Below are 71929 nucleotides of genomic sequence, written 5' to 3' on the forward strand. Positions count from 1 at the left end.
TAGCTTAGAACTTGTGGTCGTGGCTGCTATATTTGCTGTGCGTACATGCGTTATTGGGGTCTGACATGTGATGACTGTCTGTTTTTCTTTCTTTTTTTATTGTGGTTTTGTCGCAGAGCGTTTATAGGCCAATCGCTTGGAGGAATCTGCAGTCCGTGACTTGTTCGCAGATCTAACTGTTTTTACTCATGAAAATTTGAAATCCCCGAAGGGGAACCTTATCGAGGGTTGTCATGTAGGGCTCCTGATATTCGGTCCCCCAAAAATAACTAGTTAAAGCATATTTAAAAAAAAAATAAAAAATAAAAAATAATAATAATAATAATAAAAAGTGGGGTTCCAAAAGGCACGGAAATCTGTCTTTTCAACTGCAGCCGTAACTGATGTTCATCCTTGTGAAAACTTTCGAACGAAGATGCTCGCTCAAGTTCTTTCATCGTTCCAACAAGCTTACCTTTTGTATCATCTTAGTGTCACAATTTATTTGCTTGTTAGTAGGGATTTACACGTTGAGATTTTGCTTGCTGTGCCGGATACAACACATGGAGATTGATGAAATACATGAAAAAGGCAACGACAATTTAGTAGAAGCTTTAATTGATTCAAATCATTTTCTCACAACTTTGTTTTTTAGAAAGAAAAAAAAATTATAATGCATACTGCTTTGATAGAGATCAGCATTGTAATGGTCTTTTGAGTAACTATTTTTGGGCTGCGCCCGTCTCATTGCAAAAACTGGATCGTATATGGGTCCACGGGAAATTCACATGTTTGATGACTATGATGAACTAACTGCGAGTGCGTTGGGTTCACCGAAGGCTAGCTTCTCGAGCAAAATATGCAAGAGGACCGAGAGAGGGAGACAGGAGACGGAGACAGAGTCGGAGACAGAGACGGAGACGGGATAGGTGAAAAAAGTTCAATGGATTGGTTAATCAAGTTTCTCTAGAGAGGGAGACGAAGAGGTGGGAAAAGATCGATAGATTGTTTGATTAATGAACTCTCCATTGACTCAATGGATTTTCTTCTACGTAAACTCAAATAGATTAGAAAAGAATTCGAGAAAATGTGTGGTCATGTTATGGTGATCGCCAGGGACGGAGCGTCATTATATGGGCGGTGTCAATTGAACCCATTGAAAATTTGTAATTTAACTACTATTTAACAATAAATTGTCATGTGCAGTGAACATTTGCTGACCCATTATATTGTAGATTTTGACACCACCAAATAATTGAGACGACAAACTTCAACTCATTAGACTCGCAAACTCTAAATTGCAATCGAAAAAAACCTAATCTCAAATTTAAAATAAAATATCATTAAACTAATTAAATCAGTTTACTATAAGGTCTCATGTGGCCTTAAATTCTTTCCCTTTTTTTTGGGACTTTTACATGAATCGGGTACGAACACTACCCTTCTAAATAATTTTCGATCCGAAATAATGAGTGCGGCCGATATCACATTTTAGATGAAGAAAAGCTCTCAGGGCCTCTAGTTATCACATCATCCATGCACTCAACCGGTCATGTAATCCGTAATGTTGGATCGATAGCATCTTCGAGCGAAAAAGGCAGTGCAATGCATAGCATTTTGCTTATTAATCGATTGATGTGATTCTCTTGAAGCATCTATAGATCTCTCCACAGAAACGGGGTGTGCGCTATTTTTTATATTACATAATTCCTATGCATAGAAAGCGCACAAAAGATTGTCTGATCTATATGAGAGTTAATTAGCCTTGACCAGTCTTATTACCATTAATGTTTTAATGTATATTTTTTCCGAGTATGACAACGAGAAAAACATGAATATGGATGCATGTTTGCTTTATTTCGATGACCCCACTAACAAAAAAGCCGAAGGTCCGTCCCCGGTGATCACGTCCACGGAAAAGAATCGAGTCAAAATATCACTACGAAGAATCGCGAAGCACATAAAACGCCAACCATAACTGACCTTAAAATATCAAAACTGGAACCAAACATCGATAAGGAAGCGTAATAATATAATGAATAAGTTATCGAGCAATGCTAAGAGAACGGCACCGTTATTCTCAAAGAATAATGGTGCTTTATGGACCATATATTTTTATTCAATGGGAATGGCAATCGACAAAACAAATTTGGAAAATAAATCATGATATAAAATTCTCACCTATTGAATAAAAATTATTTTTCCATAAAGAAAATGAAAATTCCTATTTGGCCTATTTAATACTTTGCATGACTACTTAAATATAAAACTTAATTCTTTTGCGGAGTACTTGCGAAAACATTTTCACTAATTCTAAATAAAATAAAATTCAAATGTGCAACCCATGCACTCATTCTAACCTAATTTAATGAGATTTCTAAGAATTACAGAAGAAGTAAAAAAAAAAAATTGAAAGTTGGCTAGCATGGTAATAAAGGGGGTTGTATAAAAGAAAAAGCATTGAGGTAAAATAAAAAAAAATAATCAAACAAATCCAACATACTTAAATTTTTAATATAAAATTCATTTAGAGTTAGTCACAACATGATCACTTCGATTATTGAGTTAATTTGGACCGCAATTGCTTGAGTAGGATTTATTAATGCTTTAAGTTATGTAGATTGGGTATCCAAACTCTTTATTTTGACAATTATATTCATTTTGTTCATTGCTGAAAATTTTCATTCAAAATTGCAAGTGTGAAAATGTTCAATCATAGAGGTGTTGTTAATAGAAATCCAACATTTATTTGGTCTTATAATAAAGATGTTTAAACCCTTCTTTCCAAATTCTAAGTAAAGATATTTTATGTTGATGATATTTCCAATATGGAAAGGAGGAGGTGGGGTTCGAACGCCCACATTTTCGTAGGGATTGGGATGGGGGATGATTTAGTTTCAAGTGTGGTTTTGACCCCACGCCTATAAGCGAGGTAAGGCAAAAATTTGAGAGTGAAAGTTAGAGTAGGAATAAAGAAGACCGACAAAAAAAAAAATTACTTGTGGGATCCACAGTTCTCTCAAGGAATCATTTCACTTGCCATTTCCATTGAAGGGGAATATATGGTGTTGTTCATATAGTAGAATCATTTCACAAAGCTCCGTTATTCTTAGAGAATAAAGGTGTTGTTCTCTTAGTATTTCTCATAAGTTATCCGAAAGTGTCACTCCTGCAACCTATTCAAATAATAAAAATAAGAATATTAGAAGTACCAAAATATATGACTTACAATTTGGTCGCGCAATTTTACGAATAATAATTTCGGTTTCTATTTCGCTAGAATTACTTCTGCAAGAAAATATGTTGTGCCCCAATTCTAGACAAAGGATATCTCATACAAGATCAAATTTAACTTTTTTAATCCAAACAACACTGAACAATATTGGGCTGAATTGGAATTTAATCAACAATGTGGCCCACAAGTTACGTGATCAACCCCAAAATATGTCGGAATTCAATCAATGGCCCAAATCGAGGATAGTAGAATACAATGCTAGAATTTAATTAACAATAATGTATTAGGATAATGAGATACAATGCCAGAACTTGATCAACGACAATGCATTAGGATAGTAAGATACAACGTCGAAATTTAATCAATGACAATACATCAAGATATGAATATGAGTCGAAACCTAATCGACCACGGGAATATAAAAGTTACAACCAAGGAAATTAAGGTATGCTATAGGAAAAATAAAGATAAAGAGATAACATTTTGATTGATTTGTTGGGGGGTTTCTCGCCAAATAACTTGCGATATATATAATGAAAATTTGGTAACTGCTTGATTGTCGTGTATCCTTTAGTAACCACTTATGACTTTGTCAATAATTCTTTTTTGTACAACTCACTTCACCCATTTCTCTTATAAATGTCTTCGTCATGCCCTAAGGGTTATATGGGTATCGATGACTAGTCCATTGAGTCTTCAAATAGCAACCACTCTTTCATAATGTTCACCTTTAATGCCTATTATCTTGGCATCTTGGGCAATATCTAAAGTGTTCTTTTTGAAATATTTGCTGCAAAAACCTATTCAAGAGGCCACCAGCTATCCATTAATGTAGTTTTAACAATTAGATACGTGCATCTTTTTATATTGTTATCTATCATTGGGTAGTTACTCTTATATTCGTTGATATTTAAGCATGTATCAAATACTACTTTTGTGATATCCATATGATTACAGTATGTTTTTATCATATTTTCTCATGTAATCACGATAGGGTCAATTTCGGTATTAATAATTTCAAAAAGTTTTCAAAAATTCAGTTGAGTGTCTTTAAGCAACTTTTTTATTTTTTATTTTTTTTTTTTTTTTTTTTTGTCTTTAAGCGACTTTTGCTCACAGGAGAATCTTACCTGTTGATGTGATTTTCTCCTCTTTTTTTTTTTTTTTGGATAAGATATGGAAAAGATAGCCAGTAGCAATTTCAAAAGTTATGTAATATAATTGAGCACTCTGAAAGTTTTAGAATTTCTAGGTTGTCCATCAACACAAGTACAGAACAACACCAACATGAGTACTTGCACACTATTCATCCTTAAATCATTGCAGCAAAAAGGTTCCTTCCAATAATTGATCGACAAGATATTACATTTCAATGAGAAAATAATTTTTTAGCAGAAAAGAGACCATAACCCTAAAATAATTGTTAAGCAACGTCACCACATAAACTTATCTCAAAGGAAAAATATATAAATAATTTTTAAATTTTGACCCAATATATAATGTCATTCTTACACTTTTAATTTGTTCCATACGATTGTAAAAATCATTCTAAATATTTAGTTTAGTCCTTAAATTTTTATTTTGTTTAATCTAATCCTTAATTTTCCATTAAAAAGTAAAAAAAATTGATATTTACATTATTACCCTGATTTTAGAATATATTCATTTCTTTTTTTTTTTTTTGTCAACAAAAGATTTGTTGGTCACTATACAATACTAACATTCAAATATATAATCTCATTTAAAGTTATATCGGGTTGATATTCCTGCTATTTTAATTTCACAATAAAAATATTTAACCAAGTTAATTAAGAAAACACAAGATAAAAGAAGTTGAATAATTTATCTATCTAAAAAATTAGGAACAATATTAGATTAATATAAGTACAACACATCTACACGTAAATCACTATCGTTGTTAAATGTTCTTCTTGGAAAACACTTACTTCAAAATAAAAGGTATATGAATCCAATATAAGTCTAAATGAGGTTATGTATACTAATGGAATTATAGTCGTATTTATAAAGATCAAAAAGGTAAAAGATAAAAAGTAAACATATTTCTTGTTGATTAATATATTAAAATGAAAAGATTTTAGAAAATATGGGCACTGTGAGTATGAAAATTTGTGAATAGTAGTACCAAAGACCAATTTACTTTATTATAGAAAGCAAAGGCACCAGATTGAACATATTGAAAGTTTAGGGACTAGTTTAAATAGTAACAAATAAAAACTGTAAAGATGATATTGCAGATAGACTAAAGTTTAGAAACTATTTATATCATTTTGCCTATCTCAAATTGAGAAATTAAGGTTGAATTGGTTAAATAGTTTTAAAGGGCTTTGCTAGTATAACAGTCCTTAGGTATTATGAGAATAACAATTTATTGTGACTCACATATTCTTGAAGAAATAAGTCAACAACAATTTATAATTATTTATAATTTATTTTTGTGATCCAAAATAGATTGTTATTCTCACAATACATTAAGAACTGTCATGCAATTATTTCTCAATTTGAAAATATACATGCTAGGATTCTGGCCAAAAAAAAAAAAAAAGAGTACAATAGAAGATTATGATATTTGATTAGGGATGAGTAATGAGATCGAACAACCCAAAAATTGCATCGAACTAGCCATAGCTGATTGGTTCTAGCATAGTTCCAAGAAGAATCGGTCTGTTTCTTGATTCCCAAAAACCTAAGTTCCGCATTTAACCAATTCGGTTTCCAATTCTTATATTAACACCACTGGTTCAACCAAATAAGCCCATTCTAAGGTCGAATTGGTTTGGAAATGATCTTATATACCTTTTTTAATAATAATAATAATAATAATAATAATAATAATAATAATAATAATAATAATAATAATAATAATAATAATAATAATAATAATAATAATAATAATAATAATAATAATAATAATAATAATAATAATAATAATAATAATAATAATAATAATAATAATAATTTAATAAATAATAATAATAATAATAATAATAATAATAATAAGTTCCAAGTTGGTTCCAAGTATAATTAGTTCAATTCCTAGTTCCACTTTCTCCAAATTGAGACCTATAGTGTAGGTTCTAGGTTCTTCTTTCAAAACTAATCCAATTGGAAACCAATCACCCCTATATGTAAATATAGTCTTCTAGTATATAAACATAAATTAACATATATAGCTGATTAACAATTTTTTTGCAAGCAAATAACATGATATATTCATACTCAAGATTGAATATGGCTTAATTTTCAAATCCTCAGTTTCTGTCTCTCATATGAGATATTATGACATTTTTATGGATGTATTGTATAGTGTGTTAAGAGTGAATCTTATATCCATGGACAACTGTGTTAATCAGTAGTGTACTTTATCTTACCCAAACTTGACCTTTAAAGTTTGAACCATTTGGATCAATCCTACAGCAACCTGTCGAGAAAGTTATAAGGATTCCACGAAATGCCTGTCTTTTTTATGGGGATCTCTTCTGGTGACATGGTATACAAAAATTGAAAGAAATCGCAACCTAAAAATAGTCAAGATAATTGTCAAGTAATCGCCTCAACATTTCACTCTCCAAAATTAAATGCAAAACCATTTCATTTTACAACCATTTAAATTCGTTTTCTAAACCGATTTGCATCTTTAAATTTCTATCTTGACACACAAGCTTAAAACGAGTTTTCTTTTTCCTTTTTTCCTCTCAAACATGGGCAACTCATGTGCCTTGTTGCTAGTAAAAATAAGGGGGGGGGGCAGGCGGGCGATCAAAAATGAAAAATAGGCAAAAATACATGTTTAAAAAGGGAAAATGACAAATAATTCACGAAATTTGATCCAGTGTATAATGCAATCCCTGGACTTTAGCACAATATGTAATGTTATCATTGAACTTTTAAAATGTCCAATATGGTTCCCAGATTTTTTGTTCATATTCAATTTAGTTCATGAACTATATGAAAATGTTCAATATTGTCCTTCAAATTTAGGGACAACATTGAACATTTTCATATAATTTGGAGACTAAATTAAATATGTACTAAAAGTTCATGGATCATATTATACATTAAACCAAAGTTCAAGGATCAATTATGTTAATATTCCTTAAAAGAAATCTGGCATAGTGTTGGGCTCTGGTCACATCCAAGAATTTATTTACTTTTCCCTTTCCTACAAATGCTTTAACTTCCAGATTCATGTGATCATAAAAGTTCGTAAGCCCACGCCAAATGAACCCGCGTGGCCCATCATCTATGCAACTGGAAAAAGGAACGTACAAGCTGACCCAATAGCAAAGCCCAGGAGTCGAGCAACATGAGAAGTCCTCGAAGCCCAAAAGGTAATTTTCTCCCTCTCGTTGGTTTCCAAACGTCGCAAAAGGTTCGAAGCTTCATGCAGGTTGAATCTATGCGCTACTAAAGACCAACGCAGATGATTAACATGTTGCGAGAAGCACCTCGAACACGGGGATGTAGGGCGTACGCCTGCACGGGGTTCCATATTTCGAGATGTACAACTTCACAAGAGTAACTTGATGATGTGAGAAATAGATAAAATGTTTAGTCGTACATCGATTGATGGTGAAAATACATGAATGCCTTTATCATTGAAACAATACTACACGAAACTCCATTGGCGTGACTTATTCGCGTACGTTAATGATGTATCCAATCCTATGGATGATGTGAGAAATAGATAAAATGTTTGTCTTATTGTAAAAGGTTTGAATGGTGAGCATCAACTGTCATGTTATCTTCGGGGAGTAGATGATATTTACAATTGGACATGTAGGAGGATTCACAGACGGGCCCTAGCCTTGGATGTTGAGGCTGTGTTTGGTTCAATTTTGAGGAAATATAAAGTCATTTTCCCAAAAATCTTTTGACTCAAGGTGTATTTCTACAAAGCAAAGGCCATTTGTCTCCTTTGTTCAGTCTTCTATATTCATCATGTTCATTGTCCCCATCACGGAAGGCCCTCTATTCATCGCCACATGCCTAAGCGAGGTCGTCGAGGACCCTGGACGTCGCCTCGCCTACATCATGCGACCTCAAGCGACATACAATCTGGAGACAAAAGGCTCGGGAGCAAGCCTTGACCTTGGCAACGCTCGAGACGATGACCATAGGCCTTGGCGGCCCTTGACCAACTTCACCGACTCTTTGATTTGCCAAATCGCTGCTTAGATCACGACCCTATAGATCTCACCTAATAGATTTGTGACTATCAACAAGGCTTGCCGCCCTCGGCCCCCTGTCAATGATCGTCGGTGACTGTTGACAATTGTCGACGATAGTCTAATGGCCTCGTGCAACCTCGGTGAAGCTGTCATCGCCAGACCTAGATTTGCAACATTGGAGAAGTAGAACAGTACCTTGCAAGGGCAACAATGGAATATCAAAATGTTGGTGAGGAAATTTTGGGAAGAAAAATTCATTATCCCACAAGCCTGCCTCTCTAAAATGTTGAAAATCTAGGCAATTTTGGCATTTCCCAAAGTGGGCAAAAAAAAAAAAAAAAATCAGGGGATTTTAGAAGCTCAAAACCCATTAAAAATCTAAACCAAACACTCCCTAAGAATTAGGTGCAAGATGCATGTTTTACAATTTTCATGTGAATATATATTTCTCACTCTGCCTCCCCACTCCCCCCAACAAACCCTGGGGCCAAGAATTGTTATAGGAAAAATTCCAAATAAGAGCCTAACATCATCGGCCAGCAAAATATTCCAACCGATTAGGGGTATTTCATCCACAGACAATTTTAATTTTGATTTTAAATAAATTAGATTAAAAAATTATAAATAAATAAATAAGCAAAAATACAAGCATAAGGGTTAAAAAAGATAAAAAAAAAATTCTTAAAAAGTTAAAAAAAAAAAAAGAAGAAGCAAAAATACAAGCAAGAGGGCTCTCTCCCACTATGGCCGCCACCCTCATTGTTTATATGACGGTGGCGATGACCAATAGGGAGGTTGGCTCCTTGGCAAGGGTCAACAACCATTGCCGAAATGGAAGCCTCGCCTCAAACCCACCAGCGATGGGACGGTAGCCATAAGCAGAGGGATAATATATATATATATATATATATATATATATATATATATTTTAAGTTTGCTTTTTTTTTATGAAAAGAAAAAAAGGAAAATAAATTAAAAGATGAAAATGCCTTTTACTAGGCGACAACTTCAATCCCTTCATTGAGACTATATGGCCACCCAGCATTCTTATTTGAGAGAACTAAGATACTTTGGACCTTATTTGAAATAATATCAGCTTTATGCCATTATTTAAGAAAAAAAAAAAAAAGGCATTTCTTGTAGCAATGTACTGTCTAGATTCACTAAATTTGAATTAGCACCACATGTCCATTGAATACCCGATCTAAAAAAAGTCAGACAATCCTTCCTCCTCTCTCCCTCTTTTCCTTTCCTATCTATTTATCTCCCCATCTAGTTTTCTACCACATCCTTTGGAGAAGCCACAATAGGCATTTGTTGCGACGGCTTTCACTGCCATCACTCGTCTGTCTCCTCCTTACAAGTCCCCCTCACCTGCACACAAGAGTATTCACGAAGTCTTAGTTGCCATCGTCGTGAAAATCAAGTGATTGAATGGTAAAATTAACATAACAAGAAAAAAAATCAAGAAAAAAAATCAAACATCCAATTATGACAAAAAATAAAATAAACTCAAACATCCAATTATTACTCCACATGGGAAGCAAAGATAAGTGATGAAATGGAGATCACAACTACACTCAAATCATTCAAATACTCTTGGCTGTGTTTAGCGAACATGATAAAATATATCTCATCATGCATTTGATACATGCTCAAGACATGATAAAATCGGATATAAATGGAATATATGCTAGATAAAATTATCTTATGAGAGAAGTGAGATAAATGTGGATAAAATTTTCAATATCCATAATATAAAAGTTTTTCTCAAATAACAAACCTCTTATATTAATAAATTTAAAAATATATTTCAATTTAAATAATATTTGAATTCTAATATAGGAAATTCAAAATAATAATAATAAATATTTTTTTTAAATTTAATCTTATTTTTGTTTATATATTTGAATTTGATTCTATTTTATAATATAAACTCAATATATAAATATATTTATTGCATATTTTAGGTTCTATTGGTATAGTTTTCTATTTAATAAAATCTTATTAGAGAATGATGGAAAGGGAAAAAGAAAGAAATAAAAAAAAAAAAAGGAATTGATTTAAAAAGAGAGGAAAATAACATAAAAAAGCAATCAAATCACAAGTGTCATAAGAGATTTTTAACATCTTTGTTTATAAAATTTGTGATCGATTTATATTGATATGGATTTTATATCAAATAATTTTTATTATATGATATGAATATATTCAATTTTATTACTGCAATTATCAAACAGTGGATAAGATATAACAAAATCCCTAGATTTCATATGTTATCATTATCCAATCCTATCTTGTTTAGAAATCCAAATAACCAAATGTAGCCTAGATGTTTCTCAGTCCCAATTACCCCCAATAACTCATATGGTAGTTAGCCTTAATGATTCCTCATTAAATAATAGGAACCCACAAATCTTACTATAAAATTCACTAGTTTAAATGCCAAAAGTTCCTCTTGGATTGTTTTAGTGGGTAATTCATGAAAAAGAAGACTCAATTCATGTACGCAATTTGTAAAGAAGACTTACTTCTTATGTAGAAAAGAATTCAATCCAAAATTTATTAAAAAAAAAAAAACAAGTTTACTCAAACTAGACATCCAACTCCAGTTAGCCTACTGAAATTAGGTTCTCTTGACAGACTCAAACTTGATATATATTTTCAACAACTCTCCCTCCCTCTCTTGCAGTCTTTGGCTTCTATTGAAACCAAGGCCTCAAAGCCCTTGAGGTTGTTTCGACCTTCGGCAACCTCGAAATCGAGATTGACTATGAGGTCACCATAGAGCAAAGCTCAAGCTGGCTTACTTAAGCTTTTATTAGAATAATCTAGACCCATCAAAATAGGTCATAGACCTATTTCTTAACTTATATTTGACGGATTGTGTTATTGTATGAGTAAGTTATACCTAGTAAATAGGTCATCAATAGATTTAAAATGGTAAGGCCCAAAATTATATAGGTGTCAAATAGACAACAACTTACTTAGACCGAACTCATATTTATGGCTCTCTCTTCCTTCTCTTTTGCCATCATTCAATCTTGTTCTCGCTCACTCTATGCTCTTACCTTCATTCGGGTGTGAGTTTTCTTTGATTGAGTTAAATATAAAAATATTAAGTTGAGTTGGGTGGGGCATACGTTGGATATAGGTCAAATCGAGGATAATCATTAGATTTGTATTATATGAAAATTGATCAATTTGGTTTGGACTATTTCAACTTGACCCAATTGTTTGATAGATCTAGAATATATTCTTTAAGAGAGCAATACTAGACATATTGAAAAAATTTATTAAAATCCTCACACTAAATGATGTACCAATCTTTTGTTGGGTCTTAAAACAAGTGAACTACAACTATTGAAGTTTGCTCCACTAGCAATCATCATTCTCAGAGGGAGGTAAAGGGTTCAAATCCCCACATTTTTAGAGAGAATGGAGATGAGAACAATTAGTTTCAACTGTAGATTTCGACACTCATGTATTTTGTAAAAAGGCAGAGCAAAAATTTAAGAATGAATTGAGAATAAATAATAGAACTAACAAAAGAAAAACGAGTGGACCACCAGTGCATTAAATGATGAATGACCAAATATAAAATGACTAGGTCACTTCTAAGAGAATTTTAGTCCGGTTTGTGAGTATAATAGTGTTTCTCTTGATAAAAAAATCGGGCATGTTCAAGCAATGTCGGATTATTTTCCCCTCGTGCTTAAACATGTCAAGTTAAGCATGAAGCTACCAAAACAACTATTGTTTAAATCACATTCATAATCTAACACAGACGTACATATACATTCCTAAGGCTCGCTGCCTTTACCTACAATGAACGGTACAACCAATCTCGTCCATCTTCAGAACAAGAACTGCATAAGGCTTAATATATATATATATAGCCGAAGTGGTACTACCAACTACCATGAATTATATAAAAGGGGATGATCTGATCAAAACCAACAAAAAAGAATACAAAACGTTGTACCACACCATTTTCACAGGAAACTTTAATCTAGGAGCCACAAAGAGCGATGGACAGATCCAGATTTACGCTGCTTTTGTCCGAGCATGGGCCCGAGCACTCCCTGGACCTCGAGCACGACGAGAAGGCCTCGCTGATCTCGCTGGTCGAGGAACCATTGCTTCTGTGAATGGAGTGACATTGCAGCGAAAGCGAGAGAGACAGTTCACAACCTTGGAATACCTCGTACTCCTCCAAGGGGAAGCTTCTCCAGTCTGTGAGCTTTAATCCTTTTCGAGGCATCTGCATCCGATCTTGAAGCTTCGCAATCTGCACAAGGCCAGGAAACTTGTGAGTCACACTTTCGACATGCAGTTAAGTCCGGTCTAGCAAACCGCATTGCATATTTTTAAACTCCCACGTGAATTTTCATATCATATATGTTGAATTTCATGTGCCACTGTACAAACAGATGACATTGAGATTCTGTAAATGAAGACCATACGGAGAAGGACCTGAAATAGGTGTTCGATGCCCTACTGAGCCACAATGCAAATGCAGATATTATTGTGTGAATTGATGGTTAGGGACTTCCGGATGGTCAATAACGCATCTGAGTTCAGGGATCTGCCCCACGACTATCTTACTCAGTAATTCGCATGTACTAGTGAGAACAATCGAATGGAACTGCAGACCATTATGATGAGGAATGGACAACATAAACGAAATGGCAAGCGGTAGAGAGGTTATATGATGAATTCTGGCTGTAACTGGTGTAGAGACCTGCCAGCTAACTTGAACTGGTGACGCAGATCAGGTTCCTCACTGGGAAGTAAACCCTATCTAACTTGATCTATTACAATTCCAATCGATCATCTAGTCAAGGATCCTTAATATACTTAGCTTTTCTCGTAAACCTTATGTGCCAGGCAGCATGGCAAGGTATGATAAATTCGAGTGAATAGCAGTAGTAGGGATACTACAAATAGTGTATCCATAGAATAACGTGAACGAGAATTATTCAAGAGTGCTAGGTTATTAAGACTGATATGCAAATTAGTTTTCAAAGTGATTTCCTATTAATCTTAGAATGCTAGCATTTTCTCCCCTCTTCGTTTGAAAGGCTATAGATAAGACAGTATCGAATTACTTCATGAAGCATTTTCTATCCTCTTTATCATCAGACTTCGTATTCTAGCAGTACTCAGTTTCACATACATAGCATTCTCTCAGAAGAGCCTAAGAAAAAGAACAGGATAGAAGAGCCTCTCAGGCTACGCGGAGAGGTTCTGATCCCCCTTTTCTTACACAAATGGCACCTTTTCGAGTAAGCCATGCAGTGAAGAGAATAACACTGTTTGGACTGGACCATCATACGGGCGACGCAGGTTGACTCATTGCCCCCCCCAAAAAAAAAAAAAGAAAAAGAAAAGAAAAGAACCCAAGAAAGACACGAGGGAGAATAAAAGAAACGAAAAAGAGAGAGAGATGGAGACAAAGTCAAGATAGCTTTCAAGTTCGAAACCCCAAAACCTAAGCCCGCACTCAACCCGACCTTCCCAAACCCAAAAGGAAAAATTAAAGCTGGTAAAAGCGAACCGCATTCACACACCAATGCAGAGAGAGAGAGAGAGCGTACCAAAGGGAATTTAGATTCTTCTTTCGCGGCGCACTCGAGAGGATCGTTGAAGCTGTGGAGATCTCGGGGCATGCATGGAGTGTGCCATCTGAAACCATCCACGCCCCCTACCTCGAAGCCGTACGGCGCCTGTTCTGCAACTGCTGAAGTCGTCGTCGTCGCCACCTTCTCTGTCCTCGATCTGCGCACCAACAAAAGAAGAAAGAAAAGCAAAAGGGAACAATAAGAATTTTCATCAGTCAAAAACTTCCAAAAAATGAAATAAGAAAGGGGAAGCTGCTGATTGTCTTCCAGGGAAAAGACCCGACGCATTTACGAAAACAGCTAGCTATCAGATCTACCTCTCTAGCGTTTACTTCATTCTTTTTGACATTGTGAAAAAAAGAACAAACCAGTGATAATGAAGGGTTTACCGTTTACAAGGAGAACTGCATGCGAATCTAGAATGATGAACGGGTTTTGCGAATGCATGAGGAGGGCCTTCGTCGTCATTCACCTCCTCCACGCACCCGCCGTCACGATCGGGATCGTCGTCTTCGGCCGCCCGTCTCTTTTGTTGGCCGCAGCCCCTATCTGCATAAATTTGAAGATGCCCCCCATACAAAAGTTGCACCGATTTAGCAAATGTTCATCTCGAATCACTACGTAGTTCATTTATGAACCACATTGATTACAAGTTACGGTGTTGTGTGTGGTTTTCATCAAAGTCGTGACATGTGAGAGTGAGCACTTTGTTTTGGTTCTATTTTCTGTGAAAATCACATGGGAGCAGCGGCAGCAACAAAAACAACAGTCAACACAGAGCAGCGTTACTGGAAAGTAGGGTTTTAATAAATGAAGCGAATATCTAGCCACAATATTTCCTTAAAAAATGCCAAGACACAAGCCCATGAAGTTCGATGCTGAAATATGGGTGAAGTACCAATAGGGGAAAGTAAGGTAAGAAAGCCAGCCATCAATGCACGTACCGCAAAAAAAAATGAGAGCATAATTTGAACTCCACTGGAAAGAAGCAACGCCCCAAAAACACAGCCAAAAAACTATCAAAAACCCATCTTCTCTTCAGTGGAGGAAAACAAAAAGTCGAATACTCTTACCAAAAAAAAACAAAAACAAAAAGTCGAACATATCGTACCGGAACGAAAAAAAAAAAAAAAAAAAAAACGAGGCAAGGACAGATATTTGAGGAGTGGTAGTTGACGAAATTAAATAAAGAAATGCAGTTTAGTGCTACGGTTCTGAATGGGACGAGAGATTAGGATTATCTACCTGATCTGCCTAGGTCGCTCCTCATGCTTCTGTACATCTGCTCCAAGAATCAAATTTTACTTCTGATTAATTAGGACCCTAATAAAGGTTTTTTATTTCATGGAGGAAAGAAAGAGGGAGACTAAAATTGTGACTGAAGAGAGAAGGGGGGAAGCAAAAGCAACTTATTGCACCTGGAGATGGCTCTTGACATGAGAGATGGTAAGCCCTCTCACGTCCATCAGCTGAAGCACTAGCTTCGGCGTCGCCTCTGCAACACCAACAGCCGTATCAAAACAAAAAGTCAATGAAACAGATGATGATCGAGAACCCTAACGCCCAAGAAAAAGAGAAGTCTTGAGCAACAAACTGAAGCAAAATATCGTCACGCGAGAGAGAGAGAGAGGGCGTACTGTCTTGGCCGCCGAGACGTTGGATGGCGTGGACGAAGCACTGGTGGAGCTCCGGAGTCCATCTCAGCCGTGGGACCTTCGACCTTACGTACTGCCTTACTGTCCCACTCCTCCCACAAGACCCCATTTTTGCTCCTCCTTCTTCTTCGCCTCCTTCTGTAACGCCAATCTGTATACGGATTGTGCGAGTCTCGGCTTGGAGGGTATGGAGGGTGTGGTGTGCTCAAAATTCCTCACCCAACGTCGTCCTTGATGGAGGGTTCTCTAATTCGAATCCCGTTACGACTGTCTGGGCTTGAAGCAACAGTTATATAGCCTAGGACTTGGCTCGCAAAAGTAAAGAAAGAAGAAAAACGAAGGACGCTTTTCCTCAATACGAAGCTGCAGAGAGAGAGAGGAAAAGAGAGAGAGAGAGAGAGATCACGAGAAAAGGAAAAGACGGGGAAAAGGGGGCCTGCAAATTCCTTTGAGGGGCTGATTAAAACCCTGCTAATTCTGCTTCTGTTTCCCTTCTGTTCCTCCTCTCTCTCTCTTTCTCTCTCTCTCTATGCGCAGGGGGAGACAGAAAGAGAAGAGATAGAGATAGAGAGAGAGGAAATCCTCATGATCACGAGCTTTTGCGATCTCCTTCTCTTCCCATAAATCATTACCTCTCTCTCTCTCTCCCTCTCTCTGCTACAAAACTACAACTGCTTACTTTGACCTTTGCTCTCTCTCTCTCTCTCTTCCCCCGTAAGTAAATTCTAATACGCCAACGTCGTCATCATCACCCAAGCCTGCCAAGTTCTCATATTCTTTTGTTGTATTATGTGTTTTCTTTTCTCTGCTCTCCTTTTTTTCCTTTTCCTGTTCCTGCTTGCTTTCATTTTTTTATCTTTTTCTTCATTTTCTTTTTGCCTCCCCCCCTTCCTTCCTCCTTGGCGTTAGACATTTCCAGGGGACGAATGTGCCCCTATTATGTCTCCCTGTCTGTCTTCGATATTTACTTTGTACGTCCTTCGTCAGAAATTTCCAAGCCTGAGAATTTGCCCTTTTCCCAAGTTTTTTATTTTTATTTTTCTTTTTCATCCCTTTCATAAAGTGCCCTGGACCATCATGTACAGTGGTATTCGCCTCCTTGATTGAACTTGTGGATTGGGCTATAGCAAGAGAGTGGCTTTTTACGTAGATGGATTTATATATTCGCGTGATTAGGTATAAGACAAGTATTTAAATAAGCGCATCCTGTTTTTATAGGACCATGTTACTTCGATTCATAAACAAATCTCAATATACCAAGCATCGTGTAATTACTTAAATGCTTAAGAAAGCGATAGAAATGATATTTTTAACTCCGACTTACGTCGGTAACTTATAAGAAATAATATTTTGACAAAATAGTGACTAACTAGTTTGTCACAACATACACATTAATATCTATTTAATTGAATATATTAAAATTTGTAAAATTGTTTTATTGCTTGATTTTTCGCAAGCCCCACGTATTCAGATATTGCAAAAGTCAATGAGTTTGACATTCTATGAGAATTGTAAAGTTTTATAAACCACCAATGCAGACTTTTCGTTGCCCTTCTTAACCCCTTCAAAAAAAATTATAGCCAACTACTGATTCATGCACTTAAATATCACGACTTCAACTAATTTTCTAAAAACTTTCCCGAGTCAACAAATTCAATGACAAGGTTGTAGTCTGTCGAAGTTATCACGTAATTCATGTAATCTAGTTCTCATCTTAATGTGTCCTAAATAATATTAGGAAATGAAGAAATTTCAAAATGTCATAACCAATGCGTTCCCCTCCTCCAATATGGGACATCCAAAGAATGATTCAAATTTTTAAAAAATTGGCAAAAAGTGCATGCAAATCTAAATGTAAACATCTATATATTTTGGAAATGTGTTATATGAATAGAAGTCAAATTGTAAATGTGGCGAGGAAAGAAAAAATCGAATATAAATATCAACATCAAAATCAATGCAAATAAACAAGGAAGAGGCATATAACTCCCGTTTTGGTAGAGTTGCAAGGTCCACTCCACGAGTGCAATCCAGAAAATTTATTAGAGCCTGACACTATGGTGCCAGCGGCAAAGGCAATCGAGTACATTTTTAGCCTAAAAATATATTCTCGGCATGTGTTGAGTCACTTTCTGTATTCGATCTCACCACACCACATTGCTAATTATCTTCATTTTTGTAATTTTGTCCAGGTCAATCCGAATATTTCAGGCTTCCTAGTCCCAAGCAGAAGAACTTGTCCGAGCCCATAAAAACAATCGAGAAACAAGATAAGTGCATCAGAAATTCTAAAATTTTAAAAATTTTAAAAAATTCCAATTAAGTCCTCAAATTTATCAAATGATACAATTAAGTCCCTCGATTAATTTCATCTTCTCTTTTTGTCACAATTTTTTTTTTTTTCATTTGACTAGTAGAAAATGTTGATGTAGTTTTTTTCTAAAAATTATTTTCTCTTTCTTATGTGATGTGAAAATCAACTAAAGCATGAAGCACGAGATCAAAATAACGCTGTTTTAGTCCAAATACTAATTTCAGTTAAATTATATTAATTTTTAAAAATATTCAATTTTTTTCTAAAAAAGAGCACATGCTAAAAAGTAAAAAATAAAAATAGTTAACGAAATGAACAAAACATTAAAAATTTAATTTGATAAATTTTAGAATTGATCACATGTTTAAATATTAAGATTTAATTGTACTTTCAAGACAAGTTTTAATTATTCCAATTCTTTTTTCCAAAAAGAAATTAATTAGTTGATACCACGCAAATTGATTTGTAGTTAGCTTCCAATCCTTGGGTTAGGTTTGAGCATCCCTACTAGGCATCAAGATGATTTTTTTCTAATTACCATCAAACAAAACGCAAACATCCTTTGTAACTTTATGGACATATCTTTGAATTTCAAATTCCCCTAATTTAACTTGAAGGATGATTCTTCTTTCAATCTGACTCTACATTAATACTCAATGAAATCCTTAATGCGGCAACCACATGTCTATGATTAATACAATGTACTGACTAAGAGAAAACCCGAACATATGTGGCGGAACAATGTGGGTCTCTAGATTGTAAGTCGATAGAAGACAAACTGCGTTTAGTTGAAATATGTCGTAGTACAGGGACTTTAATGAAATGACCCTTTCTTGCGCATGACAGTTGGACTCGCACAACCCTTTTAAAAGGTCAAATACTCCCATGGCCCAAAATCCTTAACATCTCTCTGGGATTCCAGTCCTAATCTTTCTTGTCAAAATGACAAAGTCAACTGGACATGCCAAATCTTGTTTTTCAAAAAAAGGAAAACGAGCCCAAAAAGACAAAAATCCCATTCCCTCAGATCCTCGCCGTTCATTCCCAAGCAATCGACTAATAATTGCCTTTTCACTAGGGAAAATCAACGGTCGGATGGGAACGATGCGGTAGGGACAAGACGGGATGACGAGAAGTTGGTGTTGCCGTAAACTGGAATTTCTGGGAGAATTTTTGGATTTGCGAATTCCAATCAAATCAAATCAATCACGAATTTCAATTATATATATATTTTTTATGTATTTGCTGTCTTTTCTTTGGTGAGGCTTTGCCCCGAAAGACCATAGCCGGTGCCAACTGTTTGACAACCTCGCTGCAAGAAAATGCCATCTTCTGCAGTTTTTCTTCAGCCAGTAGGGTTTTTCGATTTTGTTTATCTTTGACCTTTTTTGACATGACTTGTGTCGCGACTAAATCCTGGCGGATATGAAAAAAAAAGAAAAGAATCGTCCATCTGAGGATATCTTCTGAAAAGGGTTGTTGGCTTTATTATTGTTATGTTAGGTTTAGGTCGACTGATTAATAACCTAGATCTTGACTGCATGAATTTCAAAGCAGCAATGATCAGAAGGCCACGACACGCTCGTCATTGCCAGCACCAAAAATGCACACCATGGTGTCTTCGCAAGACTAAGTACCGCCCGTGAAAATATAAATTGTTTCTGTTTACTGAGCAGGGTTTTCAATAGCCTCACGAGGGCTTTAATTGAAGAGACTCAGATTTTACTCGTTTTACATCACGGAATACGATCATCATCCTTACCAAAAATCCTTCAATTAAAGTAGAAGTAGGGCTCCCAATCCTACGATATGTAAGCAGTCTCGCAAGCACCATTTTGGAACCTTATCCAAAACTAAGCGATAAATGATGAATATAACGCATCTATAAAATGAGATATACAAGACTTGTGTGGAAGGATTTCCAAGTATTATGACATTGGAAGACAAGATCCGACTTTTTAGTGTTTTCTGTCCTTAAAGACCGGCCAGTACTGTTTTCATCTTGGTCCTTTCCATATTGTGCATCAAATGACCAACTGGCTATAGTAAATGCCATGCGTAGTAGGTGCGCGAAGAATCACTTGAGATGTCCTCTCAAAGGGATAAACACTTATGTTTATGAGATTAGTATCGATTATAGTTTTAAATCCTATGGGATTTCATGTTGAACTAGTTGGGTTGATGATTATAAAGGTTGATCGGTTTCGATCGGGTACTGCTTGAATTGGCATGGGTGGCTTTTTTGTAGTTTTTGTTCACTTCACTGGGAATATGAAGAACACGAAGCTTTATTTAACAAAAGTCTCGTGATAAAAGTTCCGATTGGCGAGGACTGAGAATAGCGAAGGTTGACATGTGAATTTTGGGGACAAATTTCCACAAAATGGAAAATCAATGACTTGTTTGTTTTTATAGTTGGAATAATCAAAGTCTTGATTGATTTTGCGATAGAAACAAAAATAATAAATGGTCCTGCCATGCAGAAACAGGGATGTCCCGTCCAGCCAGAGCTTGCCCGGGGGATCTGATGGACCAGGGCGGTAGGGTGGCTGCTGGTCTCTCTTCACCTGGAAAAAATGATGGTAAAAATTTAATACCAGGATCTGCATTGGATTATGTACGTAGCTTCTTCACTGATTAGTCTATTGCAAATCCCAAAGATCAATTTAGTAAAGCACAAAAATTACCGAACTTATAGCTGGGATGACCTCGTGGTATCTTAGTTAGGTTGGCTTCTAGAAATCTTTGGAACATATGGTATGTGTCATTATGAAAAAAAAAAAAATAGGGTAAAAATATCTTATGTCTAGCCGCTTTCAAATTTGATGGCGTCGCTATGGACGTGGAGTGAGGCGATTTTGCGATGTGATATTATGACATGATTGAAATGAATGTATAATGAGAAATTTGATTTCGACATGTCATGTCACTAAATAGTAAAATTTAATTTGAAATTGATGAAAATGACACATTTATTTTCATTTTGAAAAAATAGGAAAGAAAGCGCTTAGTAGTCACCAACTTGCCTACTGAAATCATTGATGATCATCAATCAGTCAGACAGATAATTCATTGCCCAATCTTGTAGACATTGCCTGTTACGTAATGAGATTCGACAAAGGATGAAGTCGTTAATTCAACGGCGTGAGGGATGTGGGACCTTATAATTGTTGGGCATATTAAATTGACACTGCTTTTATATATAAATCCCTTAAAATTCACATTATTTATGTTATGATATCAAATTGAACCGGTATTATCCCACGTCATAATAATAAGATTGATGGGCTTGCTCTGTTGTCTTCGATCACAAGTGTAAGTGTGAGAATATCATGATAATATCTAGGGAAAACATCCCTTAAATCTTAACAAAAGCGCAAGAGTGTTCTTTTCCCTTGTGGGGTGAGGTGAAAAAGAAGAGAAATGATGGACATCCCGGGGGGTGGGTTTGACAATCTGAGAAGTTGAACCAGACATTAGACACGGCTCATCTGGAGTCCTCGTTGACTAGGGTAAAAACCTGAAGACGATCCTCTGGAAAAAGAAGACGAGCACAAGCAGGCCGAACTATATATTATCAAGAATTCAAAACCACAGACCAGAAGCGACTGAGAATACACGTATATCGTATGTATAAATCCGCCGGGGCGGGGGGGCACGTGGCAGGGTTCTGGCAGAGGATCAGGGCCTGGCCTGGCCCTGGCGATGGCCTGGCCTGAGGCATTTGGGAAGAGAAAGCAATGATGAAGAAGAAGGTGGCAGAGAATGGAATGATGGGAAATTCCTGCGTCCCCCCGACCCCCACCCCTGACTTTCAACCCAACCCCCAGCGGAGGAATATCCATCATCATTGCTCCTCCTCCTCCTCTCCGAATTGCCTCCAATTCCACCATTCATTTCTCTGCCACCCCTTTTTCTTTTTGGCTCCTCCTTTCTCCTCTATAATTTTTCCCTGCCTCGCATTTATGATTATGCCTTTTGCATTCGCCCACACGTCAAAAGAAAACAAGAGGGTAATGAGAGTTTGCGGCTTCGAGGACGCCGGTTTTCTTGGCTCGTGTGGTCCTCTTCCCTCGGCCTGTGTGCACCGGTTTGTCCTACGCTCTCCCTCTTTGGATTCATACGTGCATATCTTTATATAAAGTGCCGCAGATCAAGTTCTCGTTTATTTCAGAAAATAAAAGAAAATTTGATGAATGTGATTGCTCAGAATCTCACTATGCTTGGCTCAACATAAATTTTAATATTAGATGAAACGTATCTTGTGAAATTATCGTCCAAATTACTCGAGTACCTATTTTGGCGAGCGTTATATTCATGTACTATTTTTTAATCTAACAGTTTAGGTTTTATAGTTGGCAATTCCAATTTTAATAATATTATCAGGGTAATAAGCAATTGTTTACGATGATGCAACGGTAGTGTGATCTACCAAGCTTCAAGTGGAAGCGATGTAATCTATATTTGTAATATCCCAAGAGTTACTAGTGAATTTCAACCTTTTTTATGGATGTTAATATGGAAGTGTGGACGAAGGCAAATCCCAAACCAAGCCACCGTAAAACCTGCATTGCAATCTATTTCTATCTTATTTTACTTGTTATATTATTTATTTGATAGTGGCAACTTGCACGTGATTTCCGCTAGTAACATGTCTGGTTTTGCACATATAAATATACTTCTACTCGTTTCTGCAAAAATCTATCTAAGTTTATTAAATAACTTATTCACCCTTATAGGTTATAACACAAGCCACCACGATACCATTAGTCAACTAGGTATTTGATTACTGACAAAAAAAAAAAAAAACACTAGGTATTTGATTACTCTTCTTCTTCTTTTTTCACTCCATGTGTAAGTGTGAGATTTTTTATGACATTCATACCTTGAATATATATTTTAAACAAGAGAGTCGAGAGAGGGAAATCAGTTCGATTGGTATTTTCTTGTGATAGAACGCGGAAATTAATTGGATCTTGTAATTAAATCAACGTGAAATTACTAGAGAACTAAATGAGGAAAAAGAAAACACTTGAGATTTACGTGAGGCAATTTGAGTGTCGATACTTACTTTATGAGAAGAGTCAAAAACAAATAATTCATTAATAATTGGAGAATCACAAAGTCACAATCGCTCAATTGGTTAAGCGTTTTTAGTCTCGGATTACATCCAAAGCAAACCCACAAGTGATATCTTACAATCTCTTACAAAAAAACTCACTTAGAAAACCTAGAGAGAAATTATGATACCCTTATTGTTTGTGCTATTGTACTGGATATTAGAGTCAATATTTATAAGTTGTGAAATCTACAAGGATTTCAATTTAAAAAGAAAATTCAAATGCATAAATCATAAGAACTAGTTTCAACATAATATTTTGAAAATAGGGTTAATATTATGGAAAACTCCAAATTGAAACCCGTGAAAAATTTATTTAGATTAATTTTTCAATCACGAAAATTTTTAAATCGGTATACTTATAACAAATTTACAAAAACTAATTTTTTGATCATTAAACTGATTTGTTTGTACTAAATCTACTTTTCATTAATCTCATTAAATTGGATTAATATTACAAGAAATTACACATGTCAATTGTCATGTATCAGTTAATTTAATAGTTTGATGATAAAATTTAATGAAAACTTATGAATGGTAAATTTGTTATAAATGTACTAGTTTTGAATTGTTTTGAGTAAATTTATTAATATAGATTTTTTTCCAATAGTAATTATTTCAAAGAAAAGTCAATCGAAGTACAGTGAATCATGATTTTTAGGGAACAAAACACATATCTCGTGTACCCGTGAGAGGAGGAGAGAATTTTTCAGAATTGGGGATTTGGGAAATCCACATTGATTAGATGAATGTGTGCTGAGTTGATGATGGCGAAAGAGAAAAGTCGTGCATCTTTTTGCATATCATATATATTCTTGCGAGAGGGAATTCTGTGGAAAGGACGTTTTCGTGAATTTTATTTATTTAATTAATTTTGGCCTTTGACCAGTCTCGTCACTGTCGGAACTCCGAAAAGTATAAGATGACGTACGGGGCGGGGCTACTCTGCTCCTCGTCATCTTGCGTACAGAATTAAATATACTCGGCAGAGGAATAATAATTGTACTGTATGTGATGTTGAATTTTCTTTTCCTGTAAGGCGTATCCAAGGGGGAAAACAAAAGGCACAATAATTTTTTTAAAAAAGAAAGAAAGAAAGAAAGAAGTCATTTAGAATTCAACTCAATCAAATTGAATTTCTCCTTCCATCTCCGTTTCCAATGGAATCGAACGGGGCCTTTTTACCTTCTTTGAAAGTCTTAAAATTTCCAATTTAGCGAATATTAAAACCCGATGAAAAACTAGTAGTATCAACAACAACACATAATTTTTATAATTTTTTTTAGTAGATATATGTATCTATCATAATGTGAAGAAAAGTTTAAAAACCAAACACCCATATAATAAAATATGATTGTGGTAGCGCCCAAAGAACTATTGTAACTTAGTTAAACCCATTTCTATGTTAAAGATTTGTTCCATCCTTTCTCCAACCAAACCAAACGTTACTCATATGCATACTCAATTAAAAATATCCACCAATTAGAAGGATGCCCATACGAAGTTTCCTCGCACTGAAAAAATTAGAAAAATGTGGGCACGACTACAAATTAGGGTTCAAATGATTTGAACTCAAACTCCATCTACCATCCTTCTCGAGTTTCCTTTGATTGCGCATGATTCTGACCTTACAAATCTTCTCCTCAGCATCCCTAATTAAGATCCATAACCCATATCATTGAGAAATTAGAAGGATGGTCGTAAGAAGTTTCCTTGCACTGGAAAATTTAGAAAAATGTGGGCAAGATTACAAATTAGGGTTATGAACGATTCGAACTCAAACTCCATCTACAGTCCTTCTCGAGTTTCCTTCAACTGTACATTATTCTAACCTTAGAAATCTTCTCCTCGGCATCCATAATTAAGATCCACATCCCATATTTTTCAAAAATCATCGAGAAATTATTTCAGACAAGCAACTAGGGTTTCTTAAACACGTGATAATCAACCTCAGATTCCAAAGCACCAACTCTCCCCCCTGATGCACGCTTGCTCGGAAGTCAAAGCTACCCCTTAAGCTGGATTCATTGATTTAGAAGGCCGCAACTTTATGCGTTTTCTTCCCAACAACTTTTTGAATAAACAGAGAATCTCTTCATTCACTGCAAAAAATGGTATGTAGATCAACCCTACTTTTCTAATCTATAGTGCAATATTCCAAGGATGGTACATGGAAAATTCCTTTCTTTGTGAACCCTTGAATGGGGTAAGATTGGCTTGTCACGGGAGAGATGAGAACATGCCCCCCTTCACGGTCGTCTGCATCGTTGGGTACGTCAAAGCTTCAAAATAAACATTTCTCCAGAAAACCAAACAATCCCCCCACGTGGAGCTTTTCAATTTTCATGCACAACTTAGCTGCTCTACCGAATATGTGCTGGTCCCAATCCATGCCAATGTCTTTTGTCAAAAGACAATGCTCCATTCTCGAGTCTCTTTCATCGCACATTCTTGACAAAGACCGTAAATCAAGGCACTTTTTTGTGTACCTTGGAGGTAGAACCCCTTGACTTTGTATATTCAAAAGCTATCCTTGTGCAATTAGACACACCCAAAAAAAAGAAAAAAGCAAAACAAAAACGAGATTGGATCGACAAATGGCGTCCCCAGCTAGGTATGGACAAGTTGAGATGCTTATAATCATGGGTTGGTGATTCCTAAAGCTGACCCTTTTAAATTCGGCATGCTAGTTTTCATAAGCACTTGACTTATTCTATGATTGTTTCGTGGGATTTCACTAATAATTCCACTTACACCTTAGTCGTTCTCTCGTCTTAACTTCAATTATAAAGAAAAGGAGGACGTAGGAAGGGCACCTAAGTATCCTTGATTTAAGCAACTTCAACTAGCTAGGAAAATTTGACAAGATTATATGGTCGTGTTAATTTATTTGGGATGGCGTATGCTAGTATTTTGTGTATGTTAAAAATAAAATAAACCCTCCTGGACTCAACCAACCGGTGCTTGCAACGCTATCTCAGACCTAATCTAAAACTGAAAATAGGTTTTGTTTCTATTATGATTCGCCCAAGGCACGAAATTTGATTGGACCAACCTGTTTTCGTCATTACCATGGACTGGTTTCCAATGCATGTTATACTAATTTGATCAAACAATATTGGACTTCGCACGTCTCGATGCAATAATAGTGTGGTTGGATAGTAAGGTAGCACAATAATGTAGTGGGAAGATGTGATGGATGACGGGTTCAGATACAAGCTTTAAATAGGCTACGTACATGGTCCCCTCTCCATATTTTGAAAACTTACAATTTATCCATTAAAGACCGTCTAAAAGAGGAGAATGGGAGGAAGATCTAGCCTCCTCAGTCGCATAAATCAACACAAGAATAGCGACCGCACTTGGAGTGGCGAAACGAGAAATTCTGATTTCAAATTGAAACTTAGGTATTCCTTATCTGTATGGGTCGTTAATTTTCTAATGTGTTGTGTTGACACCTTGGTATATAAATTTAGAATTTTATTCTTTTTGATTTCGTAAAAATTTCCAACACAAAAGCTATTTTTTGGTATATTATTTATCTGCTTTCACGTGAGAAGAGTGGTTAAGCATTCTCGTGACGTACATATCTCTTTTGAAAAATTTTAGTTACATGTAAATGTTGTCATCTTTCTTCCTAATGACTAATTCGCGATGGTTTGAGAGGATGACAAACGATGGCACGTAATTAGAGCGGATATCCCTCGCAAGTCATTGTTGGGTTTGAAAAGCTTGGAGCATGTTTTCAACTTGATCCACATACATTTCATCTTTGTCCCGAGAAGGCCACGTAAATTGCTGCTTGGATCAATAATTGAGGAGGAGGGCCCCTTCTCCGTTTGACTTTTCTTGATCCTAGGGATCGAATTAGGTGGAAATGATTGAGTCGCTCCTTCGCTTTCTCTTTGCTCATACACCATGCAAAATGGCCGGCGACCTTTTCAATTTTATTTAAAAACCCCGGTTTATCAACTAACGTGTTTCCCACTGCATTAGAGAAGAATCCCGTAAGAAATCACTAAGAATTTTGATTTTACGAATTTTTATTAGGTGATCTGATGAGTTTGAAGAATATGTCGTCATCGTTTCCGATGAGTGAGTTCATCCACGAGTTCATCCACGATGAGAAATTTGTTTTGCATTCTCAGCCTCCGTACTTGACATCGATTGATTGTTCTTTACTATAGTACGACGTTGATTTGATACGTATTGCCACATCCCTAAAATAAAGGTCGTGTAGAAAGATCACTTCGTTGTAGAGCAACCTTCACTCCGCTCATAAAAATAATTATCTAAATTTATTATATAGTTAATCAAATCAATTCTTAATTTTTTAATTTAATTTATTTTGTCCCAACATTTTTAATGATTTTTCAATATAATCATTCTAACTAATATTGATAGGAAATTACTAATGTACATATAGGTTATTCTATGTGACTCGATTGACTGTTATAGATAATTTTTATAATTTTTTGAATTTTTTCTATTGCGATTGGCAGAGGGAATCATGAAAAGAAGAAAATAAAAAGGAAACAAAAGAAAATGAAAAAAAAAAGTTAAGAAAACTTTTAAATTTTTTCTAAAGATCTTCAATGTTGATGATTTTTAGCCAAAGTTGATTAGAAGGATCGCATTGAAAATTGTCGAAATGTTTAAAACTAAATCGACTAAATTGAAGATTTTTAAATAGAATTGGAAGTTGTATAATAAGTTTGAGATTTTTTGGACAATTGAAACAAAAGAAAATGAGAGATTAATGAAGTCGGTTGTTGCACTGTAAATACAATTAGGAAATTTCACAAAGTTCGGTTTTTAAATTGAAAGTGAGTGGTTTACTTGCTTCTTTATATCCCTTTTCTTTGGCCAAGTTTTCGTTCCTCTCTTCAAATTATATTGCATTAGAATATTAGAGTAATTTATAGATAAGGGCAAACTAGGAAAATTAAAAGTGGGACAAAAGCCGATTCCAACTTTGTACATAGGAGATCAAAACTCAAGTTTGTCATACACAATTATATAAGTGGAAGTACGTGAAATCATGCCAAGATCATAAGAAAGCTTCAACAATTGTTTATTTGCCGGGTGATGGCTATAGATATATGAACTTTTATTATAGTATTTGCTGATATAATATAAATCTTTTTACACGAGCATCATTCGAATAGACATGTTAACTTATTTATGGAATGATTTTTTTTTTTAAAATAAAAACTGTACATCAGTATTCAAAACCCCGCTTTTCTAATAATTTTTCGCGCACCATTTTTTCGGAAGGAAATCCCTAAAATTGTATGGATTGTTGGAAGTAATTCAATCATTTCATGTGTGGATTTTACTTATTAATCATTCCACTATTCAATAAAACGATTCTGGCTAGACTTTTCAATATATTACCCAGCATCTCTCAAATGCATGTTAAATAGGGCCCCAACGTCTCAGCTAACTGCTACCAAGGCCGTACGTTAAATTAATAGAAACATTGACTATCTACGCATTCACACGCAAGCGAAGAAGGACTTGATTTTCCTGGATGTTTGGCCCTGGACAGTGAATCTCCACATCCGCTTTCCAACCTGGATGCCATTCTCGAAGTCCTTAGCACATATAGAAAAAACAACCCAACATATGAGATCCGAAAACAGCATACGATATAGTGCAATATTCCACGGGAAAGACCACCCCGTCTTCAATGGAAACGAGCGAGAAACTCACCAGGAAAGATCCCCCCTTCTTCGGGCTACAATTATAAAATGACCGACGACCCTTGTGGGCGACTCGGTCGTCAACTCATTAAAGAAAGCTAGGAGAAAAAATTGGCCGAGGAGAGAGAGAATTTGTGAAAGGGACACGAGTTAAAGGTGGGAAAGAGTCTTGCCAATAATGCAAGCGGGGGGGGCGAGTCAAACATCGCACCTTAAGCACGATTTGACCGTAGGCGGAGTTTCCTGCAGCCCTCATATGACGCAGCTGGCGATGGATTATTATAGTGATCAGTCAAGATAAGAATGATTTGCTGCGTGATAGCATGTGCGGAGGGTTAAGATAAACAGCGAATGAGTGGAGGAGAGAGGGCGAGTTCAGTGGGAGGGAAGCCTCTCGTTCTCTTTTGCATGGAAATCATGCACCAAAGACAAAAAGTAGAGAGAGAGAGAGAGAGATCGTGCATGGACTAAGGAGCATGAAATGTGGACTTTTTATGTCAATCTAGGGTTCTTCTTTTCCTTAAAATAATACGAAGATAAACATTCTCTAAAGCATGGTCTTCCACTTTAGTGGAGGGAATATACATAAATAAAAACGATGATTGGTGGGTGTCGGCCCCGCCTGTTCTGACTATTCTTCCCCCCCTCCCAAAAAAAAACAAAACCCCCCTTCCTCTCCGGAACTTTCTTTGATTGGAATTAGGTTTAATTTGAACATTTGAAAAGGGTGGATCGTGTTTTGTTCCTTGTCCGAAACTGTGAATTCCTCTTATTTGCAATTTTGTGGTTTGCCCGCACGTAATCAGACATGCGAGGCCAGAATTTTTGGCTAAGTAATAATAAGATTATATGAGGAATTGAGGTGTGAAGATGTCACGTTCTGCGTCTGACACGTGCACAATGAATTCAGGCTACCAAATACGCACATTATGGGACATGATCTTCTAGAAAAAGGGGGGCGTCCAAAATCAATGTTAGGTAACTTTTGAATCTCCCGCATTTTTGGGTTTTCCCAAAGTTTTGGTTAAACCCTAAAGGCCGCTTAAATTAAACGTTTACGTTTGAGAGCAGGTGAAATGTTGTGGTGGTCATGGTTGTCGTCACGAAAAATCATCGACTCATTACGGGTAGAATTGAAAGTGCTCACGGATCGCTTCATTAAGTGGAATACCTCTTGATGACTTCGTTCATAATAAGATCGATTATAATTTTGAATATTACGAATGCTTATCCGGGTATAATATTTAAAAATATCAAACTACAACATCATTTTAGACGGCGTTCACAGAATTCTTCGTATCGTCTTTTAAAATGCCTGTCTTAATTTACAATGATTTCAATTAAGGACAAAAACTTTAGGGTAGAGTTGGCGCCTGTTGATCAGCAAATCTATTGGTTGACTTGTAACCAGTTGATGTTGGCGGATATGGTTCAAGTAGTTGTGCAAAATGGTGTTAGAACCATGGAGCGTCATGTTGTGAGGTCCGTTTGGTAGAAGCTGCGATAACAGAGCCAAAAATAGATTTGAAGTTCGTTCGGTACCGGATTGGAGACCTGGTCGAAATGTCAATGATCATTGAGTACACAGTTCGGTACTCGCTTCACTTATCCAATTTCTCAGTTTTTAAGGGCGTACATAGGTCCATCATTCTATTTTTGTTCCAGAATAATTTTTTTATTCCAGAATTGTTTCTGGAATATAAATCTTTTTGGTGACGCAATTTTATTTTATTTTTTTATTTTCGAAACAAATTTTTTGTCCATAAATAAATTTGGAACAAAAAAATCATTTCTCATTCTATCTACTAGTTAGAGAAATTTAATATTCTAACTACAAAAAAATTCCAGGGAATAGAAAATATAAATGTGTTTGGTAAAAAATTTTTCAATATTTTTATTATCGACGAAACAAAAATTTAGGCCACCGCGAGGATTGTGTTGATTAGAAATTCATCTAAAAATAGCCAAAAAAAATATATTTCTCTTCCCAAAATTAATTTTTGTCTAGAATAATTATCATTCACGCTTAGTTAAATAATAGGCCATGTGGAGCCACTGGCCCTTGGGCTCAACCGACCTGAAGCACCCAACTTGTTCCACCCTGGGCAAGTTCCTCATTGACTTTCGATATGTACAGTCATGTGCATTTGAATAAACTCTAAGTCATGATAAATAAAACCAGAACTTTTAAAGGCTGTTCGTATAACTACGGTTACCATGTTGTGTAGTATCGTAATCCGTAAGGTCGGTAATGCATAATTCAACGCCACAACGCATTAAAGCCGAGTGAAACAACTTCCCAAAAGCTGTCGCAAGCCATAGCGGGTTCGAAGGTGACGTAGCTATTAGATGTTTGCCACAAATTCTTATAAAAGTGGCTACGGCAATCCGTTTGGCAGCATGAACTTGACCGTGTTTCTATCAAAAATTGAGGGGAAGGACCCTACGCTAAAGCCATCATATTTGGACGAGAAGGGTCAGCCATCTTGATCACAAACAGAGGGTAGCTTGGTTGAGCCGAAAACTTTAACATGCCTCCTAAAACACCAACTTTGCCACCAGTCTTACCGCTGCTCCTTCCACCATCACCGATCCGAACCACCAGTCCTCCACAAGCTACTGGTACTGCTACAATCTCCAGTTTACTCCACTACCGGCAGTCTTGCCAGCTCTACTTCAATCACCTCCACCTCCACCTCCACCGCCAACTCCAGTAAAGTGCGCTTTTAAATCACAGTCGCAGGCACCGTCATTACCTCCAATATCCATTACCCCACCACCACCACCTCTAACAATGTTGTACTGCCACTCCAACTCTTCCTTCACGGCCACCTCCGATTGCACCACGAAGACCTCCACAAGACCATCTCCATCTGCCAACCACCATCCCTGTTCTGCCACCACATTCTCCTCCTAACCCCGCAACCACCATGCTCCATGTTGACCTTCTATTTCCACCTTCACCTCCACAAAAACCTTATCTCGCTACCTCCACTACCACCACCAACTTCAAAGTCAGAGTAGTACCACCATAGCTTTTCCAAATGCTACATTCACCATCACAGCTACTACTGCCAGCAGCTTAATTTAACATTTCACACTGCCAGCTATAATCTCAGTGAAGATGTAACTATGGGTAAGTGAAAAAAGATCGCACCCCAGGGCTAACATATGTCCAACCAAATTTAAAGCAGCAAATTTCCATTCTGTTCTATTAAATCAGAGTGTCAAAGAACAGGCTAGTACCTCAGCGCTTAAAGAATGTTAAGATTATAACACTTATAATAGCATCATCCTGTTAACCCAAAGATATAAACTAAATGAAGAGATTGAGATTTAATATTTCATTACTTTTGGAAATATTGCAGACCATGTTATGCAATGAATTTCCCATCAAATTTTTGTTTTCTCTAAGTATGACAATCATACAGCCTAGTCTGTCAAATTCTTGGAAACAATTATGCTTGTTAGCCCATCAAATTCTCAAAATCTTTATCTGTTACTTTAGTGCAACATTTTAGCTTGACGATATACTAACATCTACCTTAATAGTATAACTGTCACTGATCAGCATCATGCTATAAAATGGGAACTAGCATGATCTGGTATGACTGACTTTGTCAAACCAAGTTATTTTGACGGGAGAAAACAAGCCTCACTGAAACTGAGCTGTTGGAGATGGGAATTTATTCTCACCTTCCTTAACTAAGCAACACAAAACTAATCAAATATGAGATACCCAGATACCATTGTCACCTTAGCGGAGACACAAGACAACCAAGTCTTCCAAATATTATTTCCATGGAGGTCCAGAAAGACAAAATGCTGACCCCAAGAAAAGACTCCAACCAGTTAATGTACAATCGCAATTAATTTTCCTTTTATTCCACAACTTGAGACAAAAGTAGCAAAACTCAGAGAGGATGAAGGTACCAATATTCCTTGCAATTATGCTCAAGCATATTAGTCTCAACGAACAATGATTAGATAAACGAAGTAGCTTTTCCACCAAAAGCATCCATGCTCGAACTCCCTGCAAAGTTACAACCGGCATCAGAAACAGAATCCAGAGATTTGCAGTTAATGTATTTCAAATCCTTTCAGCTTAAGAATCAATCCGATGGAAGAGATGCTCTACAATTGCTAACAGAGACACCATGTAAAAGCATCCACGATGAAGAATACAAATCGGAATACCTGATTATTGAAAGGGTGAACAAGATGCTTGAAATAAGTGACCACAGAATAAAATTAGCAAGGGCAAGCATCAATTTGTAAACCCAATTATTCATACACTAACTTGACATTTTTGTTATTGGATAAAATTGATTCATTATGCCAACCTATTCTAAACTGTCTCTACATTCCAAATGCCCTCTTGATATCTTTTCCTGTAGCATTTTTATCTCTTTCATTAATAATAACTTCCCAAAGCATCCCTTCAGATGCATAAATCTTCACTAGAACATTACGATTATTTTCTCGGTGCACAAACAAATTAGCTTCAGGAGAACAATGAAATAATCAGTACAAATAAAAATAAAAAAATAAAACACCAACCACCACCACCACTAATAACGCAAAATGTAGTTTCGGAAGAACAAGCGGCAGACCTTGCAAAACTCAAGTTGTTGATCAAATACGACAGTAGACCATCATTGCAAACTTACAATGATGGTCTACTGTTGGATTATCGCCCAAATAGAAAAAAATAACATAATCACAAAAAGGTAAGAAAAATGCAATATACGAACCTCTCAAGTGAAGTAACCAATTGTGAGTATTAATATATTCAGGCAATATTGATAAATATCCATTCAAGCACCAAACTGACTAAAATGTTAAGCATCTCCAGCTTCAAACAAACTTTTCGTGCATGTGTGCACATTTGGACCCAGAGAGAGAGAGAGAGAGAGAGTGAAGCACTTAATATCTTTGTAGCTCTGCAATTAGATGATGCATTTAATTAGACTTAAGACATCATTATACATGAAGACAGCTTTATCATAATAGCACTTTAGCAAACATAAGTATATGAGATTTTTTTCTCCTATGAAATTGTCAAATGTGATTGTCAAGATGGAATATCCAATTTATTAAAAAGTTCTAAGAAAACTAAACTTACAATATTTATCCCATCTTGTTTGACACCTACACTAATTAACTATATATTCTAAGGGAATAAAACATCCCAATCATTATCGTTTATAAGTAAAATGATATAATCCTACTACTAATATGCATGGGCTGATAATGAGAGACATTGGGACTGAATTCCACGTGAAAAACAAACAGTCACTGAATAAAACTAGATGAACAAATGCCTCAAGCTTTGTCACCAACCATCTCTACTTATTACTCATGCTACATCAGGCGAAGAGGAATCAGAGAAATGTATGATAAGCAAATGAATTGCAACAAATCACAAGGCAAGGTGAATCTTAGGTTATAACAATATAAAGCAAAGAGGTTTATCAAAATCATCCAAAGCAAAGAAAATCTTCCTTCACAATCTACATTATAGTGGAAACTTGCTTTCAAAGAGCCATCTATCTACAAAAGCATGTTTACCATGGAGGTGTAGAAAATCCTAATGCAAATGTGCTCCATCCTTATCCAACTATAAACCTTAACATGCAAGCTAAGTAGGACTAATATTCGTGAAAGTGCTTTCGACCAGTCCTGAGTTCAGTATAAGTGCCATAAGAAGTAATCCCAAAGACAGGACAAGTGACCCTTTTTATCAGGTAGAGATCTATCTACAGAAGGACAAATTTTCAATTGGATTAAATAAAAGGAACTGCAGTGACAGATAAAGAACTTATCATAGAAGAGAAAGAGAACTTATTATATATCCAAAAAGATGTTCCAGTGAATAAGAAACAGAAATAGAGAAATACGAAAAGAACAGTGAGGAAGAAAACTAACTAGAATGGGATACAAAAGCCATTGATCTACAAAAGCTTCCATTCAAAAAGGGTTGTAAATGGCATAAGGGTTAACTTCAGTAAGTGCAGTCCGCACTTAACTCTATTGGAAATTTGCTTCTGTTTCTCTCTGGTCAAGGTGTTCCAAATTGTGTCCATCCATATAGCAATGAATAATTCTTATTGCCATACATATATGCATAAAAATGCCAGAGTTTTGGCAAATCCAGTACTTGAGATCACCAACGATAACATAAGCCATGAAGAATGCAAGGCCTAGCCAAACCATTACCAAATGAAATATGATACTATATAGTGGTAAGACCAATCGAAGGCTGTTTTGTATAGCAATGAGCACAAACTTCATCGCAGCATTTCATCAAAAAAAAAAAAAAAAACTTCATCACAGCATTAATCTGCTAAGAGCGATCTATTGTGTTTGCATGTGAAAAATTGAAGATGAACTCCTGATATTGTTAATATGCACATTACAAATAATCGCCAATAATAAGCATGAGAATGGGTCCTAAGACATGGGAAGACAGCAAAGGAAGAAAAAGAATCAGCATCAGCAGCGGCACACCCAGGCCGCCCAATCAATGAGGGGGTGGAAAAGAACACTTCAAACTCTCCAGAGGTTCATTCTAAAACACAAACCAAAGAAGAACTCAGCAAAAGAGAAGCCTCCCTTGACAAATGTGGGTTCAGATTGAAGACACTGTTAGAAGCTCGTAAGGTTGGGATGGCAAACACTGACCAGAGGTGATCCACAATGGCAACTTAAATAGACAATGGATGGACACATTAATTGGGATAGTTCATCAATTCCACCTTCAACCTTATGTTGCACAATAAGCCATTCCCCATTCTCCAACAAGTTCGAATTTTGACAACCGGCAATGGATGTACGCTAGTTCCTCATTAGGAATAGCGACCAATCTACAATCCCATAAGCACGTCCACCACGAAATCTCCTAATCTCGACGAACAAACCCTAGAAAAGAACCACTCACCCTCTAAATCCCAACGAGCACAATCTCACAATCAGACACAATATCGTTGCCGCTCACCACCCACAATCAATAACCCACAAACCAAACATCATCGAAGACGGCGGAAAGCGGCAATTAACAAGCGGAAATCCCAATGCAACAGCGGAAAGAACGAAACCCAAATCTCCCGGCGCGGAGAAAAGTCACGGCAACCAGAAAACTCCCCAGAAGAAGGGGGAAAAAACTGACCTTTGAGAAGAAGAAAGAAATGAAGGAGGAGGAGGAGGAGCTCTAAGCGTTGGCGGGCTTGGGGATGAGGGGGACGGCGGGCTGCTGGAGGCCGCCCGGGTGGTGCTGCTTGAGGCGGGACTCCTGCTCCTGGCGGATCTTCTGCATCTTGAGCATGCGCTCCATGACGAGCTCGTACTCGCACTTCTCGTAGGAGTGGCGCTCCCCCTCGCACTTCCAGGGGAGGTAGTACTCGGCCTGGCGGCACTTGTTGAGCGGGATCAGGAGGTGGGCGCACTGGTCCCGGTACGCCAGCGGCACCCGCGCCTCCACCATCTCCTCCTGCGTCGCGATCATCTTCTTCGACGACCCTTCCACCTCCATCTCCCTCTCTCCTCTCTCTCTCTCTCTCTCTCTGTCACCGTCTTCTTCGGCTTCTGCTGTGCGTCGCGCTGCAACTGCGACCCGTCTCGTTCTTTTGCGGGTCGGGTGCGATCGGGTTCGAGGAGGAAGGGTGGGAGCCGTGAATATGGGTCTTCGACTTTTCACTGTTTGGACTGACTTAACACCTTAAAATATATACACATATAATATATAAGGTGGATATTATCAAAATTCTCAAACCAATATATTCGTGATAAATTTACCTCAAATTAATTGTTTGATCACGATAAATTTCAAACTGATATACCCGTGACTAATTTAGCCTCTATCAATTTTTGTTAAATTTTATTAGTAAATTATAGAGTTGGATATTATGGTCTCGTTTGATTTGGCATTTGGAATGAGCTTTTGGGCTCTAAAAGAGTTTGGCCAAATGCAAACACATTTGGTTCAATATTTTGGATGACTTTGACAAAATGCAATTGCATTTTCAAATAGTTTTAAGAGTCTTTAGCCTAATGTAGCTCTGAAGGTATTTTGGGAAGTTGCATCTTTAGAATGCAAGTTCCATGGTACTATTCATCTTTTTTAGAGAAATGAATGGAGGTCAATGATCACTGGCCAAGGAGTTGCCCACGCCGGCGATTGTTGCCTAAGGCATCGCCCGACCCTGACGACCATTGCATGGGGGTTGTGGCCATTCGGCAACCGCCTCCTGAGATCGCGCGACCTCAGGCCATGGTCATCGGACCTCAGGTGATGCTTGGGTCCCTCGATCCAAGTGATGGCCACGCGACCTAGGCGATGGTGGCCTGGGTTGTGAACCTTAGGCGATCGTCGCCTAAGGTCTAGGGGCAATAGACAACCGACACCTGAGGTCTGGCGACAACATGTGACTGCCGCCCGGGTCGCACGAACCCAGGTGACCATTGCTTGAGGTCGCCAATCTAGGTGGCCGCTTGGGTCACGACCCCACATGTCGCTTGAGGTCCAACGACCTCAAGCGAGGTTGTTCGAGGCCAAATCAATCGGATTCTCAATTGGAATTTAGGCAGAGTTTTATTTAAAGCAGATCTAAACCACATCATATAAGTGACATCCTCTGATTAAAAGGAAATATGAAGAAAAATGAAATTGCATTATTTTTGATTTATAATATAGGTATATCCAACGTTTCGAGGACTTTTACATAATATGAAAGTATAAACTAAGAATATAAATCCGCTCTGCTTTCCTCAATGTCGAAACCTGCACCATTGGCTTGATGTTGAAAAAGCGAGCGAGCCATTAGCATTGGTTGGATATTTTAGTGAGAGTAGAGTGCTTCTCTTTTCTTCATTTACTCATATTTCTTTACGTAGTTTCTGCGAAATTTAAATTAACATGCCCTTAATGTCCACTGTACAATATGAAAGAATCATCTCATTTAGAGATGTCTATAATTATGCATCTAATCATAAAGGGTCATCGTTTAATTATGCATCTACTCATATATCTGTTTCCAAACTATGGGAAATTGTGCAACACGCTAAAAATATATTTCTGCTTCAATAAACATTATGTAGTTATGGTCCAGAAGTAAATCCTTCTGAGTTCTTATAATACAGAATGAGGAAGCACATTCCCAGTAGAACTGCCCGCCTTCGCTTTATATACACCTCCATGCAGGCAAACACCCAAAAAAAAAGTGAAAATCTTTGCCAACACCCAATCCTTTTGTATGAAATTCACTGGACAATCTGATCAAACCCTCAAGTGGCCTTCTTCCGTTTATACTTCATGGCACAGACGATGTAGACGAGCAAGTTCAGGAAGCTGAGCCCGGCTAGAAGCCAGAAGAAGTAGTCAAGGTGGCCCTCGTTCAGGTTATCGGGTATCCATCCGACCTGCCCGTCTTGGGTCGTGACATACGTCACGATCGTCAGGATCAAGGAGCTAAGGTAATTCCCTAGAGAAGTAGTCAAGAGCGACAGCGCGCTGCATAAGCTCCGCATGGCGTCTGGAGATTGGTCATAGAAGAACTCGAGCTGCCCGATGAAAGTGAATATCTCCGCTGCCCCCAGCAAGAAGTACTGTGGCGCTTGCCAAAGGATGCTCATCGGCACGGCGACGTCTTCATCAACCAAGCCGAGTTCTCTAGCAATTTGGAGACGCTTAATCTCTACTATAGCAGCAGCCGACATGCAGAGAACTGATATAAAGAGGCCAATTCCCATCCGCTGCAACTCGGAAAAGCCTCTTTCCTTGCCTGTGAATTTCCTTGCTATTGGAACGATGGCCCGATCGTAGACTGGCACCCAGAAAATCACGCTTATGACATCGAAAGTTGATAGAGATGCTGCAGGAATAGTGAAAGAGCCGATAGTAGTGTCCATCATCTCCCCTTGTTCCACAAACATGGTAGACATCTGCGCATATACAGCAGAAAATACAATTCCTGTGGCCCAGATTGGGAACATACGGATCAAAATCTTCAGCTCCTCCACTTGAGTGACTGTACATAGCCTCCAGGCATTTGAAAAGTCCCCGCTTTTGGTGTCTGCATCAGTGACAACCGCAGCTTTATCGAGGCACCTGTTATTATTGTGGAGATCGTTAGCCCTTTGTCCACATTTCCAGTAGATGATTTATCATCTTCTCTGGCACGATAAGCAGAAAAATATATGGGAAACTACAAAACTTGGTCTTGCATGTAGGTTTGATAATGAGTATGCATGTAAATTTAGAATGGCACACTGAAAACATGAATAGACGTCCAAAATTTGGACACAGAAGTGCAAAGGTATGATTGGGTATTGTTCTTATGACAATTTGGGGGTGTGAATCGAAATCTTCGAGAAACATTTCGTAACTTCTTCAAAGTAGTTGCAAGGCAAGATGTTGACATTGCACACATATTTAAGATGAAGTGTTTCCATAAAAATGTTCACATTTCCATGTCCATGATCACATCTTCTCTCTTGTACTAGGCATCCACTAAGAGTCAAATATATGTATATATGTTATATATATACGAGCAGAAACATTAACTTACCAAATACTAGTTAGAAAACTTGTACCATAAGAAAGAAGAAGAAAAAGACAACTCACTTCAACTCATCGCTGTGTTCTATTTTGCGGCTTCCTTCTATAGCAGAGTTCTTTTCTTGTGTTTCATACAGGAGACTACTGTCCTCAGGGACCTCCACGCTCCACTTATGGAAGGCTGCAACCAAAACCTGACACATCCTTGTGATAGGGCTCCCCCCGGGTTTCTGGAATCGATAGAGAGGCGTGCCTGAAAAGAAACTGGCAATAGCAACTCCCATAAATACTGCAGGAATACCGAATCCTAAGCCCCAACCCATATTGTCTTGAATCCACACTATAAGAGTGCTTGATACAAGAGCACCTATGTTAATGGAAAAATAAAACCAGTTGAAGAAAGACCCTTTCTTCACTCGCTCTCTCGAATCAGTGTCATCAAACTGATCAGCACCGAAAGAGGAAACACATGGCTTGATCCCCCCAGTACCTAGGGCAATCAGATAGAGCCCTAAGAAAAATACTGCATATTGGGCTGCCGTTGCTGAAGGGCAAACAGAGTCCACACATTCTGCAGGCTTCAACCCAGGAACTGTTGCAGAGAGAGTCAATGTACACATACCCTGTAGAAAACGACAAACCAACGTCTTCAATCATAACTGTTTTACTCTTTTTTTGGGCTGAACCCTTAACTGTTTTACATTAGCAAAAGGCGATGAAGAAAAGTTTATGCAAGAAGGTGAACATGGGATGAAAGATGGCAGATTCACTCAGCCTCACTTATTTGCTATCACCTGCAGCATTGGCACATTTTATCATGAACAAGCAACTATTGTCCCAATTAATTATATAAAAAGATGTAAGTAACAGCAAAATTAGCAGCTACCTATTGTTGCAGAGCTCATAAATATTTGAATCATAAGAGGAAACCAGTCTACTTCTTAAAGTCGAAAGCTCCATTTAGTTTTCTGACCTCATAGCATCCAGAAGGAATAATTATGTATTATCGACTCCATAATTAACTCCATCCACACAACTATATCAAGGGCATACTCACATGATTTTAAGCCCACGAACAATTCAGCATCACCCATTCAAACACAAATTAATGCCCTGAGGTAATGAGCTTTCCATTAACCCCAATGGAATGAGGAACTTTTAGAAGATGACATCTAGTAAAATATTATTCACTCACCATGACAACCCAGGAAAAACCTAAAGATCTTTATTTGGAAGCTGATATGATGGAATTATAGTGCAGAAACAGCCTTCTTTTTCAGGCACTCATGTGTGTGAGAGAGAGAGAGAGAGAGACTGCAATGAGCTTCGAGCAGTCGTATGCATTAGCAAAGATGTCCACAAGTTCACAATTTTTTACAGTGAAATGTCACCTCATCAACATAAAACATTGAACGAAAGCAATGGGAAGGCACATAGCCAAAAAGTGGTAACTCACAGAGCAATGCTTAGACCCGACTTGACACTTTCTTAATATAGGTTTAAACATCAACTTCAATGTACTTCCAGCCAAAAATGTGGAAAAGTGTAGTAGCCAATGCTTTAATCCAAAAAATTAATTGTCAACTAGTTGATCAAATATGATGAAAACATGAGAGGAAACTCAGCCGAGCCATATCTAGAATGATTCAAAAAATAAAAAAAATAAAAAAGAAGAAGAAGAAGGAAAAACAATGCTGCAAGCTGCAGCAAAATTCAGCAATTCAAGTATAACACTCAATTAATGGCTTAAGCAAACTAGCGCTCTTTATGCTAGAATTCATTAGGCATGTTGTGGGGTCTGAATAGCAAGCTCTTTCTTCCAAAGCTTGTGGATATTGCCTATAATAAATGATGACATTCCCAGTTATAATTATAGCAAGCACTTAGTCTGGATTCCTAGATAAATTAGCCTTAACATCAGACCGTATATTTATCTTGACTCATCTCCTTTGTCAAAAACAAGAGAGAAAAAGAAAACGCAAAAAACAACGTAGAACTGAAGACCACTAAAAGCATCTCCACACTAAATGGATCCTCTCACATCACTATGCTTTATTTGGCATCAAATCTTCAATAAGATCCAAATACATGGATATTTCCTTAGACTTTCTAAACATAACCATTCACATATCTTCCACTCCTTTAAACCTACATCTCATCCTAGAGGCATATCTTCTCACTGAAAAATCAAAGACCACTCTAAGCAAAGGTGATTTCTATTTATGACCCAGGTAATTAAATAATAAACGAGACAGGGTAAATAGCCAAATAATCCAGTTACTAGAGGGTTGTAATCATGTTACTAGAATAATCTCATTTGATGGCCAACCATTTACAAGGAACAGCATACTGGGGATTCATGAAAGGAGGTTTTGGTTTTAAAACGTGCTCACAATGAAGTATATTGTGGAAAATGCAGCTATTGTCCAATATCTTCCCCAGCAAGCATCGGCTAAAATAGCTCCAATTAGAGGTGTGAGATAGCAAGTTCCTTGCCAAGTGGTAACATTTGTCGCGGCCGATACATTTCCCTCATGTAGTTTGTTGGTGAGGTAAGTAACAAGATTAGTGGCGATTCCATAGTAGGCCAAACGTTCACAACACTCAGTGCCTGCAATTCATTCAACAAATAAGTGGCAATTCCACAGAAACTGAAAGAATCCTTAAGTGGTTGAACAAGGAAAAAAAAAACATTACCTAGGATGAAGGGGCATGCTCTCCAATTTCCAGTGTTGCTTTTCAAGACAGGCTTTCCTTTGACGTCTACAGAACCATCTCCAGTGTACAGTCCATTACTCTGATCCTGGGGTATTACAAAAGATATCCAGAGATGAGAGCAGAGAAAAAGGAATGAGGAAGTGTTTGATGTTCAAGTTGTTTATTTTTCTTTTAATGTCAGAAATCAGTGCTTTGGTTCATGCCATACAATTGTCTGTCTTCAAAGTTGGTATAGTTCAGAGAAATCATGTTGAGAGGGTCCTAAAATATCATACCTAGGAGCCTATTCCAAGTGCAGTGTACCAGCACATTTAAATAAGTCGTCATTTTGTTTAAAAACAAAAAGAAATTTAAGCTTACATCAATTGTATTTCGAGATCTAACCAAGTTTTTCTTTCTTATGCACTTGTAACCAGTACCACAAAACTTGAAATCAAAAGGATGGTATTTTTATTTCAATGTCGAGAGTCCATGAGGCAGCATGTTTTCATTCCTTCCCTCAGGTTCTGCTCAGTTATACAAAATGGCAGATATGAAATATTGCGGTAGCAGGCTTCTTCCCCACGTAGATGCATACAGGTAATAAAGACATTTTTCCTATTAATCTCTGCTAGCAAAAGAGCAAGGTTATTCTATCTCACTCCATAGAATCCAAGATTAATCTTTTAATGTCAGACACATTAACTGATGCTCCTCCCTCTACTTCTTTATCACATTGCCATGAAGTCCCTCCTGTTTCAATGAGGATTATATTAGGTATATACTCTAGTTTGTGACTTGCGTTTGTGCTTACCTGATCCATATATTCCTAGACAATATAGCAATTCAAGAAGCCATGGTTCATGAAAATTGATAAGGTGTCTTGCGTGGGTGAGGTTAAGCCCATTTCAAAATTGACACCTATTAGGTGCACCAGCTTGCCAGTAGCCATTAGTGTTGCTGAGGCCGCAATCTTTTTCTACTGGCAACCTCTATTCGTAAACAGAAAACTTTAAGGCGATTTCAAAATCCCACTCACACCCATATGTGTCTTGGGGACAATCGGGGACAAATGCCACAGTTTGATCCAGATGATGCTAGTGCATTTATTACAAAAATCTTTAAGTGTGGGGTGGGGGTTGAGTTCCTTGAAGCTAAGCGGAATGGTTATTATCTTTGGAATCTTTAAAATGGCAATGGCAACCGAAGTACAAAGTCACTGACTAAATGCCAAATGAGTATGTGGGACTGGCATCATTTTGCAATCCTGATAATCAGGTATATTCTTTTGGTCACATGATATCTTGACTAAGTCATCAAGCCACAACACCTCTACGAAGCAGATTTGAAATTAAAATGCCAGTCAAGAAATCACTGGGTCAACCAGCAGCCAGCCACTGGAGCACAACGAAAAATTAGTGCACACAATTAAGACATAAGATATCAGAGAACAAGAAAGACCACATTCCAGCAGCTTCTGCAACTAGCTAGTCCCATTCAGTAGACAAACAAGAAAAGGGTTCTCAAACACAGGCTAATCCCAACTTGTCGTCAGAGCAGACTCTCAAGTTTCGACCTTTCGGGCAATCCCAGAATCAAAACTTCCACCAAGAAAGCATCAGAACCCCCACTCCTTTTGTGCACACAGAACCCAAAAAAAAAAGAAAAAAAAGAAGAAAAAACCAAATCCAAGGTCTGACAAGATAGAATACAAGATCCAAAGAATAGCAGCAGGGAAGCAGTTGGAAGAGAAACCTGCAACAGCCCAAGTTCTAGCTGCCGCCTCTCTTCCTCCAAAGAACCCATTTCGCTGTGTCTCCGGCAGATTCCGAATCTTCAGGCACACAGACTAAAGATTCAAGGGAAGGAAGTAGGCGCTGGCCCTGCCGGGACCTAACAAGGAAAGAAAGAAAAACGGGGAAAAGAGAATCTCACGCGCCTAAAGTGCCGTGTCACGGTGGCGCACTTTGCTTCTTGGCTGTACGTTTGACGAAATTGTCCGAGATTCCCAGGTCGTTTGGCAGCATTGGGCCCGTATAACAGCTCCAATAGAACTCCACGGTAAGAGGGGACAGTCGTTACGTTACGGTCTTTCCAACGTTCCTCGAAAGCCTTATTACACCTCATCTTTTCTTCATTTTTCCACGTACACACACTTTTTTCCTTTTGGGATTAATAGAACCGAAAATCCTAAATCGATACACTCGTGTTATCTTTGCTTGAACTAATTTTTGTGTCGTAAAAACTCCCAAACTAATACATACTCTCCACATTTATTCCAAACTAGCATATGTGTACCGCATTTGGTCCAAATTAATTATTGTGATACTCATGCCACATTTAGCCAAAAAATCTTAGATTTATTGTAATTTTGGGTAAATGTGGCACAAGTATATTAATTTGAGATAAATGTTGCATAAACATATCGGTTTGGAGTTTTTTATGATATAAAAAATTAATTTAAGGTAACTATGACATGAATATACTAGCTTGAGATTTTTCGTGGCATAAAAATTAATATGGAAAAATATGGCTACCGATTTGGGATTTTTGGTGGTACTAACTTTTCTTTAAAAAAATTTCTACAATTCTCTTTGTAAATAATCACTTAGTAAAAAAAAAAGAAATACATAGCCTTTTTGCGTATAGCCGTGTATCTTTGAGAATGCACACATATCAAAGGCCGAGTTGAGAAGGAAAGGAGTCTCATGTTGAAATGGCGAAATGGTTGAGTCTGCGATGTGAACGATCAGATTCCCTTATGCCTGACTCAAATCTCTAACAACACTCATTCATCGATTGGGTTTCTCCCTCCAATAAACTCGCTTTGACTTCAATCACTCTCCTTGTAAAAATTTACGTTCTATTAATGAGTACTCAAGAGGTATAAATAAGCACTTCATGTAGCTGAAGGCCCCTCATGGTACCTTTGTCTAGAACAGAACATGCCTGAGGTGGCCTTGCAAAAAAACTTTCCTAACCGAGCGTTTCAAAGTTATGAATTTTTACTTCTTTTTATTGTTGTTTCAATTTCGAGTGGAGATCTGCATTTATCTCAAGCCAAATGTGTACTTATTGTCCCTTGCAAATGTTGATTTGAAGTCGCAATTTTAGTGACGTCACATTCAATTGAAGTCAGTCTTGAACAGAGGTGATCAGCGAGCAGATTGAGCTTCCGAAACCTTACAATATAGGCAAAAGAAAGACCAGACATCAACGGCTGATGCAGTAAGTTAAAATGAAGTTTCTCACACGTTTCAAGAAGCACTTAGGAATTGAATTCACTTTTCTCAGCTCATTTTCTCAATGAATACGCAAGTTCACAAGACTGCACGGACAAACCATGAAACTCTGCCCAAGAGACAATGAGAGCAGAGGAAGCTCTGTGCAAACCCACCAATTTTATAATTCTGAAGAGTACAAGAAGTAGATCCTTCTAATATCTCGTGATACAAAATGACGAGTTCACATTGGAACCGCATGCTTTGCTTTACATACACCTCCATGCAGGCAAACACTTGAGAATTATAAATTTTGCCGAGGCCCAATCCCTTTTTAGTGAAATTCATGGAAAAATCTGCAAAACCCTCGAGGCCTTTTTCTGTCTATGCTTCTTGGCACAGACGATGTAGACGAGCAAGTTCAAGAAGCTGAGCCCTGCTAGAAGCCAGAAGAAGTAGTCGAGGTGGCCCTTGTTCAAGTTATTGGATATCCACCTGACCTGCCTGCCGATGGTCGTGAGGAACGTCACGATTGTCAAGATCAAGAAGCTCATGTAATTCCCGAGAGAACTAGTCAAAAGGGACAGCACACTGCATAAGCTCCGCATGGCATCCGAAGCTTGGTCATAGAAGAACTCGAGCTTCCCGATGAAAGTGAATATCTCCACAGCATCCAGCAAGAAGTATTGTGGCGCTTGCCAAAGGATGCTCGTCGGCATGGCGACGTCTTCATCAGCCAAGCCAAGTTCTCTAGCAATATGGAGCTGCTTAATCTCCACTAAAGCAGCGGCTGACATGAAGAGAACTGATATAAAGAGGCCAATGCCCATCTGCTGCAACTCGGAAAAGCCTTTTTCCTTTACCGTGAATTACCTCACAATTGGAACGATGACCCCATCTTATAAATGGGCATCCAGAAAATCACGCTTATGACGTCGAAAGTAAATAGAGACACTGTAGGATTAGTGAAACAGCCAATGGAAGTATCCATCATTTCCCCTTGTTCCCCGAACATGGTAGTCACTGCGCGTATTCAGCAGGAAACGTGATTCCAATGGCCCAGATTGGGAACATACGGATCAAAATCTTCAGCTCCTCCACTCGAGTGACTGTACAAAGCCTCCACGCATTGGAAAAGCGCCCACTTTTGGACTTGGCATCAGTGACTATAGCAGCTTTATCAAGGCATCTATTATCATAGTAGAGATCGTCAGCCCTTTGGCCACCTTTGCAGTAGATAATTTATCATCTCCTCTGGCATGATAAGCAAAAAAGTGTATGGGGAACTAAGAAACTTGGTCTTGCACAGGTTCTCAAAATGAGTACGCGTGAAAATTTGGAATAGTATAATGGAGACATGAATAAAAGTCCAAAATTTGGATGCAAAACTAGCGAAGGTATTATTTAGTGGGTATTGTTCTTACGATATTTCGTAAGTGTGGTTGAAAACCTTCGACAGACGCATATAATCAAGATGAAGTGTTTCCCTACAGACGCTTATATGTCCAGATCCAAAGGTATTAGGTGTCCACTAACAAGTCTGTATACGTATGTATATTCTATAGATAAGCAGAAACACTAATTTACCAAATACTGGTTGAAAAATTCAAACGATAAGAGAAGAGAGGAAAAGACAACTTACTTCAACTCATCGCTGTGTTCTATTTTATGGCTTTCCTTCTATAGCAGGGTTCTTCTGTTTGTGTTTCATACAGGAGACTACCGTCCTCAGGGAAATCCACGTTCCACTAAAGGAAGGATGCGACCAAAATCTGACACATCCTTGTGATAGGGCTACCCCCTGGTTTCTGGAATCAATAGAGAGGCATGCCTGAGAAGAAATAAACAATAGAGATGCCCTAAAATAGTGCAGGAATACCGAATCCTAAGCCCCAACCCATGTTGTCTTGAATCTACTAGAGCACTTGATACAAGTTGAAGAAAGACCCCTTCTTCACTCACTTTCTCGGATTGGTGTCATCAAACTAATCGGTGCCAAAAGACGAAACACATGGTTTGATCCCCCCAGTACCTAGGCCAACCAGATAGAGTCCTAACAAAGATACCACATATTGGGCTGCGGTTGCTGAAGGGCAAACGGAGTCCACGCTTTCTGAAGGTTTCAATGCAGGTACTGTCGCAGAGAAGAGTCAGCCCACACACTTCTATAAAGAATGACAAACCAGTGTCATCAATCATAACTGTTCTACTTTTTTGCTGAACCCATAACTGTTTAAGATTACCAGAAGGCGAGGAAGAAAAGTTTATGGATAAAAGGTGTGCACGGTATGAAAGACAGCAGAATACGGCATCACTTATTTGCTCTAATCACCAGCAGCATTGGCATATTTCATCATGAACAAGAAAGTATCGTCCCAACTGGTTACGTAAAAAGATGTGTGTAACAAAGAATTAGCAGCTTCCTATCGTCACAGAGCTCATAAATTTCTGAATCATAAGAAGAAACAAGTTTGCTTCCTAGATGTTGAAAGCTCCATTGAGTTTTCTGCTAGATTTCTGTCCTCAAGGCATCCAGATGGAAGAATTATAAATAGAGAAAATGATACTAATAGTGTATAAACTCTGACTCAATAAATAATGTTATCCATGTATTTTAATTTATTTAATGTGGTCATTAAACTATTGCTAAATGTTCAATGTATATATTCTGGTTGATCAAACGATAAATTAGACATTATTTGATGTCATGGAATATAATATGTCGAGTTGGACATTTAAAATGAAGAGTTAGCATGTCCATATTTTTATCCATCTACTTTTATTCTCTAGTTAGAAAAGGAAAAAATGAATTAGGGCTTCGCAATCACTGACCCTTGCTTACTCGAAAGATTCAAGGGAAGATTTGAAGCTTCAACCAACACAAGAGTAGAACCCTTGCTTACTCGAAAGATTGGAACTTTTAGAAGATGACATCATAGCATTCATCATACACTGACCATGACAGCCTAAGGAAAACCTAAAGATTTCAATTTGGAAGCTAATATTGTGATATCCTAAATTTTCCATTCTATGTAATATGTTAGTAATATTGTGTTATTAAGAAATGGGAGCCATCTTTCTTCATATGGCATTAATGATACCATAATTCTCTCCCTCTCATGACCTTACTTTATTAGCTATTTGTAGCCTTTCTACTTGAACACTTCTTTTCATTTTCCACCAAGTATTTTAACTCAAATGCTCTTATTTGTGTCATGGAATCAACTCCTAAGATGACATCATTCATGACGTCTCTTGATAAACTTGAATTATTACAAATCAAATAATGATTCTCATTTATGCACCTACTTAGATGAATTTTGTGCTCTCTTCGATCATTATCTTTATTTAACAACTCAAATTAAGCCACTTGTTACCCATATACATGATCACACGCTCTTAATTTATGACGTTGAGCTTAGCTTGACAAATGATATCATGTATTACATCACCTCTTTTAACTTTAGTCTATTAACGCTCTTGATAAGTTTGAGTCCTCATTTATGCAATTTACTTGGCCAATGATGCTCTCTCTCTCTCTCTCTTTCCAATCAAATATCTCTTTTTAGTTTCTCACATTAAGTTCTCATTTGGTAACGATTCTATTCTCGGGAACTATTTTTGATTAAAAATGGTTTTTTCTAATTCAATTCGTGAGAACAATTTATGAATAAAAGAACGTGCTTGGTAACTATCAAAAATTTCTATTCTCGGGATAGAAATGTGTTTTGTAGTATTCTTAAATTCTTTTTTTTTTTTTTTAAATTTTTAATATTTTTATTATATTTATCTTTTTTTCTTCTTCTTCCTGTGTAGCCGGTTGTTGGCCATCGGCTATGGCTAGTGACCGGCTGGGCGAGGTCTAGTGAGATTGCCCGGCCAAGGCGAGCCTTGGCCTCGCTTGGCCTTGTCCAGGCGGTGCGAGGTCAGCGTCGTCTTGGCATGGCGAGGTGGGCTTTGCTGTGGCTTGGCGTCACTAGGGGTCGATGACGCTTCAAGGAGGTCGCTGGCCCTCGTCTAGCCAGTCACTAGCCATCGTTGAGATCGACAACTGGCCAAAAGGAAGAAGAAGAAAGGGGAAGATAAGAAAAGAGAAGAGAAGAAAAGAGGAGAAAAAAAAAAAAAAAGAATTGATTATAGAAATTATTCTTAGGAACAAGAAACAATTTTTTTCTACTTCTTAATTTTATTCCAAATCTATTCCCGAGAACAAAAAGATAAATTTTTATTCCTAAGAACAAAAATTTTACCAAACGAATTTCTGTTCTTTTTTCGTCCCGGGGAAAAAAAGAACATAAATAGTTGTTTCGGGAATAGTTACCAAACAGGACTTAAGTTACCTATAGTTTTTGGGTTGAAACACCGGTCTCCTTTTTGCACCTAGTGTTTATAATAACCCAAGGTCATCTTTACTTTAATCTTAGTTATTTGATCTTATCTCTTGATTACTTCTAAGTAGTCTTTAAAGTAAATTCGTTTGGTCATGTAATTCCATTTCAAAACACTTTTGAATCTTCAACTTTTTCCCAAATTTTTATCTTCCAATCTTTCAAGTAGGCAAGGTTCCACTCTTGAATTAGTTAAAGTTTCAAATTCCACCTTTTCGAGAGGGTACAATGTGATTTGATGGGCTTTATTCTCTTTTATTAAATTAGTTTTGTTAAAAGATTAGAAGTTGTCAATCTTTGTTATTGTCTATTTTTCCTTGAATGTAGTTAAGGTTTTGAGTTGTCCAAGTCTTTGTTCAAGTTAAGTAAAACTCTAAAGGCTAAGTTAGCTTGACCAAACTTAATAGCCATTAAACAATCAAGTCAAAAATACTAAGTAGATCAATCTAACTTAGCCCATAGCATCTTAGCCACCTTGAACAAAAACTTGGACAACTCAGAGCTTTGACCACCTTCAAGGCAAAACAAAGAAGAATAGAGATTAACAACTCCCAATCTTTTAACAAACTAGTTTGATAAAAAGAATAAAGCTCACTAAATCATCTTGTGCTCTCTTGAAAAGGTGAAATTCGAAGCTTCAACCAACACAAGAGTGGAACCCTTGCTCACTCGAAAGATTGGAAGATGAAAATTTGGAGAAAGTTGAAGAGTTGAAGCATCTTGGAATGGAATTACATGACCGGGGGGATGTATTTCGAAGGCTACTCAAAAGTTGTCAAGAGATAAGATCAAATAACCAAGGTTAAAATAATAATGACCTTGAGTTACAAACACTAGGTGCACAAGAGAGATAAAAGTGTTCCAATTCAAAAGTTACAAGTGACTTAATGTGAATAATATATTTGATTGGAAAGAAAGAGAGCATCCTTGGCCAAGTAAAAGGCATGAATGAGGACTCAAGATCATCAAGAGCATTAATGGACTGAAGTCAAAAGAGGTGGTGTAATATATGATATCATTTGTCAGGCTAAGTTTAATGTCACAAACCAATAGCACGTGGGTTATTTGTATGGGCGACAAGTGACCTAATTTGAGTAGCTAATTAAAGATGATGATTGGAGAGAGAATAAGATCATCCGGGTGGATGCATAAATAAGAATCATTATTTGATTTGTAGTAATTCAAGCTTATCAAGAAATGTCATGAATAATGTCATCCTAGGGGTAGATTTCGATGGCACAAATAAGAGCATGTGGATTGAAATACTCAGTGGAAAATGGAGAGAGGTATTCAGATAGAAAGGCTACAAGATAGAAAGGCTACAAGTGGCTAACAAAGTATGGTTACAAGAGAGGAAGAGAATATTGTAATAATTAATGCCATATGGAGATATATGGGTCTCATTTCTATATAAACAATATTGCTAACATGTTAGATAGAATGAAAATTTTAGTATGTCACAAACATGCTGGAACCATAGTGGAGAAACAGCTTTTCTTTTTCAATGCACGCGCGCGCGAGAGAGAGAGAGAGAGCTCAATTAACTTTGAGCAGTTTTATGCATTAACAAATGAAGAAGAAAGATGTCCATAAGTTCATAATTTTCCAAAGTGAAATGTCAGCACATCAACGTAAAACATGGAACGAAAGACGTGGGAAGTCACATAGCCAAAAATTGGCAAGTCACAGAGCAATGCTTAGACCCGACTCGACATTTCCTAGTGAAGGTTTTAACATCAACTTCAAAGTGCTTCAGCCAAAAATGAGGAAAAGAATAGTAGATAAGATATTAATCTCGAAATGAATTTTCAAATAAGTTGACCAAACAAGTTCACTAACGGAAGCAGAGAGTAAATGCAGCAGAGCAGTTATTAGAATGATTCAGATAAAGAAAAAACAATTCTGCAAGCTGCAGCAAAATTCAGCGATTCAAGTATAAGCACTCAAGCAAGAGCTTAAGCAAACTAGTGCTCCTTAAGCTAGAATTCATTAGTCATGTTATGGGGCCTGAATTGGTAAGCTTTGTCTGGATTCTGGGATAAATCAGCCTCTAAATCAGACCGCTTTATTTATCTTGACTCAACATATTTGTTAAAAACTAGAATAAAAGGGCAACTAAATAAAAGCATCTTCACGCTAAATGCATCAGCTACATGGATCCTCTCACATCACTATGCTTTATTTAGTATCAATTCTTCAATAAGATCCAAATACTAGGGATATTTCCTAAGACTTTCCGACCATATTGATTCACATATCTGCCACCCACTTAAACTTACATCTCATCATAAAGTCGTATCTTGTCACAGAACAACTGAAGACCGCACTAAGCATAAATGAGTTCCATCTATGAACTAGGTATGATCGCCAAATATTCACAATTACTAGAGGGATGTAATCATGCAAATACTGGAAATGGTCTCATCTAAGGGCCCGCTGTTTACAAGGAAAAGCATACTGGGGATTCATGAAAGGAGGTTTTGCTTTTAAAAAGCACTCACAGTGGAAGTATATTGTGGAAAATGCAGCTGTTGTCCAATATCTTCCCAATAAGCATCAACTAAAATAGCTCCAACTAAAGGTGTGAGACAGCAAGTTCCTTGCCAAGTGGTAACATCTCTCGCAGCCGATTCATGTCTCTTGTGTAAGTCTGTGGGTGAGGTAAGTAACAAGATTAGTGGCGATACCATAGTAGGGCAAACGTTCACAACACTCAGTGCCTGTAATTCATTCAACAAATGAATGGGGATTCCACAAAAACAGAAAGAATCCCTGAAATGGATAAACAGGATAAAAACCATTACCTAGGATGAAGGGGCAAGCTCTCCAATTTCCGGTTTTTCTTTTCAAGACAGGCTTTGCTTTGATGTCTACAGAACCATCTCCAGTGTACTGTCCGTAACTCTCGTCCTGGGTATTACAATAAACATGCAGAGATGAGAGGAGAAAAAACAAGTGAATCAATTTGCAAGTTGCTGACATTTCTTTTCATGTCTGTAATTGGTGCTTTGGTTCACACCATACAGTTTTCTTTGGCTTCAGCATTGGTATTGCTCCGAGAAATCACGTTAAGAGGGTCCAAAAGTATCACACCCAGGAGCCCATCCCGAGTGCAGTGCACCAGCACATATAAATAAGTCGGCATTTTGTTTATAAAAAGAAGATAATCAAACATACATCAATTGTATTTCAAGATTCAACTGTATTTCTTCTTTTTTATGCACCTGTAAAGACACCACAAAAACCCAAAAAAAATGACAGTCTTTTTATTTCAATGTTGAAAGTCCTTGTGGCAGCACGGTCTTTGTAGTTCTTCCCTCAGATGCTGCTTGGTTATACGAAGCAACAGGTATGGGAGACTGCAGCAGCAGGCTTCTTCCCCAAACAGATGCATATTTCCTATTAATCTCTGTTAGCAAGAAAGCAAGGTTATTCTCTCTCTCTCTCTCTCTCTCTCTCTCTCTACACAAGCATATTAGCTGATGTTCCTCCCTCTACTTCTTTATCACATTGCAATGAAGTCCTGTTTAAATCAGGATTATATCAATTATAAACTCTAGTCTGTGACTTGTCTTTGTGGTTATGTTGATCTACTGATTCCTAGACAAAGCCTCTGCCGTTGAGAAGGTGAAATGGCAACTCAAGGAGGGTGCATGCAAATTGATATGGTGTCTCATGTGGATGAAATTAAGCCCGTTTTAAGATTGACACCCTTATGGCGCACCAGCTTGCCACTCCCCTTAAGTTTTGCTCAGGCCACTGATGAACAGAAAACCATAGGTCGATTTCGAAATCCCACCGACACCCATATACGTGTTGGGGACAATTGCCACAGTTCAATTCCGATGATACTCGTGCACTTATTACAATTGGCAAGGTGGCAATGGCAGCTAGAGTAGAAAGTATGTGACTTGATGCCAAATTAGTATGTGACTGGCATCATTTTGCAATTTTTGTGATCAGATATACTCTAATGGTTACATGATATCTTCACTGAGCGATCAAACCACAACAGCTCTATGAAACAAGTTCGAATCCAAAATGCCAGTCGAGAAAATACAGGTTCAACCAGCAGCCAGCAACTGAAGCATATTAAAGATGAGTGCACATTCTTTTATTGTCCTTTCGGAACAGATTGAGTGAGAAGTTCACCTAGAGCATAATCTTCAAGTTAACATATCAGAGACAAAAGAGAGAAGCAACTAAGACATAAGATATTAAAGAACAAGAAAGACTGAAGGCCAGTAACTCTTAGAACTAGCTAGTCCATCCAGTAGACAAAGAAATAGAAGTTCTCAAACACGGGTTTATCCCAAATGGTCATCAGTAGACTCTCGAGTTTCAACCTTCAGAGCATTTTCAGAATCAAAGATTTCCACCAAGAAAGCATCAAAGCCACAACTCCTTATGTACACACACACACACACACACACACAAAAGAATCAAATCCAGAGATTTGGGAGGATACAACATACGATCCAAAGAAAGAAGTGGGGGCAGCTCGAAGAAAAACCTGCAAGACACCCTTCTTCTAATGGCCGTCTCTCGTCCTCTACAGAACCCATGTCTCCGACAGATTCCGGAAATCTTCAGTTACGAACTGGGGAAGAAGTGGAGCGGTTCAGGGGAAGGACATGCCTGGGACTGATCAACAGATGAAGACAAATGGGGAAAAGCAAGAATCTTGTTACGAATCTTTGCTATCCGACGCAACCCATACTGCCGTGTCGGGGGGTCTCACTCCACTCCTGATTGTACATACGACGAATTGTCCGAGATAAGGTTCTTGAAAATTTGAATTATTTCAAACGAAATGTACTTTGGTATGCCACCACCAATCAAGAGCTATGACACCGAAACTCGAGCTCAAGACTTGCAAACTGTCTTGGAATGGCATCAACTTCCACCCCGGGTCGGATGCACGTAATTGACGGTACCCCGTGTTCTTAAAGTAGTAAATGGGGACATCATTTATGACGTTTTGACATTCAAGAACTTTATGTTAGTGAATGGATGACACCAGACGTGGTGCCGACGAATGGCTGGCGCGAGGGAGAGCATCGGCAGATCGGGAATTTGAGGTTAGAGGAGTGTGACGAAAATCTTAATAAAAAAAAAATACCATCCTGGGTAATTTTACTTGAAATTTGAGAAAACTTTTGGATCATGAAGACTTTTCCCAATGCCACCCACAAAGCATAGCCTCCTTAGTGCCTTCATCTCCTCCCCTGTATTTGATTCGTCAGGACTGATTCCTTCTGAAGTTCAGAAGCGGAAAAATCCTTGGTTCAATTCCAGTAGCGTGTGGGAGACTGCAAAACTTGCCCCGTCCCATAAGGTCGATTCTATACACCTGTGACACAACAAGACTACCGATGCATCATTCCTCCAGAAGACATGTTTTCGTGACTTTGTCCCAAATATCACATCATAATTACTTTCTCATCCTCGTTCGCGAATCCACCATCATCGGGTGCATTACCAAAATCACAAGGTCGACATCCTCGCAAGAATTATTCGTGTTCGTGTCCTTGGGGTCGGGAACTGAGGCATTGTGGATGTGAATCTTCGCGATAATCATGCCCGTAGACTTCTCGTTTTGACGTATTGGAAAAAATTGTTTTGTCATCGCCGCTCCAAATGCATATGAGTCGAGCGTTAAATGCGCTGCTGAATACAATAGCGCGTGCAAGGGGACAAAGCTGGAACGAAAGGCAGCCCTGGAACATAATGATGCGCCACTCTCGGTCCATACTTTGTGTTGGAAACATGTCTCGAGTTTGAGATTAGGAATGAAACCCACTTTAAGTAGATTTTCTCAATTAAATACGTTTTTAAATATGAGTAGGTTTTCTGTTTTGGATCCAACTCTTTTCTAATGGGAAAGAATTGGGAAAAAGGCGGCTTTTTCCAATAATTACACCCTAAAACAATTCGAGAGTGAATCAATAGATTATTTAGTAAGGAATTGTGAGATTAAATACAGTGCCGGTCATTTGGTGTAATTGAGGACCGAGAAACATTAAGAGTGTTTGAGTTGATAGGAATTGCACACCGATTTTAGAAAAATAACACAAGCAAGTAATTCAAATAGATAAAATATTATAATAAAAAAAGAGAATCAAAAGAGGCACACTAGAAAAATTTGTTATGGAAGTTTACCCAAACTTGGATTACATATGTGCAAAGGGGCACCCTATGAACTTACTAGACTTCAGAGAAAGTACCAATACAATGATAATATTTTCCTAATATCAAAGCACAAAAGAAACCCAGAACACTTGCAATGATAAATCTACTTTTTCTTCTCTCTTTACCGCACACACTTGTTTTTCTTCTTTTGGCGGTAACAGCCCCTCTTTTTCTTTCCCCTTCGTTTATTCTCAGCCATTCACACATTGCCTTTAACGTAAAAGAAAAATGAACGGAAATGACAAAAAAAGCCCTTATTAAAAAGTTTGGCTTAGCCCACCAACATGAGTGACATCAATGTGATTGTAATTCTAGCTACATCGCTTGAATTATAATGAAATCCCGTGATGCTCTCCTTATGACCTATGTTGAATTACCTAAATTTCGCATCCGATTCTTGTTTTTGGTTCTGTTCACATTGTGTTCAATTGCTTGTTACCATGACCCATCCCACGTTGAAAAAGCCATTGATGCTTTTCTTAAGAGAACTGATTGTTTTTTCTTTTCTTTTGTTATGGGGGCAAAGGCAAGGCAATGGATTGGAAAGGAGAGGACGCTAGAGACTTGTCAAGAAGTTTCCGGGTGAGCGGCCCACAGATCAGATGTCACGACCAAATACCATAATGCCTTCACATGGAGATTGGTAAGAACCGAGGGAAATAAAAGTGCCCGAAAAGCAAAATTCCGAAGCGGCCAATGGTTTTACAAGGGGACGCAATGCGTGCACTCTCTCAGTTCTAGAAAAGCAGAACCCCAAGACCCTCTCCTCCGCTGCCCAATTCAAGGAAACCAGGGTAAACCACATCGACCGGTCCAGGTCCATTCCATCTTTCGAAGAGTCAGATAACGCGAATCTCGATTGTCTTTCGCCGCGTCCGTCGGTGGAGGGCGGTCCCACCGGCGGCGCTGGCCGGTTTCTTTTCTTAAATTCCCACCACTCAACCGAAAACAGCCTGCCGCTTTCCTTTGACTCCTGCCCGTCCGCAGCAGTTTTCTGACTTGTTCCCAGGATTCCAGTGGCCTGGTCTTCCTTCAACTCGATGATCAAATGGCCCACGAACTTAATCCTTTGATTTTGGCTCCGGTCTTCGAAAGTTGTTCCCAATAAAAGTCCACTTTTAGGACTTGAAGTTGCGGATTTGGTCTAATCAAGGTCTCGAAACTTCCGATTTTGTCCTACTTTTTCCTGGGTAGATCTCCACTTTTGGTCCTCGATCCTGCGTATCTTTACCCATCAGGTCCTTTGGAGAACTTAATTTTCGCCTCACTTATTTGATATAAATCAAGTTTTGAAACCAAAAGGGTCGCATTCTTTTGATCAAGCTCTCCAACTTTGAATTTATCTAGTCAAGCCTTTGGATTTGCGCTTCTAATCGAGTGTCTCCAACTTCAAATTTGATTAATGAGACTTCGCGTGTCCTTTGGAGCCAACGAGAGTTTTACGTGGAGGAAGCTGTTTTGCATCCAACTAAACCGGTCGAGACTTGTGACTGTTTACAAACCTTCATCGTTGAATGGAAAAAAAGGAATCGATTTGTCTCGCGGCGTTGCTAATGCGAGACCATATACGTTGAATTCCCCTTGATTAGACAAAAAAAACAAACTATCGATGTTGAACTTTAAATGTCGCCGATTAGGAGGAAATAAGAGTCACATCGTTTGGTAATCGACTTCGTGGCACGATTGTTGACCAAGCCAGCGGCGACTTCCGTCGCCATTCTTCGGGAATACGTCAAATTAAGGACCATAATAAATACCTTAGGAAAATTCCAACTATTCTGGAGAGCTTTGATGCATCGCTATTTCAAACTTGGCTAATATTTAACAAATTGGACTTCTATTTTCGTAGTCCAAGATCTTGAAAAGTCATATTTTTAGCGCTTTGCAAGGTGTGAACATTCCGGGGGAGCTCGTATCCAGTGAAGGATCCAATTTGATGGAATTGATATCCATGTCCGACACAACACTCTACTAAATTACCTAAATTATTGATCATCTACTGGGGAGTCGCGCCCTCCATGGTGATCTGTGAAGGATTGTGCTATCCACAAGGTGGAGAGATCAGACATGAACCACGAGTAGTCGGTGACAATTTTTTAAGATTTTAATGAAGTTGAAATTTGTTCTTGAGAAAGTTGCACTAGATTAAATGTATTCACCGGCATGGCGAAGGACGGTAACTAATGTCTTTGAGGCATTTATAGAAGACTAAGACGATTTTGCTGAGATTTCAAGCATCGGGGAAAATGGTTTAAGCGTTAGAACAGATCTATTGGCCGCATTCCAACAGATTGGGATTGGGTTTAGATGTTTATTTAACAGATCGTGCTGAACTTGGACATGCGCATTCTTCGTCGATATACTTAATTACAATTGCATTTCTCTATATTGCTTATTGCACATGGCCATGAATTCAAATTAGGGAGGTGGGGTCACGATTCAGTCATGATTTGCCAAGTTTCATATTATGAGAGGTGGTGGTAAATAGAGGCTATAAAAAAAATAAAAAAATTGAGACAATTGAGTGGCATCATCGTGTCATTAAAGAAACTCGACTCAACTATTTTGAATTTACATTTTCACAATGTGGATTAAGTATGTGAACTAATGAAACATGAGATGGTCCCCCCCCTCCCCCTTCTAAAAAAATGGCATGTTTGGTAGCAATAACGGTTATGATTGTAATATAAAAAAACTCATAGAGATTTAGTTAATGGTAGAGTAATAAAAATGTATGTATGGATTAGGCATACAATACATATTCTTCGTCTAAAAAGTGAAAATAAAGTGGAGTCCCAGTCCTTGCACGAGTCTAAAAGATTGACTCGCTATGCATGATTTTTGTTTAAGAAACGGTCCAAAAGATTGAGTACATGGAGAAGATGCCTGAGTGTGAGTGGTAAGCAGTGAGCGAATGGCTCATTAACCAATAAAATAAGCCATTTGAGGGAGACTAATCTTTAGGTTTCCTTGATATGCCCAAACAAGTTTGAAGGTTTCCATTCAAATGTCTACACGGTTGCTTGATCATGTAGTTTTGCTTTGGCAGCAGTAAATCACAATTCCACGTGATCTTACTCATTTATTAAAGGTCAAAATCCTGTTAGGTATGTCTCCTTGTCTAACAGAAACCTGCTTATGTCTCATGTTCGTATTTTTTTTCTCAATGGCAAATGCCTATCTAATTAGATTATGCGTTACAACGAATATAACCATATTTTTGTCCAATAACATGGTTGGATGCCTTGTCCTGGCGTGAACCGCGTGAACCAATGCGGTGATTATAGGAAAGTTAATAGATGCTTCACCAAGATTAGGAATAAGTTCCTCTTCAAAATCGTCAATTCTTTTAGTGATGACCCGATGCTTATGTCTCACGTTGGTATTTTTTTCTCAATGAGAAATGCCTATCTAATTAGATTATGCTTTACTTAAAATGAATATAACCATATTTTTGTCCAATAAGATGGTTGGATGCCTTGTCCCGGCATGAACCGATGCGGTGATTACAGGAAAGTTAATAGATGCCTCGCCATGATGACGATTTCTTAAGATTAGGAATAAGTTCCTCTTCAAAGTCATCAATTCTTTCCGTGATGACCCGAGGCGGCTTTCTCCACCGTTCGGACCTACTAAATTACCCCCCGCCTTGCCGTGTGTGGCTTTGCTCTAACCTAAGATTCTTTTCTTGTTCTTTACAGGTGGGTCTCGAAAGTCCAACCTCATCACAAAACTGCAAAAGTTGCAATTCGGGTCATTTGAACCCTTCAAATCTCATAGGCCACGGTCCTTGATTTTTTTTCTTTTGTTTATGTTTCCCAATGTTTAATGAATTCACGTGACTTTTTTTTATTTATGTTTTATATTTTACAATTCACGTGGCTTCGATAGTAGACTTTAATTGTAAAATATAGTCATACAGCATCAGAGATTTGAGATGATTTTACGTTAAAGTTTCCTGTGACAAGTGCTAAACCATCGTTAGTTTTTAGAACAGCAGTAAACCAGCATGAACCAGGGTCGGGTTAAGGAAAGGACAGAGAAGAGACGACTTCGGTTTTTTATTCCCCCCCCGATGTTTCCCATTCCACGTTTCTTTCTTTTCCATCTAGGAGAATATATCAGAGGAGGAACTCTCGAAGAACATGCCCCTTTTCTTAATTTCGATTGAGAAAAACGTCAAACGTGGAAATACCCTAAACTCAGAGAGAGGGAGAGTCAAAGTACTCGACAGACAACGTGTTTGGCCCCTGTATAAATATCGCCCTCTTCCCCAAGCAAAACCTCCATTCACAAAACCATTCAAGCTCTCTCTGTCATAACATATTTTCCCTCTCTAAATTCTCGAAGCCATTCAAGCTTTTGCCTTTCGAAGCCATCATGGTGCTCTCCAAAACCGCCTCTGAGTCCGACGTCTCGATCCACTCCACCTTTGCGTCTCGCTATGTCCGGACCTCGCTCCCCAGGTCAGTCTCGAGGCCGAGAGCTTGTTTCGGTCGAACTTTGATGGGTTTGTGAGATCGTGCGTGATGTTGTGAAAGGGCTAATGACAATGGTTGCGCAGGTTCAAGATGCCGGAGAACTCCATACCGAAGGAGGCGGCGTACCAGATAATAAACGACGAGCTGATGCTGGACGGGAACCCGAGGCTGAACCTGGCCTCGTTCGTGACGACATGGATGGAGCCGGAGTGCGACAAGCTCATCATGGACTCCATCAACAAGAACTACGTCGACATGGACGAGTACCCCGTCACCACCGAGTTGCAGGCACGTCGATCGTTCCTCATTTTGATATACTGTTCTTTCTTTATCTCGGATATTAATTAACCCAGACTATATTGATCAAATGACTCAGTGATCTCTTAGAAGACGATGGCTAAAACGCAAATCGAATATGTCAACTTCCTCACTAGTCTATTTGCTGAATTGATCGAGCAATGGTGGATCGTTCTAATTAAATTATGCCGTTGAGAGAGTCATTGGTTTCAGTAGCCTTTTAATCCCAGGCCCAAATCCATGGGTAACCCAAGTTTTGAGAAATTAGGTGTTGCGATCTACTGGTAATGCTCCATGTGAAACGTGTCGACATGTACTTTAAATATTGAAAGAGCGAAGCAGAGACCTAGCAGAAATATATAAATATAAATATATATATATTTATTTATACATGTTGAAAAAGCGTTAGGGCTTTGGTCATAAAAGTCTATTCACCGTCACCGTGCCCCTCACTCTCTACTCGGTCAAAAGTCAAACGTGTTCGGTCAATGTGGTCGTGCACGCATATCTACTGTGTCCAAGACAAGAGTGCTAATTGACTTACTACCACGTAACGTATAAGTTCTCCGTATGAGCCACGGTACATATGACGTCAAAATTCAATTATGATAGTTCCTTATCCTTTCATAAATATACGATCGCATCATATACAAAATTTGATTAACCCAATATCGGTTCTTGAGGCTTATAACCTAGCACATGTTTTTTTTAAGAACAATGATCGGTTCCTAGATCAGGTGGATTTCACTACCGACAAGTTTCTGATATATCTAATGCATATTAGAAATCCTCCTTTGATTTTCTGTCTGTTTGCTTCATATCGTGGTGCTTGGGAATGACTAGGATTCTTGAATTACTCTCTGCAACAGAACCGATGTGTGAACATGATAGCTCATCTTTTCAATGCACCGCTGGGAGACTCGGAGGCAGCTGTGGGAGTGGGGACGGTTGGGTCGTCGGAGGCCATCATGCTCGCCGGGCTCGCTTTCAAGCGGAAGTGGCAGAACATGCGCAGGGCCCAGGGCAAGCCCTGTGACAAGCCCAACATCGTCACCGGCGCCAACGTCCAGGTGAGCCCCCTAATTGTCGAAATTAGTTAGCCCAATGGATTCTCATCGAGTGCTCGAGAGAGTCGCAGGATGTCGGTCAAATAGCCGAAGAAGAACGACCAAAGTTTGAGGCAACCTTAATGAATTCTAATGTCTTGTTCGTCCAGGTGTGCTGGGAGAAATTTGCTAGGTACTTCGAGGTGGAGCTCAAGGAGGTGAAGCTGAGGGAAGGCTACTATGTGATGGACCCGGTGAAGGCAGTGGAGCTGGTGGATGAGAACACCATCTGCGTTGCCGCCATCCTTGGCTCCACCCTCAACGGCGAGTTCGAGGACGTCAAGCTTTTGAACGACCTGTTGCTCGAAAAGAACAAGCAAACCGGGTATGACGTGCTCCTCTGTTTTTTTTTTTTCTTTTTAATGGGGCAAATTCCCTAGCACAGACAATGAACATTTTGGTCCTTGCAAAAAAAAAAAATGGGAGACTAACGAGGTCATATCTTGTGTGCTTGCTGTTTTGGCGCAGATGGAATACCCCGATCCACGTCGACGCGGCCAGTGGCGGGTTCATTGCGCCGTTCCTGTACCCAGAGCTCGAGTGGGACTTCCGGCTTCCGCTGGTCAAGAGCATCAATGTCAGCGGGCACAAGTACGGGCTGGTCTATGCTGGGATCGGGTGGGTCATCTGGAGGAGCAAAGAGGACTTGCCTGAAGAGCTCATCTTTCACATAAACTATCTTGGTGCTGATCAGCCCACCTTCACCCTCAACTTCTCCAAAGGTGAATCCAGATCACCTGGTCAATTTCCATTTGAAAGGAAAAGGAATTTCTTACTTAAATTTTGGCAATGAATGGAATAGCATTCTTAAAAATCTCTGCACTTGCAACAAACTGCAGGCTCAAGTCAAGTGATTGCTCAATATTACCAACTTATCAGGTTGGGCGAAGAGGTAAGAAGCTAAGCAGATTGTCAAAAATGCCGGAATCAAAGTTTCCAGACATCTTGCTTTATTGGTTCATTCGACTTATTTGCATTGTCCGATTTTGTGACTACTTCATAGGGATACCGAAACGTGATGGAGAACTGCCACGAGAACGCGATGGTGCTGAAGGAGGGGCTCGAGAAGACAGGCTACTTCAACATCGTCTCGAAGGACGAAGGGGTCCCCCTTGTGGCCTTCTCGCTCAACGACAACAGCCGCCATGACGAGTTCGAGGTGTCCGAGATGCTGCGCCGGTTCGGGTGGATTGTCCCTGCCTACACCATGCCCGCGGACGCCCAGCACGTCACTGTGCTCCGTGTGGTGATAAGAGAGGACTTCTCGCGCACGCTGGCCGAGCGCCTCGTGCAGGACATCAAGAAGGTGATCCACGACCTCGACGCGCTCCCTGCGAAGATCAAGGCCAAGATGAGCGCCGACTGCACTGCCCAGGAGAACGGGAGGGTCAACGGCGTGAAGAAGACGGCGATGGAGACACAGAGGGAAATCACGGATGCCTGGAAGAAGTTTGTCTTGGAAAGTAAGACTAACAAGAACAAGATATGCTGACGGGGCCCCCACCTAACATCTCATAATATTTCATGATCTTCGTATAGTTTTGTTCTATAATCTCCTCACTTTTTCGTTTTCATTTTTGTTCTGCTTCTTTCTTCTTCTTCGGTCCTTTCGTTAAGTTGATTAATGCCATTCGAGAGTCATGTAGGTGACTGCTTTTTGAGGTGTATAAATACAATGATATGACTACTTTTGTTATGCTTATTCAAGGTTGATTTTGTGGAATCCGAGCAGCTCGTTTTCTCTCCCTACCGCTTGAGTAGTTCTCCTCTGCCACCTGTGTAGCCATGGCCTCCTCTCCAGCGTTAAACCCTAAATCCCCTCCCACCAAAACCCTCAATCCTCCACCATGATCTGTTCTCCCCTTCTGGCGGTCCTCCTCTTCACCATACTTGGCATTTCATCCCAGATTGAAGCAAACCCGCAAAACTCTAAAACCCAAATCGATAAGCCTTCTCTTCCGCCCATGGCCGCCAACTCCCACCAACACACGAATCCCTAACCATAGACCAACCCACCTAGCAGCTCGGACCTCAACAATCCAATCGACCTTACCAGATACGATCCCCAGCCTCAATGTTGTGAAGTTTCTTTGGTACAAGGCAAATCCATCTATAAACCTGGCACCATCGTAAGAGTTCCCTTCAAGCTAGACATTGCAACGCCAAAGTTTCAGTTCAGTCCAGGGCCCCTTCTAGCATAATATCTTCCTCTTCAGGGTAATGTTCTGACTCAAGTTCTTCTAGACGAGCAGCTGTAGGTCGTAGTTCTATTCCTTTTTCCTGCATCAGTAAAAATAGAAATGGGCAATGAGTATAATGAGAACATAAGAGTGGCGGCACTGTGTAAAAGCCTTGGCAATTTATGATCCGAAGATGACGTTGTTGATGTGAGAGAACGCATTTCTGAAGAAAAACCGAAAGAATGTAGGCTGACTTTGTTTGGGAAGCTATACTCCAAGCCAAACGTGAATTCTCAAGCTTTCCTAAGCACTATGAAGAGAGCTTGGAAGACTGAAAATGTTAGTTGCTTATTATTAGAGCCAGAATTCTTCTCGTTTTCCTTTACCTCAGAAGCTAAAAAATAGACAATTTTAGACTCCAGGCTGTGGTCTTTTCCCGGCAATATTTTAGTTTTGTAGCAATGTGACCTAGATATTCCAAAAGTGTGTTATGAGTTTACCCATTGCACTTTTTGGGTGTACTTTTATGGCCTCCTGCGTGGTCAAGTCACTCATGTAGTAGGGAAGAAAGTAGCATCGAAAATTGGAGATGTTATGGAAGTGAAATTAGAAGTCAAGGGGAATAGCAATTACAAGGTAGGCAAAGCAAGATAAACCTCAGCTTGGCTGCCCCTTTAAAGACCGGGGTAATTATAAACTTGGGTAGCAAAAACCTTTGGTAGAATTCAAACATGAAAGACTCCCAAACTATTGTTACTTTTGTAGAAGAATTGGGCACTACGCTACCTATTACAAAGATATACCATATGAAGAATCATGACTTGAGGAAAATTTGCTCAAAAAGTTTGGACAATGTTTGAGAGCGGAGGTGAGGGAACTCAGTCCGTATGGAAAGATTTTCTATGGCAAAAAAATTTTCATTGAAGAGGAAGAGGATATGGTGCCGGAGACCCCTTCACCTCCTAAACTTGAGGTATCCAAGAAATTGATGGAAAAAAAAGAAGAAAAAGAGATAATCTTGCCTATTTGTAGATACTAGTCTGAGGAGAATGAATCTAAGCCGAAAGGTAATCTATCTACCTTTTCTTTAGCCTTAATGATTATAGAAGACAAAGGAACACAAAAGAGAGGAAGCAACTGCTTGGATGATAAATCTATGTTGGTGCTTTATGAGGAATAGTTGAAGGACATTGAATTTGACATGTTGGAAACTTCAAAAGTTGAAAAGGGGTTTATAAGGCTTAAATCCAGAGGTACCAAGCTTTTCTCAACTAAGAAAGGGAAGAGGTTCTATGCTTATGGAGCGCAATCCTCAAAGACACCATTAATAGACAAAACATACCTTGTAGAGACTCCCATTTTTGTGGAGGAGAAGTCAACTCAATGGGCTTTGGTGGCTAACCTCAATAAGCCACTAGGTTATTCATGAAGTTTCTAAGTTGTAGTTGTCAGGGGTTGGACACATCCTTGATAATTCAAACTTTGAGAGTCCTAATGACTTAAGAAAGGCCAAGTATCGTATTTTTAATGGAAACAAAAAATCAATAGCAAATGGTGCAACGTATAAGAAGACGGCTCAAATTTCAGAACTGTTTCTTGCTGAATCCAGAGGGCATTGCGGAAGGTTTGACCATTTTTTGGGATGACCAGGTAAATCTAACAATTGAGTCGTATTCGGGTACATTTATAAATGTTCGTTGTCAAATTCTGGAATGAAGACAGCTCATGAGAATCACTTTTCTGCATGCCCCCAACAAGTTTAAAAAAGAGTGTTCTTATGGAGACTATTCATAAAGCAATCATTACAAATCAGCTTCCTTGGCTAGGCGATTTTAATGAAGTATTGTACCATTGGGAGAAAGAGAGTAGAAGGATGGCTGAAGATTATTGGCTCACAGCTTTTAGGGACTCTTTGCATGCTTGTTCTTTAATGGATTTGGAAGGTAAGGGTTGTGCATTTACCTAGGCAAACAATAGAGAATGTGACACCTTTATTAAGGAGAGACTAGATAGAGCGTTATGTACAATGGAGTGGAGAATATCATATCCTAATGTTGAATGCCTAGCTTTACCAGCTTTTGGTTCAGATCATAGTCCACTTATTTTGTAAAGACTGAATGCAGAAGAAGAAAATTTAGATATGAAGCTTTCTAGTCAGAGGATGAGGACTGTGCGCATATAGTGAAGAGAGCTTGGTCTTCAACAAATCCCCAGAGGATGAATATTGTAGATAAATTGAATATAGTGACTCAAAAGCTAGCTGAATGGAGTAAAAACAGATTCTCTAATGCACATAAGAGAATTTCATGGCTAAGGATTGAGCTCCAAGTGTTGATGAATAGTTCAAGGGGATCAAATGATAGCACGAAAGTCCAAAAGATAAACCAAGAAATTGAGCTTCTCTAGTGACAAGAGGAAAGATATTGGGGTATGAGATTAAGAATTAATTGGCTTAAATGGGGTGATAGAAACACAAAATTTTTCTATGCAATAACTATCCAAAGAAGAACCCAAAACAGAATCACCATGTTAAAAAATTCGGAAGGAGATTGGATGAGAAACAAGAAGATTCATAAGGAAATGACATGATGATTTCAAAGATCTTTACAAGTCGGTAGAGAACAAAAATTTTCACCCTATATTTGATCAGTTTCGATGCTCAGTTGATGCATCGATGAATCAAAAACCGATACAACCTATCATCTTGGAGGAAATCACAGTTGCAATACATCAATTAGGAGCTTCCAAGGCTCTTGCGCTTGACAATTTAAATGGTCTATTCTTCCAGCATAATTGGAAGGAATTAAATCAAGATATTTTCAAAAAGGTATGATAGTTTTTCAACACGGGATACTTGAACCCTGAGTTGAACAGAACATCAATCACCCTTATTCCCAAAACCACGAATCTAGAGAAGCTAGAACAATTTCTCCCTATAAGCTTATGCAACTTCATCTACAAGATCATCTCCAAGTTACTGATGAACAAGTTGAAACCTTTCTACCAAATCTAATTGCAGCAAAACAAAGTGCATTGTGGGAGGCCGATAGATTCAAAATAATATTTTGATAGTACAGGAGGTCCTTCATGGACTGAGAACACGAGAGAGGAAAAAGAAGTTCCAAGCGGTTTAAAAGTTAGATATAAAAGAGGCCTATGACCAAATAGAATGGGATTTCTTCCGAGAGTGCCTGATCAAGATGGGTTTTTATGGAAAGTGAGTGAACTGGGTAATGCAATATCATTCAGCATTAAATTCAATGGGGAGCCTATGCCTTTCTTCAAACCAATTCGAGGAATTCGCCAAGGTGACCAACTATCTCCCTATCTCTTCATCCTAGTGGCCAATGTACTCTCTTACTTGATGAAGCAAGCAATTTTAGTAGGCACTATTTGATGAATTACACGGAATCATTATTGCCCCACCCTCTCGCATCTTTTATTTGCAAATGACTCTATCTTTTTCCTAGATGAAACTATAATGGAATGTCAAAATCTGGTGGCTATCCTACACCAATATTATTTTGCATCTGGTCAAGCTATTAACCTAAACAAATTCGAAATATATTTCAGTAAAGGCTGCCTAGAAAGTCTGAGGAGGAATACAGTTTCGAGTTAAGAGTTCCAATAATTGACAAAACCGGAAAATATTTAGGAATTCCTTTGGATTGGGGACATCGAAGTAAGAAATGTTTGCTTGGATCCTTGCTAAAGTCAACATAAAATTAGAAAGTTAGAAGGAGAATTTATTGTTAAAAGCCAGGAAGGAAATATTGATAAAGGCAATGGTGTAGGCGCTTTCTCAAAATGTCATGTCCATATTCAAAATTCAAGTTTCAATTTGTAAAGCCATCGAGAAGAGAATAGCCAATTTTTAGTGGATAAATAGCAATAAAATAGTCGGTTTGCACTAGAAAAAATGAGAAATTTTAAAGCTTAGGAAGGAGGAGGGGGGCCTTGGTTTCAAAGATCTATTGGCATTTGACAAAGCTATGCTAGGGAAACAAACATGACAAATTTCTAAGCATAAACTCTTTGGAGTCAAGTTATGAAGGGATTATGCTTCTCACAAGGCTATTTTTTACAAGATAGAAGAGGATCTCGTCCTTCATGGGGTTGACAAAGCCTCATAGTGGGAAGAAATGTTATATCTCCTCAAATCATGTGGGCGATTGGAAATGGTAAGAAAATATCTATCAAAGATGATAAATGGCTAAAGAAAAGATCTATCGGTGGCCTGATGACAAGTAATGAGCCACTCCAAGTGGCTAATCTGATGGACATTGAAGTGAGAAAATGGAAAGAATCCTTACTTAAGATTATGTTTGATAGACAAATGGTAACGGAAATCCTTGTCATTCCTATCGGATTACTGACTACAAATGATAAATTAGTCGGGGCCAATAACAAATTAGGGACATACATAGTTAAAAGTGGATATTTCAATAACAAAAGTTCAACAAACAGCGCTCTCGCAACAGCAGCATCATCTTCCTACTAGGCTAGACCAAAATTGTGAAAATACATATGGAAAGCAAGAACAATCCCCAAAGTTAAAATCTTTCTATGGAATACCCTAGACAAGCTGTACAGGAGAAAGATTGTACCTACACCCGTATACCCCATTTGCAAACAAGTACTGGAAACGATAGAACACACCCCGCTGCTCTGCCTTTGGACATCCCAATTGTTGTGCAAGAACCTCTTGTTTATATCAAAAGATCGAGTCTAACTCACTTTGACAAGTGGTTAACTAAGTTAAGAGAAGCTCCACAAACCTCACCTCAATTTGACCTAGTTGCGATGACCTTGTGGTGGATTTGGAAGGACCAAAACAATGCTATCTTTAGGAAAACACCCCTGAAGCATTAGCAAACTACAGATAGAGCCACGGCTTACCATGAGAACTTCAAGACCTGGAAGAGGAATGCAAAAAGAGACAAATGCAATCGCGGACATAGCCCATTACAGCAAAGAAATAAATGCAATCGCGGATTGGCGAGCCAAAACCCACCATCTGCTCTTTTCAATTTGTTATGTTCCGAAACTCTTGATTTATTTACAGCGAATTTTATTATGTAATTAATATCACTCCTATTTTCGATAAAAAAAAATCAAGAGTAATTTTGACTGATTAATCAACTCTCAACACATGTCACTTCTATGCCGACGAGGGCAAGTACAACGCAAACCAACGGATATCTACTACTCGATTTGACTGGAACACTTATTTATCGAACAAAATAATCTTAACAAAATTTTGTTTTATTGTTACGTCATTGGACACGCAAAGATGCCGCCACTGTCCAAAAAGTCCTAGACTTGTATTGGTCCATGACACAGAACGGATGACATGCATTTTCAACACCTTTGATTATAGGTTGTTACTTGTCAATACCGTTTGGCAATCCTTCAAAAAAGATATGTAAATAGTAAAATGAGACTTGGGTTTTTTTTTGGCTTTTTTTTTTGTTTGTTTTTCTTTTCGGTAAATTTTTTCTCTCTAAGAATTCTCTACTCTCAACTTTGAGCTCAACCAACTTTTTTCTCCCAAGAATTTCCCTCATCTCCATTGCTAACTTAAGCATTAGAGGGACAATTCGGGTACAAATCCGGGACGTCTTGAGCCAATTACTGTTGTGCAAATTGATTGCCCAGCGAAGTTTCAGACTAAGCTCGTGATTTCCAGTTCTTGCATCAACAACTAGGGCAACATCTCTAAGGTTCGTACAACGTGGAGATGTTCGAAGCGTGACCTCACCCACTCAGACCCAATGATTCAATCGGCATAGAGGCAGGACGGGTGCCTGAAGATAGATAATTGAAAAGAATCGAACATTACCGCGTACCCCCACCTTAGTGAAGTAGGATTCGAAGTGGATCACTTTGGAAGAATTCAATTGGTTGTCATGTGATGAATTGGAAAACTTAATCATATCCAAATCGTCAATAAAGACGGTTGTAAGGCACGATTGTTGTGGTGTCCGATCCATAAATTTAAAGCAAATGTCCACAAGTGAGCCTCCGGGACTCCAAGCCCCACTAAGCCTCTCACCAACCCCACTAGCGTGCCAATTGACATTGCCCCTCCAAATTTCCAAGGCTATATATATTTTCCTTGCCCGTTCCTGGAAGACCCACCTTCGTACAAATCTATCTGAAAGAGATTCAAGACGAAAAATGGCTTCCAGAGTCAGAGGGTGCTCTTGTCTAGTCACCCTGGTCCTCTTCTTGCTCTCCTCAATGGCTTCTCTTCAGGAAGCCGTTGCGGCCGGAGAGTGTGGGAAAACGCCTATAAGCACCGCCGCGGCGAGCCTGAGCCCGTGCCTGAGCGCGGCTGGGAATGCAAAGGCCAAGGTGCCGCCGGCTTGTTGCACCAAAGTCGGCGCGCTCATCACGACCGCACCGAAATGCCTCTGCGCCGTTCTTCTGTCTCCTCTGGCCAAGCAGGCTGGCATCAACCTCGGAATCGCCATCACCATCCCCAAGAGGTGCAACATCAAGAAAAGACCCGTTGGAAAGAAGTGTGGAAGTAAGCTGCTTTGATTAATTTTGTCTATATATGAAATTAAAATCTATAACATGTGGTAGATTGAGATACACTGACGCTGATTGCTTACATGGTATACATATATTTTAATAAAAATATATAGGCTCGCCCCCTAACACGAAATTCTCCTTATGAAGCTAGGCAGCTTATCATAAAAAAGATAATATGTAGGTTGAGGGATAATTACCAAAAAAGTTGTCGACTTATTGTAAATGTGCTAGTTTTGTCCTAAACCTCTCATTTTGATCAATTTAGCCATAATTCTTTGAAAATTGCCAATGCATTTCATCCAATCAAGTTTTGATAGAAATTATGATATGGATGTCGGTTGTCTTACATGATAACGTCAACGCTGACGTGAATTTTTTTTGTAATTATTTATTATTTTTTCAAGTTTTTTTGAATTTGTATATTTTCTTTTTCTATATTTCTTGTATTCCCCCCCCTCTCTCTCTCTCTCTCTCTCTCTCTCTCTCTACCTTCATTCTTTGTGGTTGTCGGCCTCCTCGATGGTCGGTGATTTGCCTCTGGTAAGGCTCACCATTGCCGACCCTTGTTGAGGCTCAACATCGCCGGATCTGATGAGGATGAGCCTCACCATCATACCCACTTCAACAAAGCTTACCTCGTTGGTATTTGGCAAGGCCAACCCTTGCTAACCTTGGGCGACCTCATCCTAGCAAGGGGCGATCCTTAATCGGCAGGCGAGGTCAAGCCTTGCTAGATTTGACGAGGGTGAGCCAAGCTAATCCTTGTTTGTGGCTGGTAACCACGACCGTAGAGGATGAAGTGAAAAAAAAAAAAAAAAACAAAACAAAGAAAACAAAACAAAAAAAATATAATGAAAAAATACAAAAATGATCCAATTCTACATAAGACGACTAGTATTCATGTTAGTAATTTTTGACATAAGTTGGCTGGAAAAATTATATTGGCAAATTTCAAAAAGTTTGAGACTAGACCGATTGAATAAAAAAATGTTGAAAATTGAATTAGTACAATTACAATAGATTTACAACTTTTTTGATATTTTTCTTATGGGTCGACATGGTGGCCAATTCATGCCCACTTTTTGTACTCTAGACTAAGCATTTTAGCTATTCTTATTTCTTATCATTGTAACCTTCGTGCAGGGTATACCCTTCCATGAGAATGACGCAATCCTGGCTCGAAGATCATGCGCAGGCTGCTCAGCTTTTTGGGCAAAAAGCTTGGAACTGCTAGATAAAGTATCCATATGTGGAGGGCTTGCATTATTATTATCATCATCATCCATCCGTTTGTCTCAGTAGTTAAATATATCATCTTCCCCGTCTATTGGAGACTTTGAACTTCACTCCACCCCACTTTCAGATGTCTCATCATTTTACAAGTTAATTCAATAAATTGGTCTAACAATATTTAGTTTTCTCGCGAACATTATAAGTACTGACTCAAAGTAC

At 38.3% G+C, this 71929-nt stretch overlaps 5 protein-coding genes and 1 pseudogene across 5 annotated transcripts; 2 read left to right on the plus strand and 4 right to left on the minus strand.

The window, feature by feature from the left end:
- Positions 1 to 12159: 12159 nt before the first annotated feature.
- LOC120286018 (myb family transcription factor MOF1-like) lies at positions 12160 to 16323 on the minus strand. Its single transcript, XM_039306082.1, has 6 exons — positions 15665 to 16323; positions 15446 to 15522; positions 15273 to 15309; positions 14417 to 14576; positions 14004 to 14184; positions 12160 to 12694 (listed from the first exon to the last, which is right to left on the minus strand). Exons 1-6 carry the CDS (start codon positions 15789 to 15791, stop codon positions 12416 to 12418), a joined length of 861 nt encoding a protein of 286 aa, XP_039162016.1. The 5' UTR covers positions 15792 to 16323; the 3' UTR covers positions 12160 to 12415.
- A 16218-nt stretch (positions 16324 to 32541) lies between these two features.
- Positions 32542 to 36477, minus strand: LOC104432990 (NADH dehydrogenase [ubiquinone] 1 beta subcomplex subunit 7). The gene is made up of 2 exons (XM_010045597.3): positions 35989 to 36477; positions 32542 to 32853 (listed from the first exon to the last, which is right to left on the minus strand). Exon 1 carries the CDS (start codon positions 36349 to 36351, stop codon positions 36031 to 36033), a length of 321 nt encoding a protein of 106 aa, XP_010043899.1. The 5' UTR covers positions 36352 to 36477; the 3' UTR covers positions 32542 to 32853; positions 35989 to 36030.
- A 1381-nt stretch (positions 36478 to 37858) lies between these two features.
- On the minus strand, positions 37859 to 44005 carry LOC104432989 (protein NRT1/ PTR FAMILY 8.3). Its single transcript, XM_010045596.3, has 5 exons — positions 43828 to 44005; positions 42073 to 42178; positions 41769 to 41986; positions 39442 to 39998; positions 37859 to 38925 (listed from the first exon to the last, which is right to left on the minus strand). Exons 1-5 carry the CDS (start codon positions 43876 to 43878, stop codon positions 38103 to 38105), a joined length of 1755 nt encoding a protein of 584 aa, XP_010043898.2. The 5' UTR covers positions 43879 to 44005; the 3' UTR covers positions 37859 to 38102.
- Positions 44006 to 45343: 1338 nt separating this feature from the next.
- LOC104432991 lies at positions 45344 to 54691 on the minus strand (annotated as a pseudogene).
- Positions 54692 to 59961: 5270 nt separating this feature from the next.
- Positions 59962 to 63480, plus strand: LOC104432993 (glutamate decarboxylase 4). Its single transcript, XM_010045599.3, has 7 exons — positions 59962 to 60339; positions 60438 to 60642; positions 61521 to 61721; positions 61868 to 62082; positions 62226 to 62479; positions 62597 to 62649; positions 62761 to 63480. The coding sequence occupies exons 1-7, from the start codon at positions 60254 to 60256 to the stop codon at positions 63247 to 63249; spliced, it is 1503 nt and encodes a 500-aa protein (XP_010043901.1). The 5' UTR covers positions 59962 to 60253; the 3' UTR covers positions 63250 to 63480.
- Positions 63481 to 70062: 6582 nt separating this feature from the next.
- On the plus strand, positions 70063 to 71904 carry LOC104432994 (non-specific lipid-transfer protein 4.1). Its single transcript, XM_010045600.2, has 2 exons — positions 70063 to 70469; positions 71621 to 71904. Exons 1-2 carry the CDS (start codon positions 70118 to 70120, stop codon positions 71635 to 71637), a joined length of 369 nt encoding a protein of 122 aa, XP_010043902.2. The 5' UTR covers positions 70063 to 70117; the 3' UTR covers positions 71638 to 71904.
- The last annotated feature ends 25 nt before the right edge of the window (positions 71905 to 71929 follow it).

The sequence above is a fragment of the Eucalyptus grandis genome, chromosome 2 (assembly GCF_016545825.1).
Source record: "Eucalyptus grandis isolate ANBG69807.140 chromosome 2, ASM1654582v1, whole genome shotgun sequence".
Lineage (NCBI taxonomy): Eukaryota > Viridiplantae > Streptophyta > Magnoliopsida > Myrtales > Myrtaceae > Eucalyptus > Eucalyptus grandis.

What these genes read in the sequence shown, in the direction of transcription:
- LOC120286018 (XM_039306082.1), bottom strand. Translation starts at nt 15,791, where the DNA reads ATGGGGTCTTGTGGGAGGAGTGGGACAGTAAGGCAGTACGTAAGGTCG. An exon ending in ATGTCAAGAGCCATCTCCAG is followed by an intron (nt 15,310 to 15,445) that starts GTGCAATAAGTT and finishes TTCTTGGAGCAG; the next exon opens with ATGTACAGAAGCATGAGGAG. An exon ending in TGCAGTTCTCCTTGTAAACG is followed by an intron (nt 14,185 to 14,416) that starts GTAAACCCTTCA and finishes GTTGGTGCGCAG; the next exon opens with ATCGAGGACAGAGAAGGTGG.
- LOC104432990 (XM_010045597.3), bottom strand. Translation starts at nt 36,351, where the DNA reads ATGGAGGTGGAAGGGTCGTCGAAGAAGATGATCGCGACGCAGGAGGAG.
- LOC104432989 (XM_010045596.3), bottom strand. Translation starts at nt 43,878, where the DNA reads ATGGGTTCTTTGGAGGAAGAGAGGCGGCAGCTAGAACTTGGGCTGTTG. An exon ending in TAGAACTTGGGCTGTTGCAG is followed by an intron (nt 42,179 to 43,827) that starts GTTTCTCTTCCA and finishes GTAATACCCCAG; the next exon opens with GATCAGAGTAATGGACTGTA. An exon ending in AGCATGCCCCTTCATCCTAG is followed by an intron (nt 41,987 to 42,072) that starts GTAATGTTTTTT and finishes AATGAATTGCAG; the next exon opens with GCACTGAGTGTTGTGAACGT.
- LOC104432993 (XM_010045599.3), top strand. Translation starts at nt 60,254, where the DNA reads ATGGTGCTCTCCAAAACCGCCTCTGAGTCCGACGTCTCGATCCACTCC. An exon ending in GAAAAGAACAAGCAAACCGG is followed by an intron (nt 62,083 to 62,225) that starts GTATGACGTGCT and finishes GTTTTGGCGCAG; the next exon opens with ATGGAATACCCCGATCCACG. An exon ending in CACCCTCAACTTCTCCAAAG is followed by an intron (nt 62,480 to 62,596) that starts GTGAATCCAGAT and finishes AACAAACTGCAG; the next exon opens with GCTCAAGTCAAGTGATTGCT.
- LOC104432994 (XM_010045600.2), top strand. Translation starts at nt 70,118, where the DNA reads ATGGCTTCCAGAGTCAGAGGGTGCTCTTGTCTAGTCACCCTGGTCCTC.